The 72,089-nt window shown below is 43.6% G+C and overlaps 1 pseudogene; it reads right to left on the bottom strand.

Annotated features, from left to right (window-relative positions):
- Positions 1–4,565: 4,565 nt before the first annotated feature.
- On the bottom strand, positions 4,566–39,010 carry LOC118385716 (piggyBac transposable element-derived protein 4-like; annotated as a pseudogene).
- Positions 39,011–72,089: the final 33,079 nt, after the last annotated feature.

Genomic DNA, 72,089 nt, shown 5'->3' on the forward strand with positions numbered 1-72,089 from the left:
AAAAATGGATCGGGCTACGCAATGAAAAGTTGAAGGGCAAGTAAATACATTTAAAAAGTAAACACTTCAAAGACTTAAACGGCTATATAATTAAACAATAGTAAGATGGCCAATAAATGGGGACATATTAATTATAAAGCTAAAAATAGTAGTATTTCCACTGAAATGTCAAACATGCTAATTGCTAACCCATTAGCTAACATTTTTCAGGCACCAATAATAACCAAACGTTGATGTCTTGATCACAAGATCACACTGTTGAGGGTGATAGATTTCTTAAATGCTGTTGAATATGCCAATAATACGGGATTCTCGGAAATTCATGTACCTTTCAGGCTCCCTTTGGGGAGTTTCAACGCTGAGGGTTTCTATGGTTTTGAGAGTGGACAACAGAAGTCATAACAACAGCGCACACACAGGTAGAGAAGCACAAGGGGTGTGTGGCGGGAGAGGGGGCAAGACAACGCTATGTTGGGTGGTGCTGTGGTGTGACAGTACTCTTCTTGCGCTGTGTACAATCATCGACACGGACTCCAACTTGTAGCACCAGTCATGGAGATTTATTCTCGTGAAAACAGCACAAAATTGCACGTCATGCAACAGCTCACCTTCCAACTCTGCACTCATGCACGCTGGTTTAATGCTTGTTCACTGGGGCAGTGTAGTTACCAAAATAATACAACAATTAGTATACACAATATAATATTTAACACTGTACCTGATAGAAACAGCACAAAATTGCATGGTTAACCATCCAACTCGGCACTCACGCACTGTACAAAATATACAGAGACAGTAAGTTGCTAGCTAGCATTAGCTGGAATTCTCCAACAAAATGCACAACAAATATGCACAAAAAAATGCTGCATCCTATGTGTGATGTTCTCATAATATTTATAAACTGTACATTCAAATCATCTCTTGGGAGTTGTGAGATTCTGTGTTATGCACTATAGCCTGTTACCATATACAGTGGGGCAAAACAATATTTAGTCAGCCACCAATTATGCAAGTTCTCCCACTTAAAAAGATGAGAGAGGCCTGTAATGTTCATCATAGGTACACTTCAACTATGACAGACAAAATAAGAAAAAAAAATCCAGAAAATCACATTGTAGGATTTTTTATGAATTTATTTGAAAATGGTGGAAAATAAGTATTTGGTCAATAACAAAAGTGTATCTCAATACTTTGTTATATACCCTTTGTTGGCAATGACAGAGGTAAAACGTTTTCTGTAAGTCTTCACATGGTTCTCATACACTGTTGCTGGTGCAGATCTCCTCTAGAGCAGTGATGTTTTGGGGCTGTTGCTGGGAAACACAGACTTTCAACTCCCTCCAAAGATTTTCTATGGGGTTGAGATCTGGAGACTGGCTAGGCCACTCCAGGACCTTGAAATGCTTCTTACGAAGCCACTCCTTTGTTGCCTGGGCAGTGTGTTTGGGATCATTGTCATGCTGAAAGACCCAGTCACGTTTCAACTTCAATGCCCTTGCTGATGGTAGGCTTGTTACTTAGGTCCCAGCTCTCTGCAGGTCATTCACTAGGTCCTCCCGTGTTGTTCTGGGATTTTTGCTCACCGTTCTTGTGATCATTTTCACCCCACGGGGTGAGATCTTGCATGGAGCCCCAGATCGAGGGAGATTATCAGTGGGCTTGTATGTCTTCCATTTCCTAATAATTGCTCCCACAGTTGATTTCTTCAAACCAAGCTGCTTACCTATTGAAGATTCAGTCTTCCCAGCCTGGTGCAGGTCTACAATTTTGTCTCTGGTGTCCGTTGACAGCTCTTTGGTCTTGGCCATAGAGGAGTTGGGAGTGTGACTGTTTGAGGTTGTGGACACTGGTTTCTGACCATGGTAACTATCCCACCAATCACCGCGGGTCTTGTAGAAGACGTCATGTGAAGGCTTCGGAGGCATGTCTTGACTTGCCACAGCCAGGAGGACCCACGAGCACTGTGACGTCAGTTTTGAAGTGACGAGGAGGTGAGAGTTCCATCGCCGTTGCCCAGGCAACCAGTCCGCGGGTGATATTTGATGAAGACAGACGCATGCGCAGCAACCACAGCTTTCAAATTTTTCCGGAAGTATATTTCATCATTTGAACAGTGTCTTCAACATAATTTATTTTACCCTCTTTACAAGGCTCACCAATGCAGAGGTAAAACAAGGAACAGGGAAACAGAAATATTACATTTAACAAAAAGATAGCTTATGAAGAAGATGTGCAGTTGCTTCGATAAAGATGGAACTAAAGTTTTATTATAGGCTAAGAGCAGTGAATATATTTACAAAAAAAGCAAACGTTTGAGCCCAAAAATGCAATAGATAGACCAAAAGGATGACATGTATGTCCAAATAAAGAGCAATATATCATATTATGCAAAATGCCTGTAAACAGGCCTAGACAACTCAAACAACTGAGAATTCCTTTGACAATTTATATTTTCCAAGCAATCCTATGGCCAAGAATGAGATGACACATACAAATTAGGAGAAAACATAAATGGTAACTTCAAACAGACACATCAATAATAGTTTTAGACAAAGTAGAATAGACAGAATTGAACACGATAAACACACAACAATTGTTACATTGACTCAGGGCTCAAAATTATAGGTCATCCTGCCATCCCAGGACTGAAAAAAAAATGAAATTGGCTGTTCAAAATAGACTCCCCAATTTAAAGGCAATGCTACCAAATACTAATTGAATGTATATAAACTTCTGTGTAATGGAATACCTCTTCTTCAGAGGAGTAGCAAGGATCAGACCAATGTGCAGCGTGGTAATTGTCCATAATGATATAGTTAATAAATCAACAGAACACTGAATAAAACAACAAAAGTACAAACAACCGAAACAGTCCCGTCTGGTGAAAACACTAACACAGGATACAACCACCCACAAAACACAATAGAAAACAGGCTACCTAAATATGGCTCCCAATCAGAGACAACGACTGACACCTGCCTCTGATTGAGAACCATACTAGGCCAAACACATGGAAATATAACAGAACAAAACATAGAAAAACAACATAGAATGCCCATCCCAACTCACGCCCTGACCAACTAAAATAAAGACATACATTCTGACTCACTGAAAGAAATAAAAGTGAAATAAATGATTCTCTCTACTATTATTCTGACATTTCACATTCTTAAAATAAAGTGGTGATCCTAACTGACCTAAAACAGGGCATTTTTACAAGGATGATTAAATGTCAGGAATTGTGAAAAACTGAGTTTAAATGTATTTGGCTCAGGTGGCAGAGTCAAAGTAGACTTTAATAATATGCCATTTAGCAGACACCTTTATCCAAGGAGAACTGGGTACATGGTAGTGGAAACAGATCATAGAAACAGGATTACAATGTTGATATTATGGATGGTCAGTCCTTGCGAATTTGAGAGTGGTTACATTTATCCAGGACCATCCCTCAGCTTTTTACTGAAAGAGGAGCAGGGAGACACCTTGTTATTGTTTCTACTGCTGATTGTCACTTTAATAAGTTAAGATGCAGATTAAATACACACCAAAATATGTTACAGATACTATAAGCATTTCCATCATTCAGAAAGTTAGTGAATACACAGCATCCAGCACAATCAATCAATCATATTTTACAAAAGCCCTTTTTACATCAAAATAATAACCACAGTGGTTATAGAGGATGCAACAGTTCAACACCTCAGGAGAAAATGTCAGTTGGCTTTTCACAGCTGAGCATTAATAGGTTGAGAGAGATTCGAAACACCAGAACCTGGACCGGGTAGCACATCCATTAAAACACCAAGACCGGGACAGGGTAGCACATCCATTAAAACACCAAGACCGGGACAGGGTAGCACATCTGTTAAAACACCAGGACCGAGACAGGGTAGCACATCTGTTAAAACACCAGGACCGGGACAGGGTAGCACATCTGTTAAAACACCAGGACCGGGACAGGGTAGCACATCTGTTAAAACACCAGGACGGGGACAGGGTAGCACATCTGTTAAAACACCAGGACCGGGACAGGGTAGCACATCTGTTAAAACACCAGGACCGGGACAGGGTAGCACATCTGTTAAAACACCAGGACCGGGACAGGGTAGCACATCTGTTAAAACACCAGGACCGGGACAGGGTAGCACATCTGTTAAAACACCAGGACCGGGACAGGGTAGCACATTAAAACACCAGGACCGGGACAGGATGTTAAAACACCAGGACCGGGACAGGGTAGCACATCTGTTAAAACACCAGGACCGGGACAGGGTAGCACATCTGTTAAAACACCAGGACCGGGACAGTAACATCCATTAAAACACCAGGGGGACAGGGTAACCATCCGTGAAAAATTGTTTGCTGTTTGGGGTTTTAGGCTGGGTTTTATTTTCTGTACAGCACTTTGATTCCCTTCATCTTATAAATAAATTTGATTTGATTTGATTTGACCGGGACAGGGTAGCACATCTGTTAAAACACCAGGGCCGGGACAGGGTAGCCTCTGTTAAAACACCAGGACCCAGGGTAGCACATCTGTTAAAACACCAGGACCCCCAAAGTGATCAATAGTATATCTTTGACTCGAACTGTGATGATTGTGATTCTGAGCTCTCAGGTTCATACAGCGAGTTCTGGTCTTCACTGATCTCACTCTCCGTCAGCTCCATCTGTGGCGTATAGGGGCAGGACTCGGTTGTATACTGATGGTCGTGAGCACAATCTAGCTGGGCCCTGAGCTCTTTAGTGATGGTCCAAGTGGACCTCTTCTCCACTACAGCACAGGAACACTCTGGCACCTAGGGGTCAGTTTGGCATGCTGTACTAACCCTTCTTTCCTGTTGGTAGAACACGATTAAGGCATCTATTAGGCTGTAGTTATATTCAATAATCACGGCATATACTTGAAATAAACAATAGCCTTAGAAATAACATGGATTTGCATGTGCCTCCTGCACATTTTCAGGGATGAAGATGACAAATCAGATTGTATTTGTCACATGCGCTGAATACAACAGGTGTAGAGTGAAATGCTTACTAACAAGCCCTTAACCAACAATGCAGTTTTAGGAAAATCCCGAAGAATAACAAATAATTAAAGAGCAGCAGTAAATAACAATAGCGGGGCTATGTACAGGGGGTACCAGTACAGAGTCAATGTGCTGGGGGCACCGATGTCGAGGTAATTGAGGTAATTATGTACATGTAGATTTGACGCAACCCTAACAGTACAGAGTCAATGTGCGGGGGGTACTGATGTCGAGGTAATTGAGGTAATTATGTACATGTAGGTAGAGTTATTAAAGTGGCTATGCATAGATAATAACAGCAGCAGCAGGGAGGGGGGGCAATAATAATAGTCTGGGTCGCCATTTGATTAGATGTTCAGGAGTCTTATGGCTTGGGGGTAGAAACTGTTTTGGAGCCTCTTGGACCTAGACGTGCCTTGCGGTAGCAGAGAGAACAGTCTATGACTGGGGTGGCTGGAGTCTTTGACAATTTTTAGGGCCTGCCTCTGACACTGCCTGGTATAGAGGTCCTGGATGGCAGGAAGCTTGGCACCGGTGATGTACTGGGCCATACGCACTACCCTCTATAGTGCCTTGCAGTCGGAGGCCGAGCAGTTTCCATACCAGGCAGTGATGGAACCCGTCAGGATGCTCTCGATGGTGCAGCTGTAAAACCTTTTGAGGATCTGAGGACCCATGCCAAATCTTTTCAGTCTCCTGAGGGGGATTAGGTTTTGTTGTGCCCTCTTCACGACTGTCTTGGTGTGCTTGGACCATGTTAGTTTGTTGGTGATGTGGACGCCAAGGAACTTGAAGCTCTCAACCTGCTCCACTACAGCCCCGTTGATGAGAATGGGGGCGTGCTCGGTCCTCCTTTTCCTCTAGTCCACAATCATCTCCTTTGTCTTGATCACGTTGAGGGAGAGGTTGTTGTCCTGGCACCACACGGTCAGGTCTCTGACCTCCTCCCTATAGGCTCTCATCGTTGTCGGTGATCGTGTCTTAATGCATGGTAGGAATAATTTGACCACAAACTGTGTGTTAACCCTAAAACCCTCCCTAACCGGCTGAAGAAAGAGCGACAAAGGTGTGCAAGGCAACAGTGACTTTTAACACTTCTATCTGTCCGAGCCATAAATTGGGACAGGATTGCTGAGAGCACTTGTGGAGTGAGCATAGAGAGAGAACGGCTCAGATGAGAGACTTATATACGTGGGAGAATCGGATGTATCTATTTGGGTATCGAAATTGGGACACGATCAAGGGCCATTAAATGGGACATGCAAGAGTTACATGTACCGTTGGGAACTGTAAACGATATCTGAAAAAAACACGCTACAATGATAAGTGCCGGGAGAAGGAAAGGGGGGAGGTATACACACTGCTAATAATTTAGATTAAGTCTGCATTGAGATACTGATATTTCATTACCAGGTCACTTATGACAGGAAAACATGAATAAAGGGGGCTGTAAATGAGAATAGTTATTACTGGTACTAAAAGGATTTGTTTATAAATGTACATTTTAATAGGGATGATGTGTGCTAAGTTGAGAAGTGTGAATTTGAGTTATGGAATTAAAGTAAGCACTAAGGACTGTTATTCTGAATTTGAGTTGGATCATTTATAAAAATGTTTTAGTTATGATTTGGATATAGCAAGAGAGTTGCTTTTGAACGGTGAGGGTTGGGGGCACTTTTTACATTTATTATGCCCAGGGAAGCTCTGGAAACCTTATATCTAAGTATCCTTTGACAGGGAGGTTGTTACAACTTACTGGATGATAGCTTGGGGTAACATGAAGCGTTTTGTTGGTTTTGTTTTATTATGTCATTAGAAGTTTTATGTTAAATTGTATTGATAAATAGAGATGGCTGGATGATATAATTCATTGCATATAAGGTTTATAGTCTGTGTTTTGCCATAACACCCAATGATGGAAAAGGAGAGGGCATAAAGACAAACAATACATTGACATAGAACGTAACAGATGGACGGTTCTTTCCCCAGTTTTAGTCACGTCAAGGGAGGTGTAAAGTTATTAAATATGTCTTTTTTTCTCTCTTTCCTTTTGAAGTCAATATGTTTTTAGGTTTCGTGGAACATGAGAGTGATCATTGTTCCAGAGCAGGGACTGATGTATATTGACTAATTGATTTGAGAATGTTTTAGTATGTTTATAACTGTAGGAGTGCATTAGGAGTAGTGACTAGTGTGTTATGGAGTTAGATGGAATGATATATGTAGGTTGAATATTCTTCCAACTCATTCATCTCTTTGCCAATTTCTAACAGCCAGTGAACCCTTGACAGATTACAGGCAGTAGTTATTCTCACGGCAGTCGCTGCAGGGACCGTAATTGAAGGAGGCTATTGGCATGGGCCATGTTAGTAGTAGCAGGGGTTACTTTAGTAGCATTGTTGGGATATCAGTTTATGAGGACTCATGCCACATTGATTATTAACTGGTAACTGGGAGACTAATGGGAGTACAGGGGGGGGGTGGTCAGTTATTCAAATGTCACAAATGAGTGACCTTGCCAGAAGAGGAGAGTCTATGTTGTCAGGAAATGACCCATGTGTTGCAGTGTGTATATTCTCAGGTGAAAGCAGAGATAACCAAGTGGACGGGCTGAATTCTGGAGATTGAGTGGTACATTCAGACTCACCAGGAACGGGGTGTTGGGACAGCGTTGGTCTGGTCCACACACAGTACTCCTTTCAGCATCTGCAGCGGTAAACATCGTCATGTCTCTCCTCGGTGGGTGCATAGGTCTCACGTGAAGGGAGGTCCAGCACCCATTAGGGTGAGCTTGAAGACACCATGACATAGGAAGCAGAGCCAAAGAGAGAGAGACTAGATTCCACTGTAGACATGCAGATGGGTTAGATCTGGGAGCTACTTTAAACATCATCGTTGGGTTAGCTGTTTTATTGGTTAATGCATCATATGAAGAGGATAGATTTTGGGGTAATTGTACTCTAAACAACATATTGAAGGCATCGATTTGAAAAGCATATGAGTGCTGAGTTATCTCAAGAAGATGCAGAATTGATTAGGGATACGCACTTGCCTATCAGGTGATGTGCCTATCAGATGGCAATAGAGGAGATGGGGAACAAAGTGAAAATGAAATGGCTTGGGAACACCTCTCGGAACCTGGGGCCGGAAAGGGGAAGACTGGGCGAAAGCACGAGGAGGCTTTTAAGGGCCTTTATTTTTGTGGAATTCAGCAGAAAAGTATCCTGAAGGCATAGAGTCAGGTGAAGGGAGACTGGGAATTGTCATGGTCTCAGACTTTGGTTTTCATGCATATATAATTATGCATAATTAATCACATTGTTAAGCTCGTTGATGGTACATTCACAGCCAAATATGGAGTCATTGGAACGCAGCGCTTTCAAAACCTGGGGCACTTCCGGATTGGATTTTTCTCAGGCTTTCGCTTGCAACATAAGTTCTGTTACACTCACAGACTATAACTTTACAGGTTTGGAAACGTTAGAGTGTTTTAAATTGAAAGCTGTCAATTATATTCATATTCTAGCACCTTTTCCTGACAAAATATCCCGTTTAAAATACTGCCCCCTAGCACCAACAGGTTTTAAGTGGGAATCTCAACGTAATTTATAATGTCGTACAAAGCCTAAGGTTTTCCATCAAACTAATTATCATTGCGTGATGTAGTAAAGTAATTGAAATACGTTGCATGAGTGAACATAATCTACTTTTATTAACCTCTTAATGTCTAGGACAGGCCTTCCTCTCGGGGAATGTTTCAACAAAAATTGCCCGAAATGTCATTATTATAAATATTTAACTTCAATTAAAACAGAAGTGCAATACACCAAATGAAAACTAAACCTCTTGTTAATCTAGCCACCATGTCAGATTTCAAAAAGCTTTCCTGCAAAACCGATTATCGATCAGTAGACAACACATTAGGTACAGTTACAGCAAAGTAGATGAAATCAAATCAAATTTTATTTGTCACATACACATGGTTAGCAGATGTTATTGCGAGTGTGCTTCTAGTTCCGACAATGCAGTAATAACCAACAAGTAATCTAACTAACAATTCCAAAACTACTGTCTTATACACAGTGTAAGGGGATAAAGAATATGTAGTCACGAAAGTCAGAAATAGCAATAAAATGAATCAATTACCTTTGAAGATCTTCTTCTTTTGGCAACACTAAAGGTCACGACGAAACAATAAATTGTTGTTTTGTTCGTTATAATCCATTTTTATAGCCTAACAGGAAACATTCCGTAAACTGCTTGTGTTGTAAATACAGTGTCCTTCAACTTTGGACCTAACGTTCGATGTAATTACTTAATCTAAACGGACGTTTATCGAGTCACGTTTGGTTTCATTGCAATTCTCTGTTTGTTAGTAAAACAACCACACTTCATGGTTCTTTTCCGGGACATATTGACCGAAAGGAACTCATTTGAACACAGCAAACAATGACCTAATTGCGGACCAATGACCACTGATCGTCTTGAAATCTAGCTGGGTAGATAGCCAATGAGCTCAGGTAAACGACAACATGTGATGGTTCTATCCAGGAAGACTATTGTTTGTGGGAAACTCAAGCGTGTAGACACAACCATTCGCCATTGAACATTCTACAAGACGCGCAGCATTTCTGTTTTGAGAGCATTTTCAGAGAAAAATTATGGCAAGTAAATGTTTAAAATCGAAGACAAAGACAAAGTATACAGACCTACACGATATCATTGACGAGATTGATAGAGATGGTGAATTACTACAAGATGAGTCAGACAGTGAGCATTCTTTTGACTCTAAATCTGAGGTGATGTTCCTGTATGGAGAAGATTCTGTGTAATGATTGGTGAGTAACGTTTGATTGAAATTAATAAAATCAAATATAATTCATTTGAGTTATTTTTATTTTATTTGCCATGTATAAAAATATGACTAGGACATGAAATATAAAGTACACATTTAAGTATAATGAAATGTATAATGTAAACATTGCTCTACATTGTGGGTGTATGTCTGCATGTCTGTGTGTCTGTATATATTACATGTTTTTTATCTAAACATGGAATGGACAACACCTCACCTTAGTGGATGTTTACTTACTCTATATATAATCTGTGTCTGTTTGTCTGTGTCTTTGTTTCACAGTCCCAGCGATTCTGATTGGGAGCCCATACTGCCAAGGTGCAAATCCCCCACTGAAGCTGGTCCATCCAGCCGAACCCCTGCTGTCTCCGGCACCACACCCACCCCCGCCCGGCCATCAAGAAAAACTTGTGAGGGACACCTGGGTGACTTCATGCTCAATGGCATGTACCTCACTCATTCCTGAAGGTATCTGTCTGAAACGTTGGTCAAATACTATTGCCTACTTATGTTATTTGAAATTATCCCCAGTATCATAACTGAATGTTTGGCTGTTCTTGTTTATTTTAAAGATGCAACAACAATAAAAGAACAGAAAAATGTCTGTTTATTTCCTTGTATTTTCTTCTACCAGATCTATGGTGTTATATTCTCCTACATTCAATTCACATTTACACAAACTTCAGAGTGTTTTCTTTCAAATGGTACCAAGAATATGCATATCCTTGCTTCTGGGCCTGAGCTACAGGCTGTTAGATTTGGGTATGTCTTCAGGCGGAAATTGCACAAAGTAGGGGGGTAGCTGGAAGAGGATGGGTAAACATCGAATGGCACAAACACACAGACAGTGGTGGCATGGCAAAGCTACCAGGCAACTAGCAGTCATGGGAACATTGCTCAGATTTTAACATCTGCCCATGCTGGTGATAGTGCAGAGAGAAGGGAGTATCAGAGGAGATTTGATGCGGTCACCTCAATGTTAGGAAGACAGGGACTCTCTATCCATGCCAATGATGTCTCTAGTGAAAGCACAAATAAGAGGGAACTTTCTTGAATGTCTGGAGCTTTTGAAGGAGTTTGACCCTTTGCTGCAAAGGTACAATAGTCCATCAAATGCAACGCATCTCTCTCCAGAATCTCAGAATGACATGATCTAATACTGTGCTCAAGACATTACGGACGCCATGGTCTCTGAGATGTCAATGTCTGGAATGTATTCCATTATGGTGTATGAGGTCAGGGATGGGCAGTCTGTACAGTTGGCTCTGTGTGTTCGGTATGTAACAGAGGGGACAGTTAAGGAGCGTTTACTAGCACTAGCACAAATCAAGTCATTTGATGCCCAATCGATAGCAAATGAGTTGCAACAGCAGCTCCTAATGAGGGGTAGCAGGCCTAAAGTGCGTCGCACAGACCTATGATGGTGCAGCTGTCATGAGTGGATCCCAAGGAGGTGTGCAAGGACATTTCAGAGTGCTGCATTCAGAGGCAATTGATGTACATTGCTTTGCTCATCATGAGCTTAATTTGGTGTTGTGTCATATTTGCAGGGCTATTCCGGAGGCTGCTGAGTTTAAGTTTCTTGGCGAATGTGTATTCGTTTTTCAACACATCCCTAGTTAACCACCACAAGTTCAAAGAAGCTCAGTCCAAACTTGGAATAGCATCAGCTGAACTTGTACAGCTCTCAAACGCTGGCTGGGCATGCCAGCTGAGGTCCATAAGTACAGTCCTGGACACTTTGACTGCTATTTTTAATTGTCTATCTGCCACTGGCTCCCCCATGGCTGTTTGTCTAAGAGCAAAGCTTCATCAGTTCACCATGTATTTCCTACTGATGTTTCAGTCTCAGTTTCTTTCTGTAACTGAGGGACGACACAAGTTCCTCCAGAAAGAGACAGTAGACCTGGCAGAAGCTTGTTTCAGCAAACAAGCTGTATGTGACACAATGATAGGCAAACACACAGATCTTTATGACAGAGCCAAAGCACTCTGTGAAATTCACAATATTCCAGAGGCAGATGCAGCAAGAGAGCGCAAACAAAGGAAAATGGGTGATTTTGTGGTGGAGACCTCCTTGGGTTTAGGCACAGAATTGTCATGTTCCCAAACAATGAAAACAGAGTTGTTACTCCCCTGCTTGGACAGGATGGTTTGTGAGCTTGACCAGCGATTCTCGACTGTAGATGCAGGTCTGCTCAACGGCATATAGGCATGCAGCCCCAACTCAAAAAACATCCTAGATACATCATGCTTAACTGAGTTTGCCAAGCACTACAGTATTGATGTTAAAACAGAAGAGATGTTGGTGGCCAGAAACTTTCTTGCACGGAATAGAGAGGCTAGGCTGGATGTCGTCCCAAAGATATACTTTGCTGTGCATAAACTCCTGGATGATGATATGTTTCCTTCTCTGAATACACTATGATGTGTCCACCCATAAAATAAGCATCAAAAGAGAGAATCAGGAGGAGCGGTTCTGTAATAAAGGTTGTATAATATTTGTTTTGGGATCTTACTTTATCAGATTTTATCCCTAATTATTTTTGTTTTTTTTATTTAGTTCATTAGTTGAATTTTAAGTTTAAGATGTTCCATGTGTCTGAATTATTGGGTTAATTTAGAAGCAACACTTAACAGAAAGGGTCACGGCTGTTGTCAGATGAAGCAGGAGACCAAGGGGCAGCGTGGTAAATGTTCATGATAAATGTATTACTCCAAACACTTGAACAAAATGACACAGAGTGAAAACCAAAACAGTCCTGTCAGGTGCAGACACTAAACAGAAAATAACTACCCACGAAACCCACACGAAAAAGGACAACTTATATATGATCCCCAATCAGAGACAACGATAGACTGCCACTGATTGGGAACCACACCAACATATAAATAATTAAAAAAATAGAATACCCACCCTAGTCACACCCTGGCCTAACCAAAATATAGAATTAAAAACCTCTCTATGGCCAGGGCGTGACAGGGTGAAACTTAAATAAAGATTTTTTTTCCTAATGGTATAATAGGACCTGACCTGCATGTCTTCACATTTCTCTCTCTCTCTCTCTCTCAAATAACATAGAACAGCCATTTTTGTGCCTTTTGTTGGTGTTGGATGGATGGGGACAGAGTGGACTTAAAATTCTATCCAAATAAAGAATTTAAGTAAGGCATATTAGATCCGTGTCGAACAAACTACGAGACAGGTATACTTTTAGCCAACCTTGACCAAAAATAACCTTATTTTGATCGATTTTACACCTGTTGTTACTCTAAAAATCCATGATACATACATTTTGGGGGCTTTAAAACAAATCCTGGGGGAGTATGCCCATGTCCCCCTAAAAGAGGCCCCCCTATCCATGAATCTCTAGTGGGGGCTGTGCTTTGGCAAAGTGGGTGGGGTTATATCCTTCCTGTTTGGCCCTGTCCGGGGGTGTCCTCGGAAGGGGCCACAGTTTCTCCTGACCCCTCCTGTCTCAGCCTCCAGTATTTATGCTGCAGTAGTTTGTGTCGGGGGGCTTGGGTCAGTTTGTTATATCTGGAGTACTTCTCCTGTCCTATTCGGTGTCCTGTGTGAATTTAAGTGTGCTCTCTCTAATTCTCTCTTTCTCTCTTTTGGAGGACCTGAGCCCTAGGACCATGCCTCAGGACTACCTGACTCCTTGCTGTCCCCAGTCCACCTGGTCGTGCTGCTGCTCCAGTTTCAACTGTTCTGCCTTATTATTATTGGACCATGCTGGTCATTTATGAACATTTGAAAATCTAGGCCATGTTCTGTTATAATCTCCGCCGGGCACAGCCAGAAGAGGACTGGCCACCCCTCATAGCCTGGTTCTACTCTCTAGCCACCGTGCTTCTATACCTGCATTGCTTGCTGTTTGGGGTTTTAGGCTGGGTTTCTGTACAGCACTTTGAGATATCAGCTGATGTACGAAGGGCTATATAAATACATTTGATTTGCCTTAGAGCTAGTTCAACTTGTTTTTACAAAGCCTTTCTAAAGACAGTTTTAGATCTTGTGGAGAAAACAATTCCAAACAATGGATGAATTGGGACAACAAGACAGCAATGCTCCCATCCACAGTGAATGTGTATCTGTCCAATAGTCATCTTATTATCCATCTTTCAGATTCTTTACATTTTTGTACACCACCTTTAGTTTATGTGATGTAATCCACTTTCAAATGAAGTACATCTTAATGTTCAATTACAATAAGTATCCTACATATTCAGCGGTGAAATACAATTCTAAACGTGTTGTGTTTACTCTGCAGCTCCAAATAAAGACCTTTCACACGTACCACTCTTCTATTCAGACACCACTCTGACCGACAGCTGACACCGTTATATTCAGACACCACTCTGACCGACAGCTGACACCGTTATATACAGACACCACTCAGACCGACAGCTGACACCGTTATATACAGACACCACTCAGACCTACTGCTGACACCTTTATAGACAGACACCACTCAGACCTACAGCTGACACCACACCGTTATATACAGACACCACTCAGACCGACAGCTGACACCTTTATTATATTCAGACACCACTCAGACCGACAGCTGACACCGTTATATTCAGACACCACTCAGACCGACAGCTGACACCTTTATTATATTCAGACACCACTCAGACCTACAGCTGACACCTTTATAGACAGACACCACTCAGACCTACAGCTGACACCGTTATATTCAGACACCACTCAGACCTACAGCTGACACCTTTATAGTCAGACCACTCTGACCGACAGCTGACACCGTTATATTCAGACACCACTCAGACCGACAGCTGACACCTTTATTATATTCAGACACCACTCAGACCGACAGCTGACACCGTTATATTCAGACACCACTCAGACCTACAGCTGACACCTTTATAGTCAGACCACTCTGACCGACAGCTGACACCGTTATATTCAGACACCACTCAGACCGACAGCTGACACCTTTATTATATTCAGACACCACTCAGACCGACAGCTGACACCGTTATATTCAGACACCACTCAGACCTACAGCTGACACCTTTATAGTCAGACCACTCTGACCGACAGCTGACACCTTTATTATATTCAGACACCACTCAGACCGACAGCTGACACCGTTATATTCAGACACCACTCAGACCTACAGCTGACACCTTTATAGTCAGACCACTCTGACCGACAGCTGACACCGTTATATTCAGACACCACTCAGACCTACAGCTGACACCTTTATATACAGACACCACTCAGACCTACAGCTGACACCGTTATATACAGACACCACTCAGACCTACAGCTGACACCTTTATATTCAGACACCACTCAGACCTACAGCTGACACCTTTATAGTCAGACCACTCAGACCGACAGCTGACACCGTTATAGACAGACACCACTCAGACCGACAGCTGACACCTTTATATACAGACACCACTCAGACCTACTGCTGACACCGTTATATACAGACACCACTCAGACCTACAGCTGACACCGTTATATTCAGACACCACTCAGACCGACAGCTGACACCGTTATATACAGACACCACTCAGACCTACAGCTGACACCTTTATATTCAGACACCACTCAGACCGACAGCTGACACCGTTATATACAGACACCACTCAGACCTACTGCTGACACCTTTATATACAGACACCACTCAGACCGACAGCTGACACCTTTATATACAGACACCACTCAGACCTACTGCTGACACCGTTATATACAGACACCACTCAGACCTACAGCTGACACTGTTATATAGACACCACTCAGACCGACAGCTGACACCTTTATATACAGACACCACTAGACCTGCTGACACCTTTATATAGACAGACCGACAGCACTTATAGACAGACACCACTCAGACCGACAGCTGACACCTTTATATACAGACACCACTCAGACCTACTGCTGACACCGTTATATACAGACACCACTCAGACCTACAGCTGACACCGTTATATTCAGACACCACTCAGACCGACAGCTGACACCTTTATATACAGACACCACTCAGACCTACAGCTGACACCTTTATATTCAGACACCACTCAGACCTACAGCTGACACCTTTATATACAGACACCACTCAGACCTACTGCTGACACCGTTATACACAGACACCACTCAGACCTACAGCTGACACCTTTATATTCAGACACCACTCAGACCTACAGCTGACACCTTTATATACAGACACCACTCAGACCTACTGCTGACACCTTTATATTCAGACCACTCAGACCTACAGCTGACACCGTTATATACAGACACCACTCAGACCGACAGCTGACACCGTTATATACAGACACCACTCAGACCTACTGCTGACACCTTTATATACAGACACCACTCAGACCGACAGCTGACACCTTTATATACAGACACCACTCAGACCGACAGCTGACACCGTTATATACAGACACCACTCAGACCGACAGCTGACACCTTTATATACAGACACCACTCAGACCTACTGCTGACACCGTTATATTCAGACACCACTCAGACCGACAGCTGACACCTTTATATACAGACACCACTCAGACCTACTGCTGACACCTTTAGTCAGACCACTCAGACCGACAGCTGACACCGTTATAGACAGACACCACTCAGACCTACAGCTGACACCTTTATATTCAGACACCACTCAGACCTACAGCTGACACCTTTATATACAGACACCACTCAGACCTACTGCTGACACCTTTATATTCAGACCACTCAGACCTACAGCTGACACCGTTATATACAGACACCACTCAGACCGACAGCTGACACCGTTATATTCAGACCTACTGCTGACACCTTTATATACAGACACCACTCAGACCGACAGCTGACACCTTTATATACAGACACCACTCAGACCTACTGCTGACACCTTTATATACAGACACCACTCAGACCTACTGCTGACACCGTTATATACAGACACCACTCAGACCTACAGCTGACACCGTTATATTCAGACACCACTCAGACCGACAGCTGACACCTTTATATACAGACACCACTCAGACCTACTGCTGACACCTTATATTCAGACCACTCAGACCTACAGCTGACACATTATATTCAGACCACTCAGACCGACAGCTGACACCTTTATATTCAGAACAGTCAGACCTACAGCTGACACCATTATATTCAGACCAATCAGACCTACAGCTGACACCTTTATATTCAGAACACTCAGACCTACAGCTGACACCATTATATTCCGACCAATCAGACCTACTGCTGACACCTTTATATTCAGACCACTCAGACCTACTGCTGAGACCTTTAGTCTCCCTCTATCTCTCCATCCTCTGGCGGCATTTTAAGTAATGACTTTTTCTCTTTTAATTCAGCTTTCTTCCCATTTCTTTTTGTAGTGAAAAAAAAAATGCAAACTAACTGGAGATTATAAAAACAATTGTATCTTAAAATAAGTAACCAAATCCAACTGGCCCAGGTTGCATTTTATCTGTCAACTAACGACACACATTGCACTGAAGCTATGGCAGGTTACAATTTTTTATAATTTTATTTAACCAGGCAAGTCAGTTAAGAACAAATTCTTATTTTTTTATTTCTTATTTTCTTATTTTCAATGATGGCCTAGTGGGTTAACTGCCTGTTCAGGGGCAGAACAACAGATTTGTACCTTGTCAGCTCGGGGATTCGAACTTGCAACCTTTCGGTTACTAGTCCAACGCTCTAACCACTAGGCTACCCTGCCGCCCTACAATAGTAGTCAACAGTTAGTTAGTATGACACACTTTTACATTACCGTGTGGCATATGGAGTAATGTTAAAGCCTCACAGGCTGACCACACCGCTCGCGTCGCAAAATAAATGTTGATATACATGTTATTTAATTATTGCACCCTGCTTGAGCGCACTAATGAGCGTCTGCGTTGCCTAGGGCTAAAATAAAAGTTATATTTCTGACGCAGATCGCACTGCAAATCCTGCCTCTCCCATCTCCTCATTGGTTTGTAGAAGCAGGTACCCATGTGCCATCTCCTCATTGGTTATACCCACATGGGTGACTGAAAGACGAAAGAGGTCAGTTGCGGTAATGCACCTAATTTATGAAAGTTGCCAATTGCAATATAAAGTCAATAAAAGAAAAAGCCTGGAAGGAAGAGAGATGACTAGAAATTATTCGGTAGAGGACCTTGTGCATTTCAGGAAAAATAACAACTAAATGTTTATATCCCAGGACAAATTAGCTAGCAACAGCAAGCTCGCTGAAAAGGACAAATTAGCTCGCAAGTGCAAGCTAGCTAGCTAAACTGCCATAAATGTTTAATGCTTTTCGACAGGTCCCCAAATTAATATAATCGGTTCAGAGTTGTTTTGATATTTTAACCTGCGTGTCGTGATCGCATTTGGTGTGGGGGGACAAAATACATTTATGGATTCCGTGTCAGGCTTAGTTTTAGTACCAGGCGAGATCCATTATCAGATCTGACCCATATGATTGAGTCATTGAAACCCATGTCACCTTCAAACACACACACAGCACTTCTTTAGTGGGTTTGAGAAGGGTCAGGGCTTGACGTTTAACGTGAACTCAACATCAGCTCCTTAGTTGGCCAAACTCTCTTTATGAATTGCTATTGTTTAGTATAGTTTTTATCTCATAATCTCTAGCTCTCCTTGTCAATTCAAGCCCCGTGGCAGAGTGGACCTCCCTGGTGCATTCCATCAGTCAAAGTTATGTGTATAGGGCCACTTTCTTCTGACACTTACGTATACACTTTTCATGCAGAATGGCTCCTGGCTCCAGCCGTAAACTGTGTCCTAGTTGTAACACATCAATAGGAGTAGCATCAAAGAAGTGGAAGATCTGTGGTGCAAAATTACAGCTAAAGGTAAAGTTAGAGGCCCAAAAAATGAAGGCAAGAGATGAATGGGCAAATAAAGACCATGAAACATGGAAGATATGCAAGCTTGGTTAATGCAGCAAACAAGCTGCTAAACATGATTATGTTTTCCTCTAAAAATATTTCTGCATTTCTAGCTTAGGTCCTATGCACTTATTTGTTGTTGTCTCATTGTGTCATTTAAGACTGTAAATGTAAATGTAAATTTAAATGTAAATGTACATTTAAATGTCATTATTTGACTGATATTTGTTGTGTTTCTGGAAGTTATTTTGTGATTAATGATTCCAGATACTCCACAAGGTAGGAGTGTACCCCCTGCTACTCCTCAGCAAGAGGAAGAAGGATAACATTTTGTTGTCAACTGCACTGTGTACTCACAGTGGTATGATGAATCAGACCTCAATGGCAGCAATCCAAAGGTTGTATGAGGCAATTGTGAAAGGTATTTGGACAGAGATATTAATGTTTGTCTACCTTAAGACCCTATCCCTCAACCACCACATCACATCCTTCAGACTGTAAAAAACAAATTATTCCACTTACGCAAATTCGCCAAATTCAGCCCTCCCTCTCCTGTCCTGCCGTCCGAAACTCTCATCCATGCTTTCATCTTCTCCCGAATAGATTATTGCAACTCATTACTCCCCGGCACTAACACAAATTCCCTCTATAAATTCCAAATGGTTCAAAATTTAGCAGCCCCTCTTCTAACACACACTAAATAATCCAGGCAGCATATCACACCCATCCTCTGTGAACTCCACTGGCTTCCTGTCTCCCACCACATTAATTACAAGATCCTCCTGACCTAAAAAGCTCTCCCCCACCTTGCTGACTCTTGAGTCCATCATCAAGTCCTTCTGTTCACCTGATTTAGAATTCCTCACAATCAAATGTCGACCGCATTATCTACCAAGGGAATTCTCTTTGATTATAATCACAGCCGTATATATTCCCCCCCAAGCAGACACATTGATGGCTCTGAACAAACTTTATTTGACTCTTTGCAAACTGGAATCCATATATCCGAGGGCTGCATTCATTGTAGCTGGGGATTTTAACAAGGCTAATCTGAAAACAAGAATCTCCCTAAATTGTATCAGCATATCGATTGCGCAACCAGGGCTGGAAAAATCTTGGATCATTGCTATTCTAACTTCCGCGACGCATATAAGGCCCTGCCCCGCTCTCCTTTCGGAAAAGCTGACGACTCCATTTTGTTGATCCCTGCCTACAGACAGAAACTAAAAGAAGAAGCTCCCGCGCTGAGGTCTGTTCAACGCTGGTCCGACCAATCTGATTCCACACTCCAAGACCGCTTCCATCACGTGGACTGGGATATGTTTCGTATTTCGTCAGACAACAACATTGACGAATACGCTGATTCGGTGAGCGAGTTCATTAGAATGTGCATTGAAGATGTCGTTCCCATAGCAACGATTAAAACATTCCCAAACCAGAAACCGTGGATTGATGGCAGCATTCGAGTGAAACTGAAAGCGCAAACAACTGCTTATAACCAGGGCAAGGTGACCGGAAACATGACCGAATACAAACAGTGTAACTATTCCCTCCGCAAGGCAATCAAACAAGCTAAGAGTCAGTATAGAGACAAAGTAGAATCTCAATTCAACGGCTCAGACACAAGAGGCATGTGGCAGGGTCTACAGTCAATCACAGATTACAAAAAGAAAACCAGCCCAGTCACGGACCAGGATGTATTGCTCCCAGGCAGACTAAATAACTTTTTTGCCCGCTTTGAGGACAATACAGTGCCACTGACACGGCCCGCAACTAAAACATGCGGACTCTCCTTCACTGCAGCCGACGTGAGGAAAACATTTAAACGTGTCAACCCTCGCAAGGCTGCAGGCCCAGACAGCATCCCCAGCCGTGCCCTCAGAGCATGCGCAGACCAGCTGGCTGGTGTGTTTACGGACATATTCAATCAATCCCTATCCCAGTCTGTTGTTCCCACATGCTTCAAGAGGGCCACCATTGTTCCTGTTCCCAAGAAAGCTTCCGTCATCATGGAGTGCTTTGAGAGACTAATCAAGGACCATATCACCTCCACCCTACCTGACACCCTAGACCCACTCCAATTTGCTTACTGCCCAAATAGGTCCACAGACGATGCAATCTCAACCACACTGCACACTGCCCTAACCCATCTGGACAAGAGGAATACCTATGTGAGAATGCTGTTTATCGACTACAGCTCGGCATTCAACACCATAGTACCCTCCAAGCTCGTCATCAAGCTCGAGACCCTGGGTCTCGACCCTGCCCTGTGCAACTGGGTACTGGACTTCCTGACGGGCCGCCCCCAGGTGGTGAGGGTAGGTAACAACATCTCCTCCCCTCTGATCCTCAACACTGGGGCCCCACAAGGGTGCGTTCTGAGCCCTCTCCTGTACTCCCTGTTCACCCACGACTGCGTGGCCATGCACGCCTCCAACTCAATCATCAAGTTTGCGGACGACACAACAGTGGTAGGCTTGATTACCAACAACGACGAGACGGCCCTCGGAGTGTGGTGTCAGGAAAATAACCTCACACTCAACGTCAACAAAACTAAGGAGATGATTGTGGACTTCAGGAAACAGCAGAGGGAACACCCCCTTATCCACATCGATGGAACAGTAGTGGAGAGGGTAGTAAGTTTTATGTTCCTCGGCGTACACATCACAGACAAACTTAATTGGTCCACCCACACAGACAGCATCGTGAAGAAGGCGCAGCAGCGCCTCTTCAACCTCAGGAGGCTGAAGAAATTTGGCTTGTCACCAAAAGCACTCACAAACTTCTACAGATGCACAATCGAGAGCATCCTGTCGGGCTGTATCACCACCTGGTACGGCAACTGCTCCGCCCACAACCGTAAGGCTCTCCAGAGGGTAGTGAGGTCTGCACAACGCATCACCGGGGGCAAACTACCTGCCCTCCAGGACACCTACACCACCCGATGTCACAGGAAGGCCATAAAGATCATCAAGGACAACAACCACCCGAGCCACTGCCTGTTCACCCCGCTATCATCCAGAAGGCGAGGTCAGTACAGGTGCATCAAAGCTGGGACCGAGAGACTGAAAAACAGCTTCTATCTCAAGGCCATCAAACTGTTAAACAGCCACCACTAACATTGAGTGGCTGCTGCCAACACACTGTCATGACACTGACCCAACTCCAGCCAATTTAAACATGGGATTGATGGGAAATTATTTAAAATAAATCACTAGCCACTTTAAGCAATGCTACCTAATATAATGTTTACATACCCTACGTTATTCATCTCATATGTATACGTATATACTGTACTCTATATCATCTACTGCATCTTTATGTAATACATGTATCACTAGCCACTTTAACTATGCCACTTTGTTTACATACTCAACTCATATGTATATACTGCACTCAATACCATCTCCTGTATCTTGCCTATGCCGCTCTCTACCATCACTCATTCATATATCTTTATGTACATATTCTTTATCCCCTTACACTTGCGTCTAGACATAAGGTAGTAGTTTTGGAATTGTTAGCTAGATTACTTGTTGGTTATTACTGCATTGTCGGAACTAGAAGCACAAGCATTTCACTGCACAAGCATTTCACTACACTCGCATTAACATCTGCTAACCATGTGTATGTGACAAATAACATCTAATTTGATTTGATCTTTCAGTCCCGCCTAAAAAGCCACCTCTTCACCACGGCCTACACTTACCTCCAACTCCACCATTCTCACACTCACCTCTTCTGTTTCACACACACATGGGCGCAACACCTGCTGTCTCACTCACATCCTTTCCTTGAGCCCTTCTTACCTCTATTTAGCCCCGTTTATACCTGGTTCTAACATGCATTATATGTCCTGATCTTGTCCAGTCTGATTGTGCCCACATTTTCAGACAGGTGTAGAGGATTAAAAGTAGCATTGTGATCAGATCTTCCTGACCACATCTGGAGGTGACAGTGAAACCATTCAATTAAAAGGATGTCTAAGGTCAGGGCATGATGTTAATTTACAGTTGGAACACTAAATCAAACTTACAAAACGTGACGCTATGTGTGTATATATATATATAAACAATTCAGACACAGGCAACTACACAGACAATAACCCACGAAATAACCAAAGAGTTGGCTGCCTAAATATGGTTCCCAATTAGAGACAACAATAAACAGCTGCCTCTAATTAAGAACCAATCTAGGCAACCATAGACATACATAAACACCTAGATAGTATACGACCCCATAAACCTACAAAACCCAAAGACAGTACAAAAACACATATATCACCCATGTCACACCCTGACCTAACCAAAACAATAAATAAAACAAAGAATAATAAGGTCAGGGCGTGACAACTAACAACCTTCAGTGTGGAAGAGAACAATTTAAATACACTTCAGTATAAGAGAAAGGAAAAATAATTGCCAGATAAAACAATGAGATAGTTCATTGGCAATCCTAACAAAGCACGGAAGAAACAAGTAGGGGCCTCTCCACCAGTGTTGCCAACTTAGCAACTTTATCGCTATATTTTGTGAGTATTCAGACTCCTCTAGCGACACATTTTCAAAAAAGAGACTAGCCACAAATCTAGCGACTTTTTCTGGTTTTATCGGAGACCTTTGGAGACTCTGACGTGAAAGCACATATAGTTCTTACTCTTCTCAATGAGCAGCAGGTGTTGCCGTGGGCCCCACCCCCCATCCCAAAGCACTCACAGGCGTCCTCGCTCAGCTGTCCCTTCCAGCTGCAGTCAGAGCAGGAGATGTTCACCCCTCAGCATCCAGACTGCAAATGAATTGCACATGCGGGAAGCAGCCGCTGGCTGATCCCGTCCTGGTTGACATTTTAAAAATATATATATATATTAGGGCCTGCCATAATTTTCTCACATTGCCATTGACAGTTTTTTCTATTGTCTCTTTTTGGTCCATTTAGATTGTTAATGTAGATTGTATACACAAAAATGTATGGTTAAAAATGTTCATGTTTTACTGTGACTTGTTGTAGGCTCTAAGTGGACCATAAAGGTTAAAAACCAAACCAAATTAAGAAAAATAAAAAACTAAGAAATAAAATAAAAAAACGAACTCCGCCAGAGTGTCTCTTTTGCCAGTCCCAAGTCCGGATAAAAGAGGGGAGGGTTGGGATTGTGATATAAAAATGTAAAAAAATAATCGACAGAAGAAAGTTCATTTGTAGTTCTAAACATATGTATTTAGGGTGTATTTTACTCACTTTTTGTCTCTCCAACGACGTTACTCCTCTCTCTTACAGCGTCCATCACAATTACATGTGCGTGGCCAATTATGCAAATTAGGTGATGGCGCCATTTAGCTACTTTCATTACTGAAGAGTTGGCAACACTGCTCTCCACACTAGTGGATGGTCGCGTGTTTAGTAATAACACGAGATGAACAGTGATGAAGCTGACCTGTGCTTTAGTGGTCAATAGTAACAAAGCACCTCAAGTGATAGACTGCGTTGTAAAAAAATACGTCAGAGGTGCAGATTGATAAGTTACCTAACGAGGCAGGACAGGTGTCATTGCAGCAAATTCAAGAGAGGATGATGCATGAAAACGAGGTTACGCTCACCACTGACGGGACCAGTAAACTGAGTCAGAAAAAAAACAAAAACAGCAGGTTTTTGTTTTAAAGATGTCACACCCTGACCATAGTTTGCTTTGTATGTTTTGGTTGGTCAGGGTGTGATCTGAGTGGGCATTCTATGTTGGATGTCTTGTTTGTCTATTTCTATGTCTGGCCTGATATGGTTCTCAATCAGAGGCAGGTGTTAGTCATTGTCTCTGATTGGGAACCGTATTTAGGTAGCCTGGTTTCGCTTTGTATTTTGTGGGTGATTGTTCCTGTCTCTGTGTAGTTTCACCAGATAGGCTCGGTCACTTTGGTTTTTCTTTTTTCCTTGTTTTGGAAGAGAAGAGAATGAGCGCCATTTTCCTTGCGGAGATGGTGCTAAATCCATCAACACGGTCGGTCCCTGGGATTGGGCTAGCCAACACGATTCGGTTTGCTTGGAAGGAAAAGGAGTTGGAGCCTTTAGGACGGGAAACTTTTGGAAGGATAATATTGATGGGGATTCTAAAGCTGACGGTGAAGGACGTGTTTTGTTTCCAAGGCAACTCGTTGGAGGGAGCATACGACGTGGCACTATATACAGAGGAAAAACACGATGATATCCTGAGAAGGGCAAGAGCAGTGGGAGGTGAGAGGCCGATGTGCCACTACGCAAGCCTGGCGAAGAATAACTTTAGGGTTGTAACTGTCAACATTTACAACCCTTAGTTAAGGATGAAGAGGTGAGGGCTTTCTGGGGAGATACATGGATAACGTCTCCTCAGCAAGGCACCTCAAAGACTCCCTTGGGTTTTGGAATGGGAGGAGAGGCCCAAAGGGAGGACCCAAAGGGACATGGTGGCTACCTCCATCCTCCTGCTATGTTCGCCTAGGGGCTGACAGGGGGACGTTGTTTTATGCACGTCAGCCCCCATTTTGCAGGCGCTGTATGGCCTACGGTCACATATTCGCCTCGTGCAGTACAAGAAAATGCAGATTTTGTGGATCTGAGGAACACGAGGCGAGGGATTGTGACAAGCCTAAGACGTGCCATGGGTGTGGCTCATCAGCACACCTGTGGCGGGCGTGCCCGGCCCGTCAGAGGTCATATGCGTCTGCGGCTGGGGGGGGAGCAGGGGCGATGGGGGAAGAAGAGGAGGGGAAGGAAGCACGCCTCATGACCAGAGTACAGGTCCAGAGGGGAAGGCCACAAGGAAGGAGGAGGAGCAGAACCAGGAAGAGAGAAGGAAACGGAAGAAGGCCAGGAAAAGCCGGAAGAAGGGAGGAGCATGAGAGAGAAGAAAGCGAGGGAGGAGTGGTGGAGAAGGAGACGGTGGAAGAGCAGGTGGACTGGGGGGAAAGTGCCCTGGTGGAAGAGATGCGGGGTATGGTGGAGGAGCTGGCGGGGGAGAGTGGTATCTCTCCACTGCCGCCATCACCAAAGAAGAGAATGAAGAGGAGGGTGCGATTGGCCGATAGTGAGAGGGAGGGGATGGCCAAGAGAGTGATGGGGGTGGGAGAAACCTCTGGGTTGCTGCTGGTTTCCCCAGGCCCTCAACTTCTGTTGGGTGGGGACACACCTAACAAGACTCAGGACTGGGTACAGGAGGAGGTGGGGAGTTTATTGCAGGGCACCCCGGAGCCAAACACTATTCCTGCATCCTGGGATGGTGAGATGGAGGAAGAGGGGGGATGTCGGGAGTACGGATGGTGTTCTCACCGGTAGATATGGAGCAGGGGATCATCAGGTGAGTCTCCTGTTTTTTTTTCTTTTCTGTCTGGGTTTAGAATTTGAGTGTATTACATGTTTTTATTTTTTCATGGGGTCTAATTTTACTTTTGTTAGTTTAAATGTAAGGGGTTTAAGGGATTTTGTGAAGAGGAGGGCGGTTTTTAGTTATTTGGAGGGTGTGGGGTTTGATTTTTGTTCACCTGAGGGATGGAGGGGATGTTAGTAGGTTGAAGAGGGAGTGGGACAAGGGGGAGTCGGTTTGGGGTATTGGGGGGGTGCACTCATCGGGGGTAGGGATTTTGTGTGGGCACAGGGAGGTAAAAGTGGAGGATTCTTTTGTGGTAATGCAGGGGAGGATATCACGATAAGGGATTGTAAATTTAGATTAGTGGTGGTGTATGGGCCACAGGTGGTGGCAGACAGGAGGGAGATGGTTGACTGTGACGCCCCTGTGTGTCACAAATAGGAAATTAGTGATAGGGGGGATTTTAATACAGATTTAGGAAGAGGGGGGGATAGCAGTGCAGGCGCCATTGCCGGGCTAATGGCTTGCCATGGTCTGGTAGATGGTGGTCTGCACACTACTCCGAAAATGGACGGTCCTACATGGCGCAACTCCAGGGGGGTTGAGCGGAGGCTCGACTATATTTTTGTACCCAGGTCTTTGGGTAAGTTGTCTGGGCGGCTGTTGCCTGTTTTCTTTTCGGATCACGACGGGGTGCTCCTGCAGGTGGGGTCGCCAGTCTGCCTCTTTGGTAGGGGGTACTGGAAGTTAGATAGGGATGTGCTGAAGGAGCAGGCTTTTGTTGACGGGTTTTATGGTTTCTTTTGGAGGTTTGAAGGTCTCCGGTCCATGTGCGAGGGGGTGTTAGAGTCGTGGGAATTAGTTAAGGTGAGGATTACGGCTTTTATAATAGGGTATTGCAAGAGGGAAAAAAGGGAGGAGAGGAGGTGGATCATATCCAAAGGTTAATTGAACTCTAGTACGAGGCAGGCAACCTCGGCAGGTCGTTTGACTGGGAGAGATCCGCAACCCTAAAGGCGCAGCTCAGGGAGTTGCAGGAGCAGAAGGCTCGAGCTTTCCTGGAGCGTGCGCATAGTGGCTTTCTAGAACACAATGAGACTTGTTCTGCTATGTTCTTTAAGTCTGTTAGGGCCAGACAGAGTAGGAAGGTAATGCATGGCGTTAGGGAAGAAAATTGTAGTATAGTTAGAGAACCAGAGGATATGGTCAGGGTGACAACTGATCATTTCCAAGGTTATTTAAGGAAAGGGAAATAGATGTAGAGCAGGGAAATTTGTTTTTAGAACACTTGTCCAGGCGGTTGCCGGAGGACATTAGAGAAGTGATGGAGGCCCAGATTTCACTAGAAGAGGTTGAGAGCGCTCTTAGGAGGATGGGAAAAGGGAAGATGCCTGGGATGGATGGGTTTTATCTCAAGTTTTGGGGTATACTTGGACCAGTGGTCCTCGAAGTCTTGAAGGCCATCCTTGAGATGGGGGTCCCGGGGGGATCAATGGCTGTTGTTGTGCTGTCACTTTAATATAAGAAGGGGGAAGTAACAGACCTTGGCAACTGGTGGCCGTTGACCATGCTGTGTGTAGATTACAAGATACTTGCAAAGGTTTTAGCAGACCGGTTACGCACAGCCCTTCCCTACGTCGTCCATGAGGATCAGACGTGCGGGGTAGAGGGCCGCTCTATTAGATGGAACCTACAGTTAATCAGGGACTCCACATCGCTTGGGTTGAAGATAGAGGACTGCCTTTAATGGTAGCAGCGCTAGATCAGGCGAAAGCCTTTGATCGCGTGAATAGATCCTTTTTATTCAGAGTGTTAGGTCGATTAGGATTTGGGGAGAAGTTCATAGGATGGATTCGTACATCATATGTCGGAGCGGGGTGCCGAGTTAGTGTAAATAGTCACTTGGGTGACGTTTTTGACCTCTCGTATGGGGTCAGGCAGGGGTGCCCACTCTCGGCTCTCCTCTTCGTTCTGTACATGGAGCCTCTGGGGGCTGCCATTAGGACAGACACAGGGGTGGAAGGCTTGTTGATCCCTGGAAGTGGTGGGCTGCGTGTTAAGATGACACAGTACGCCGACGACACTTCCTTGCTGCTGTGCAAGGACTCGTGCCTGACAAGGTCCCTTGCCATCTTTGGGGATTTCACCCGAGCGTCGGGAGCGGTTCTGAACCATGCAAAGTCTTCCGTCAAGTTTTTCGGAAGATGGTGCGGTAGAACGGATGTACCTGGGGGGTTATCTCTCTGTGAGGAGGCCCTGAGGATTCTCGGGGTCCATTTTGAGACCTCCGGCTCAGCGACGCTAAACTGGAACATGCGTATCGCAGTGGTACAGAGGAAGCTAGCAATGTGGAAGGCTAGGTATTTGTCTTTTATGGGCAAAGTCCTGGTCCTAAAGGTGGATGTGTTGCCGTCTCTTTTGTATTTGGCGTACATCTACCCATTGCCGGCTTGTCTGAGGAGGCCTCTAGTGAGGCTTGTGTTTCAGTTCATGTGGAGTGGCAGGTGCGAGTGGGTCGCCAGGGCACGCATGCTCTGTCCCATCGGGGAGGGAGGTAGGGGGGTACCACATTTCCCCCTCAAGCTGGACACAATTTTTGTTTCTTTCTTGTTAACGGAGCTTGCTCATCCAGTGATACACCCGTCCGGTTACCTCCTGCGGGTGTTCTTCTCGTATCAGGCGAGAAGCGTAATGGTGTGGTCTAACACGGGTCCTCGGGCACTTTGGTCATGCGGCCAAGTGGCTGCGTGCGCACCCTGAGGTTGAAGTTGCCCAAGTAGGTTTAGATCACAGGCACCTGTACGAGGAGGTCAGGGAGTCCGGTGCCTGTAGTGGGCATCTCGGAAGTGGTCTGGGAGGGAGTGCAGGCACGGGGGTCTGGACAACAGGCTCAAGGACCTGAATTGGTTGAGCCTCCATAAGTGCTTGCCGGTACGTTCCATGATGTACCGGTATAGTTTGGTGCAATCCCCCACCTGTCCAAGATCCTCTTGTGGCAGGGAGGAGACTGTGCGCCATGTCTTTTGGGACTGTGCCTTTGCCGGAGTAGTATGGGCTAGGGCACGGGTGTTGTTAGGTTTGGTAAAGGGGGATTTTGTATTGACGTGGGCCAGGTTAGAGAGGGGTGTAGGGAGAGCGAGAGGGACGGATAGGGACAGGTTTCTGCTCTGGCTTCTCATGAGTCTCTTTAAACGGGGGCTGTGGGAAGCCAGGCAGAACATGGTGAAGACAGGGAGAGATTGTGGGGTGGAAGGGATAGTGAGGAGGGTGGAAGGAGATTTGAGGGGGAGGATGAAGAGGGAGGAGAGGAAGTGGGGGCAGCATGCTGCTCGGGAGAGGTGGAAGGGGGGTTTAGGGCTGGGTGTCATTTAGATTTGTAAGGGGATAGATTAGGGACGGGGAGATAGGGAAAGGTAGTTTGTAGGGTGACTGGGAGGGAAGATGCTCCCCTGAGGTTTTGTTTGGGGGTTTTGTTTAGTTAAATTAGTTAAATTAAAATAACATTATTTGAGTATGTATGAAAATTATGAGTTGTAAAGAATGAATGGTATTGAAGATAATACATTATTTTTTATTTTTAAAAAGATAGGGCTGCTTTTGGTTTTCCACGTTTATTGTTTTTGTAGTGTTCGAGTTTATCTTTTGTTATTAAACATGAATCAAATAAACCACGCTGCATTTTGGTCCGCCTCTACTTCACCTAAAGAAAACCGTTACAAAAGAATGCTCTAGGCTTCATTTAGGACAAGAGGTATATGGTTCTGCACATTAATTATTTATTTAACTAGGCAAGTCAGTTAAGAACAAATTATTATTTACAACAATGACCTACCCCAGCCAAACCCAGACAACACTGGGCCAATTGTGCACTACCCTTTGGGACTCCCAATCACAGCTAGATATGATAAAGCCTGGACTTGAACCAGGGACTGTATTGATGTGCTCTTACACTGACATGCAGTGCCTGAGACCGGTGCACCACTAGTGCCCCAGAGAAAATAAGAAATGAATTGTAGACATCTCAGAACAAATTAGTCAGGATCATTCTTAAACTTCCAGCATGTACGCATGTTGACCATTCCCACTTTGAAAACCTTAAATGGCTCAAAGTGGAGGAGTCTCTCAGATTAAATTGTCTCTTGTACGTAAAATTGTCCACAGTATGGTCCCCAGGTACCTATGTAATTACTTTAACTTTGTACGGGATAACCATAACTATTCCACTAGATTGAGTGAAACTGACGTCGTTCCTTTAGATTTAAGTGGTATTTGGGAAATAAACTTTTTTATACTCAACAGCCATTCTTTGGAATAATCTTCCATTTGTAGTTTCAAGTTCTTACTGAAAAAATGGCTAAATAGTCGCATGTCTCAAAAGCGAGTCGTAAGGTTATATAATACGTGGCTGAGAAGGAAAATGCCAGGCATAGCATGTGGTCTGAGTTTTGGTGCCTGTTGTTAATCATATTGTGATTGTCTTGTATATATTAGCTATTGATTGTTTTAGATATTAAGGGCATGTGAGACAAGGGAGATAGATGTTCCTGTCCATTGTTGTTTATTAGGAAAGGGAATTGTACTAATTATTTAATGTTATGAATCAAACATCGTTGCTGACATTACAATTGCCGCTTAACCTTGTTGCATACCTCTTTCCCTCTTCAAAAATACAATTATGTAAATAATATTTTAAGCTTTGTCGTGTTATCCTTGATGATTTTCTTAAATTCTATGTGGAGGCGTCACTGGCTGGAGCGCCCTTATGTTTTTTTTAATTTTGTATTGTCTACTAAATTCAATCAATCAATCAACACAGGCATAATAAGAGATATATAGCTAACTGTAAAGTAATGCGTGGCCATTATAAAAACGCGTGGGGTACGTCTGTAGCCTTCCATCTCGAAAGCTTGAAATAAATATTTTTTCTTGAATGTGATTTATACCTTTTAGTATGCACATTTTTTTCACTCCGTTGGGAGATCACCGCTCCACGTCGTTCATAGTCATCCCTGTCAGCTACTACATCCAAACAGCGCTCAGCCCATCAACACACTTCTCAAACAAAACTTTCCCATGGAGTTAAATTGACCGTCGACTTACATCCCGAGTAGTCTAGATATAGGGTTTTACAACCATTCCAAAAATATATGCAATATTACATAGTCAGGGCACCTCGTTCATTCTAAGCCGGCCTGCTGTCTAACCTGACATATACATGCATATTTATTCATTTTCATGGTTGGGTGGATTTTCGGAAAATATCCAACACTCAGCCAATCGTTTTTACATAACAACAGAATGCAGCGCAGCAGCGCAGCACCTCGACTGAAGAAAGAAGAGACAACCAATTCACTAGTTACAGCATCAGCGAGCGCTCTGCAAAGGCAGCTTCCTAGTTACAGCATCAGCGAGCGCTCTGCAAAGGCAGCTTCCTAGTTACAGCATCAGCGAGCGCTCTGCAATGGCAGCTTCCTAGTTACAGCAGCGCGTCCCCTGAACGATAACGAAGAGGAAACGTTAGGCGAGAAGCCTGACCACCGAGACGGGGGTGAGAAGGTGATGAAGCGTACTTCAGGAGCTGTAACTGTAAACTACCGCCATGTGGAAAGTATGAGGTGAGGGAGAAAGTTTGGTGGAACAAGTATTAGCATTGTTAAGTATCTTAATTCTGGATCTAATTCTTCGTTAGCTAGCCAGAGAAATGTTGAGCAACATTAGCCAATTTATCTGATCAAATAATTTGAGTTTTTGGTGTGAAAATTAGCTTGCTAATAATAAAGTCAGACAGCTAACGTTAGCTAGGTAACGTTACAACATCAGATGAGCTAACAGTAGTAACCTAACCAATTCGCTAGTATTAACTGGTATACGACTTCTTGTCGTTCCTCAAGTTATAACGCGTTAGTTGCTTACTGGACCCTGGCAATCTGTGTGAAATGTTCACTCGCTAACGAACTAAGCACTATCTGTTAACAAATGTTTTACCTCTACAGTATGTGGTACATTTTTAGAATGAGATAATTAGGTGAAAATGAGGCGTTGCTTGTTAAAATAAACAAGTGGATTCGGATCAAGTGTAGCTGGAGCTGGGCCGAACTTAATCTTGGATGCCACAGGTATAAGGAACACACTTTCCTTCTTTCTCACATTTGCTGGCACATTGTAGAACAGATGTCCAAAGGAAGAAAGTGTACAATGTAATAATGTGCAGTGTAGCCCAAAGATATTGTTTTTGTTGTGTTGAATTTGACAGTAACACGCGTGTCTGAGGGGGGATTATACTTTTTCTTTGCTCAGTGGATGTTATTTTTGATCACATGTAGACATGTGCACTTCGATGTCTATAGTGGCCACTATAATATAGCAAAAATAGAATGGTTGTTTGTTTCATTCTATTTCTGTTTTAAGATGTTTTTTTCCCCCAAGTACAATATTTATGTGTGTGGTCACAAACGTAAAGGCTGTCATGGCTAACTGCAATATTAGTGTATAGTTGTTGTATTTTCAGGACTTGCATGTCATTTGTAAGTCTAGGCAACAAATAACATTGGATTGCTTTCTTTACATTTTTTATCTGTTATCTATCTTTTTTTTTATCTGAGTCAGGTTCACACGAACCACTTTTTATTTTGCACACAGACTGATCATGTAGATCCTATTCTTTGTTGTTTAATTGGTTAAAACCTTTATTGCCTCCTAGCAGGGATTTTTTTTTTATGTTTCAGTGCAACAACAAAAAAAGTGTCACCTTTTTGGCCCCTCAGCATTTTGCAACCCTGATCAATGTAAGGTCAAAAATAAAAATCTGAGGCAACTCAAAAAATAAATGCAAAGAAAATAACATAATAATAAACTATGTAAACCTGCCCTGACTACCTCATGTAATGAAGCAAACCAAAAAAAACGCAACAAATAATCAAAAAGCCTACCCTTGCAGTGTTGCCAACTCCTCTCCTCGGTAAGGAAAGTAGCTATTGGCTGTCCTAAAAGTCGCTAAATGACTCTTGATTCTTGTTGTTTTTTATGTCACAATTCCAACCCTCCTCCTTTATCTGGGCTTGGGACCGGCAAAATTGACCCAAAAGAGACACTCTGGCGGAGTTACTTAGGTTTTTAACCTTATGGGCCACTTAGGAGCCTACAACAAGTCCCAGTAAAACATGAACATTTTTTACGGGCTGTGCTGGCTCACAAAAAGAGTGGGTCATCTGTCATTTTGGTCAAGGCTCTCTATGGCAGGTTCAGCAACTGAGGGAGCTGACTTAAATGAGTAAGCAGCTGATGTGCCAAAACATTACCAGGCAGCTGGTGCTCATAGCAAGCCTCACCAGACAGCTTCAGTCCATATCGAATGTACATGATGGAGTTAAGGGTCTGCAAGGACATCCGGTTTCTAAGTTTGCTTTTTACCACTCATCTGGCTGAATACTCTCGACTTCAGCATTCGAGTGTGGCAAGGACAACACAGACACAGCAGCCATGGCAAGTTATTGAAACGGGTTGATATCAGCTGCACCGTTGAACTTCCAAATCTCACTCCAGAAGCCCAGTGTGTTTTTTTGTCTCATTCCATTTCCTAAAATGGATGGCACGCCATTGCTGGTCAATCTTGTCTATCTCTGCAGCGGAGTAGCCGAGGAGCTTGGATAATTGTTCTATTTCTCCAGGGCTCTTATTGTGCTTTATTGAAAGCTGACATGTACTGCAATGCTTCAATGTTAGTGAGGGACATGGTGAAGGCTACACACCGCTTTCGGACATTGTTTTCATCCTCAGGCCCAAGGTGGAGCTCAGCTGCCTTTGGCTCAAAAAGGTAACCTCGGTAACGTTTGTGACTGATGTGTCCATCTATTGGCCCTTTGAAGTACATCAGCATTTGCCAGTGGATTCAGCAGTCTGCTGCTCACATACTTGATCAGGCTAACCAAGCTGTCAAGTAGTTTAAGAGGATATCTACTTGCTCTCCCTCAAAAGCCTTGATGGCCAACTGTACCTCACCCAGCCCTGACTTTAAAAAATCAGATACAATATGTTTTGAGGATCACTGTACATGGAGTATAAAACCTCAGCCATGTAGCAGTGTTCACTGGACTTGGAGTATAAACCCTCAGCCATGTAGCAGTGTTCACTGGACTTGGTGACTGCGAAATGCAGCCTAAGCTCCTCCCACTGGCCCAAACTGCAGGTTCAACCCACAGTTGATAGTCTCATATGGTTTTGCAGGCCTCCGTGCGTTTTGGAGAGACTGAATAATCGCTAAATATAGCGACTAAGTCGCTAAGTTCGCAACACTGTACCCTTGCAGTGACAATTAAGATGAAGCCGGTCACTGTCATAAAGTGTGTGATTTGGTTGTGAATGCATCAGAAATAATGTTAGTCCTAAAATAAATGACACCATCGTTTTCGCATGACAGATGCTCCAAAAGCCCATTTTGCTTCCTTAACTACATGTTTAGTAGTATCATCTTCCTTTGGTCGGGGTAGAATGAAGCAAACTGCAAACATTACTTCATACCGATACTCCCTAACTCTGACGATCAGTTCCAGCATCCTCCTGATAATGTTGTAAGGAGAATCCTCTTGAGCTACGTTTGTTCCAATGTGCACAATCAGTAGCAGTGGATCACTGACAGGTACGCAAATGGTACAACTGCTAATGTGTTGCTCGTTCCAGAGTGACTCAGGCAATGCATGTTTCGCGCCGTGAAGCATAAAATCTGCGAGGACAAACACTGAGTCCTGTTGGGGCAAACATTAAGGCAATTCAAAAGGAACAGATTTTGGCTAGGTTGAGATTACATAAAACAAATTAGGCTACATACCTGCACCTCTGGAGGCAATGTGCCAGCACCAAGCCTCTCTAAAGCAAATAGGGACATGCGGGGCACATCTTCGGACTTGAATGCTCATGCTGGCAATTGTCAGGTTGAAGTGTAATGTGGCGGCGACTGGTACGGCTACTCCATACACCGTACATTATGCACCTGTCAAGTCACCTGTCAAGTCACCTGTCAAGTCACCTGTCAAGTCACCCGTCAAGTCAGTCAGTGATTGCTGTAGATGTGCTCAATAGTGCTTCCGCATATGATACTCCCCAAAGCATGGTGAAACACATAGAGGTGTGTCACAAGCTAAACATGTACTTTGTCAACTTCCTCTGCTGCTTCCTTCTCCTGGTGCCAGACAGGCAGACTTTGCAGTGCCTCCATGTGTGAGTGACTACCTTGAGTAGCAGTTTTTGAGGGCCTTTGCAGGGATAATGCCATGCAGTGAGGCATAGGGGATTTTCTGCAGCAGGACAGCTCCCAGTGGATGGGCGCCGAGGGGTGTGGTGCTCCCCCAGCAGCTCTCTCATTAGGTTCTCTCTGTACTTTTGGTAGGTAATTATTTTACCTATGAGGGAGTAAGGAGGATCAGGGAAGGGACAAGGTGGTGAGGCAGTGGGTAGGTGGGTGAGATATTGTCACTATAATTGCATAATTGTGATTTGTATGTGAACTACATCCAATTACAAAAAATACCTTCAGTAGTCACCTCACCTTTTAGTCGGCGGTGAACTATGTAGCCATTGAGGGAACGGGATGTCGATCAGATGGGGGGGTGAAATGAAGAGTGTATTCCAAAAGTATGTTTATCATGTCAGCCTTACCCACTTGAGGTTATAGTCAAGCACGCAGTCTGGTTTGATTTTTCTCTCTCCCGGTGGCCGACATGGTTACTGTATGGACATGGACATCTCGTTTGTCATGCCACTTTACTGCCAGTTGTTGAACGTTCTCATTGAACTCCACATCCCCTCTGCATCTTCCTGTATCCAAATGCCGACATCCCCTTCCTGTTCGACCTGACTGTGCCACAGGCCCCTGTGCTGTTGGAGAACAGATGCTGAAAAAGTGTGGGACTACTGTACCAATTGTCCACATACAGAGTGTGTCTCTTGCCGAGATGAGGAGCCAACATGGTCATCACCGTGGACACGGACACCCCAAGCCCCTCATGTTGGATGTCAGTGGTAGACCCGGTGAAGACTATAATATCCTGGACAAATCCTATCTTTACTTCGCACATGACAAAGAACATGACCCCAAACCTGTGCCTTTTGGAGGGAATATATTGACGGAACGCCAGCCTACCCTTCCATAACATCAGGGACTCATCAATGCATAGATCCTTGTATGGCACAAAGACCCAACCAAATGCTGATGTCAGGCTGGTAAGAACTGTTTTGTGTAATGGGTCATTTATGTTGGCATTAGCATTGTTGACGAAATGCAGGCATCACAGCAGAACTAGGAAGCGGTCTTGGAAAAGAGGTTGGCAAAGAAGGGAGTTGCAAACACAGGATCTGTGCTCCAGTATTCTCTTAGGGAGTTTTTCTTAACTATTCCCATGAGAAGGATTGTCAGCAGGAAGGTATACATTTCACTAATCTCCTTTTGAAAGACATTGCTAATGCTACAGCTTAGCTCACTAGCTACATACATAAACAACAATACTGAATGGCTCAGAGTGGGAGTGAGAGGATACGTGATTGACTGCCTGCACACGCCACTTGTATCAATAAATCAGAAAATGTTTTGTGGTAATTATTGACTGTTTTACTGTTTTATTCACGTTTTTAAGTTTTGGTGACAAATCATGCATTCCAATTGCATAGATTGAAAATACTTTTTTAAAGGTTGTACTGATTATGATTAGCTAAGCTAACTAAGCTAATTCCAGCTGTGTGGAGCCATGTTTGTTGATATACAATGCTTTCTGGACCAAAGATGATATAACAAAATTAGGTGAGGGAGGGTTCACTCATGTTTTAGTAAACTTCTGGAAGTGGCCTCGAGTGGTCTGGTGTTCTCAGTGCTAGCTGTGCCACTAGAGATACTGTCCAGGCTGTCGCAGCTGGCTGCGACCAGGAGTGGTGCACAATTGGCCCAGTGTCTTCCGGGTTAGGGGAGGCTGGATGGATGTCCTTGTCCCATTGCACTCTAGCAACTCCTGTAGCGCTGACATGGTTGCCAGTTGTACAGTGTTTCCTTTAACACGTTGGTGTTGCTGGGTTAACCCTCCCGTTGTCCTCCTATTATGCCTACCACACAGTGTCCCCCCGGGTCACCCTGTCCCGTCTTGGCTAAAGGCCCAGTGGGCAGAAGTGTCTGCTAAATGGCATATATTATTATTATTATAAGTGTGACAGTATGCGTGTGAACAGCCTTTGCAGATGTATTTCTTACACCTGCAGCACGCGGTGTGTGTCTTGGCATCCTTCTTGGGTGGGCAGAGCTGACACCTCTTACTCGCCCCGGCAGGGCGGCTGCCGGGCCAGCGGCTTGCGGATGAGCCTTGGCGGTGGCACTCTGTAGGACTTTGACAAGTGCGGACGCGGCTTGGGTGCGGGGGAGACGCTGCCTTCTTTGGACCAAGGGCTTCATGATTGGCTTTCCGAGCTGCTCCAGAAACACCCTCCTCTTGTTCCGCTTCCCAGGCATCCAGTCGGGCTTGATCTCTCGCCATATGACAAAGATGTTGTAGGAGGACACGTCAAGGATGTTGTGGAAGATGACCAGGGGCCAGCGGGCAGTCATCCGTCTGCAGCTGTAAGTCCCGACCACCATGTCTAGGTTGTCCACACCGCCCTTGTTGCAGTTGTAGTCTAGGATGAGGGCTGGCTTCCAGTAGCGGCGATCGCTAACGTCGGGCTCCGCGTGCAGCGTGCTCAGAAGTAGCACGTTCTTATTTCTCTTTGCCAGGTTGGACACTAGAGTGGCGGTGGGCGTGAAGGCGAACCTGGAGGACGAGACCTGTCTGCCATTTGACTGGAGCAGCGCGGGAGGGAGCTCGCTCGGGCTTGTTCTTTCGCACCATGCCGACCATGGTGAAGTTCCTCTCGAGGAGCCGCTGCCCGAGTTCGTAGGAGGTGAAGAAATTGTCACACGTGACGTTGTGACCGCCCGGCAGTCCCTCGGTCAGATCAAGGACGTCGCGCGCACCCTGGTTCCTCTCGGGGCCTCCACCGGCCACCTTGCCGGTGTAGACTTGCATCTTCCAAGTGTAGCTGGACTTGGCGTCGCAGGCCACCCACGACTTGATGCCGTATTTGGCCGGCTTGCTGGGAATGTACTGTCGGAAAGGACAGCGTCCTTTCGGTGGAGAGAGGGGAGAGGAGATTAGCAGCAGCATCGTTACTGGCTCACCATCGGGGTGCACTGCGTTTATGTTACATGCAGCCGCCGCTCCTCCCACAGGTCCCATACCTCTTATGGCCGCCAGTCTGTCGGTGGCGAGTCTCGCGGGTCACGACTGGCGGTCGTCCTATCGCAGCAGCCTTGAGTACTTGTGAAACACCTTGAGCGGCATGGTGGTGCGGAACACGGTCCTGCCGCACTCGGCATCCCACAGGCTGGCAGCGGTCTCGCCTCGGGACCTGTCGACGCCGGCTAGGATCAGCAGCCCTACGTAGGCGCGCTGGTCGGTGGAGTCCATGGGTCGCCAGCCGTCGCCGTATTTTCTCACCCACTGCAGATTTGTCATGTCCACAATTATCCTTTCTATCGCCGGTGTGACAAACAGCCGGAAGGTGGACGCGATGTCGAGCGCTCGTGGCGTAGGCCGTGGGGCCCGGCGTCACGACGGGGGCGGCGGATGGCGCGGGGCCGCGATAGGCCACGGAGGACCATTTGATTTTGCCGTTTTTTGACAGCAACGTCTCCCTTTGGGCTTGGGCGGCTGCCGCCGCGTCCTCTCTGTCTCGATCTGGCTCTCTGTTTCGCTCTGGCTCTCTGTCTCCTTCTCGCTCTTCCTTCCGAAGAGGAGCACGACCGCGAGGCCAAGTCATCGTCGTCCGCATCACGGTCGGGGTTGTATTCCTCACCGTCTTCATCTTCCGAAACGTCCTCCTCTTTCGATTCGCATATAGTAGGAAGGACCTGTATTCCTCTATGGCCCAAGCCGCCGCTGTCTCCCAGCACTGAAATGGTGGGACAGCTTAGGGTGCGCCCCCTTCAAAAGGGGGAGGGAATACTAGCACGTTCTGTGAGAATAGGGGGCTCTGACACTTTGGTTAAACATGTAAACCTGGTGGTTCCAGCCCTCTGAACACAGCACAGGTCTGAGCGGCAGGTATCGTAGTGTAACAGCTGTTTGAAGAAGTGGACCAAGTGTTCATGATTTAATAATAGAAATGAACACTGAATAACAAAACCAACAAAGAGAGTGAACAAAACAGTTCTGTCTGGTGCAGACACAAAAACAGAAAACAACTACCCACAAAACACAGGTGGGAAAAGGCTACCTAAGTAGGGTTCTCAATCAGAGACAACGATAGACAGCTGCCTCTGATTGAGAACCACACCCGCCAAACACAGAAATAGAAAACATAGAACACAAAACATAGAATGCCCACCCCAACTCACGCCCTGACCAAACCAAAATAGAGACATAAAAAGGATCTCTAAGGTCAGGGCATGACACCTAGTGAGCGGCAGGTAGCCTAGTGGTTAGAGTGTTGGACTAGTAACTGGAAGGTTGTAAGAGCAAATCCCTGAGCTGACAAGGTAAAATCTGATGTTATGAACAAGGCAGTTAACCTTTGATCTCGGGTGTAATTGAAAATAAGAATTTGATCTTAACTTTCTTGCCTAGTAAAACAACACTAATTGAGGTGTCTGGCTGAGTTGGTGTGCTGTTCCCCAACAGCAATTGTGTCATTGGCCCACTGAGGCTGCTCTTAAAACCCTTATCTATTTCACGTGTGTAGTGTAGGGTTTTTATGGGGTATAGTATGACGGCTCATTACAAGCGTCCGTCTTGCTTTCCTCATGTCATTCCTACTCACAACGCCCTTCTGTGTGTGCTCAGCTACGCACTTGGCTGTGCTGCACACAGGGTGGTGAGAAGGAATCTGAGTGGTCTCAGTTTTGTTATGGAAAAAGAGGTTCTCTTGTGACAAAGTCAGATGGAACACATTCTTTATTAACCACAGACACAATGACTCCTCCATTCCTTTACAGGGGTGGGGGATTTACAGTGGGCGCCCTCACACTAAGTGCTGCGCTCTCTCCCATCCTCTCCCCCTCCCCCCGTCATGGCCGGCGTCTCTTCTGACTGCCTCTCGACTGCCAGGGCGACGAAATGAAAGTCTCTCTCGTTCGTTTCACCGCCGCCTTCTCTGGTGCTGCCGGAGGGGCGGGTCCCGCTCTCGGTACGCCAGGTGCAGCTGCTCGACAGGCTCTCTTCTCTGTCTGGCCGTTGACCTGGGTCTATTGGCGAAGGTGGAGTGAGGGGGTTCCTTTGCAGCTGTTCTAGACCCTCCTGCCAATGGCAGGTATCGAGACAGCTTATTTCTCTCCTCATTCTTTCCAAAATGTGCCGTCACATCTTGACATCCAGAGGTGTGTCGTCCCAGTACCACCAAAGTGGCCATGAACCTCCCCACACATTAAAAAATAAATACAATTTTAAAAAATTGGGGGGGGTAAATAATTTTCATTTCACATTCAAATACAATTACAATTACAAATTCAGTGCATTACGTTGTACATAACATGGATTTATAAAAACAGTATCAAAAAGTACCGTAACCATTTAAAAAATAACAAAACTCCTCAAAAAAGTGCTGTTCTGCGGAACCTGACCAGTATTATAGGGCAACATTCAAGATTAGCATGCCTCTAACAAACTTCAAAAAGAATTACAAACAATTCTATAAATAAAAACATACACATATTCCAAAGTGAACTCTGTATAAACCTCAGTGTATATCAAATACGTACAAAGGTTTAATCTACATTTTAATTTTACTTACGAAATACAATTATATGTAGACTATAGAAACCGTTTACAGTGAAGGGTATATCCCTTTCCATCTCTGTTTGACTGATATGATGCCCCACTTATCTATTTTGAAATGTATTCTTTTCCAAATGTCTTGTTTTATAAATTGAACCAATCCCGTAGGTGACCACTTGAGGGTGTCATTGACCGCACCACATCTGGCCTCCCAAAGTTTGGTCTTGATAAGGGACTCCAGAGTCACTAATTCTAATAATTGCACCTTTTCCACTTTTTTTTGTTCAAATTTGGCTACCAAAAAATTGTTTTATTTTTTTTCCCAAACTAATTGGGGAAAGGAACATTCCCATAAAACATGGGGAATTGTTTCAATTGCGAAACAATTGTCCCTGGTACAAAATTTATTCAGAAACAATTGTCCCTGGTACAAAATTTATTCAGAAACAATTGTCCCTGGTACAAAATTTATTCAGGGTCAAATTATGATCATGTAGTGTTGAATGGAACGGAAGACTTCTATGTAAAACAAGCCAATTAAAATATTTCAGTCTGTTGTCTAAACCTTTAAATTGTGTCCGTAGCCAGGTGGAAGGTGATATTGGTAATCGGTCTCTAGGACGACAATTTTCTATCAATTTCACGTATAGCATTCTGTGGTTGATTATATTTTATTTTACTTTGGATACAGGGGTTTGTTTTCCTTGCCCATTCAACTATTTTCTTAAAATGTAAAGGGATCATTTCAGCTTTTAGCTTACTATTATCCCACTTCACCATGAACCTTAACAGTACAGACCTCCAGAATTTGATAAAATTTGACATTTGTGTACAGACGTTGACAAAACATACAGACAACTGTGTGTGTGCGCTTACAGGACAGAAAATAATGAGCAGAAAGCCATGCATAATGACATTAATCTACATTGCGTTACATTTTATCTGCCATTTTGACAAGAACACACTCGGTTTTGGGTTTCCAGGTGTGTAAACCTGGCCTCATCCCTTTCCACAAGGGTGTATATTCTGTCCGCTCCACACATGCGCTTGGCGGTTGAGGTGCTGTCTGCGTCATCTGATGCATCATCTTGCTGCACTGGGGTAGATGGGGTGACGTGGGGAGGGTTTGCTTGGATCTCCCTGGAGTGAGGGGGCCTCGGGAGGGCTGGTCTCCCTCTTTTGCTGCTGAGGTGGAGGGGCCTACAATGCAAGAGGCAATCAGGACAGGTGAAGGAAATAAAGGCCCTTGCCCCAATTTCCTCATGCATTACTGACACAGCTGATTTCCTCCTCTTCCTCTGAAGAGGTGAAACAAGGATCGGACCAATACGCAGCGTGGTAAGTGTCCATGGTTTTAATAGGAAAACGCAACATCAACAAAACAAGTGGAAACCCGAAACAGTCCCGTGTGGCACAAATACTGCCACAGGAAACAATCACCCACAAAATACCCAAAGAACATGGCTGCCAGAGACAACGATAAACACCTGCCTCTGATTGAGAACCAATCTAGGCAACCATAGACTTACATAAACACCTAGAATGAACACAACCCCATAAATCTACAACAACAAAAAGCTAGACAGTACAAACACCCTAGATGAGACAAAAACCATACATCACCCATGTCACACCCTGGCCTAACCAAAATAATAAAGAAAACGAAGATAACTAAGGCCAGGGCGTGACAATTACTTTGAACCAGCTCTCAGCAGTGGCCTCTCCCTGATCTGTCCCTGTTCTGGTAGGAAAAATGTTCAAGTCCTATCATGAGGGTAAATAACAAGAAAATGTAAATATATTGTTTGAGCATTTTTCCAGTTGGCATGCATAACGTTTTAAATTTACCGTAACCTACTATGGAAATCTTAGTTGGGTTCAGTAATGTATTCATTGAACCAACCATATTGGAGGGCAAAAGCAATGAGTTTAGGAGATTATGAAACAACAGTGACATTACAATTACACTAAGATTTCTATGACCCATCCAATGTTTCCTACCATGTACTTCTTTAAATTATCTCACTTCTTTGAGTCCTGACCACCTGTGAGCTTTCCCTCCAGCCCCATCCTCTGAACAATTGTCCTGTAAATAATTACAAAGCATTTTCACATTAAGTTACTAGGCTACCCTACCGGGGCAGCAGGGTAGCCTAGTGGTTAGAGCGTTGGACTAGTAACTAGTAGTTGCAAGTTTGAATCCCCGAGCTGACACGGTACAAATCTGTCGTTCTGCCCCTGAACAGGCAGTTAACCCACTGTTCCCAGGCTGTTATTGAAAATAAGAATTTGTTCTTAACTGACTTGCCTGGTAAAATAAAGGTAAAAAAATATTAACAAAAACTGACAGCACAAGTATTATATTTTAGAGAACTTTGGGACAGGGAAGCGCAACCCCTGGTTAATTGGCATGAAAGATAAAACACCCTACGCATTGCATCAATATGGTTAAGCCACTTGGTGAAACCTGTAACGTGGCTCACGGCTACCATCCCACTTCAGACACAAATGTAGTAAAGCGAACCCGGGTTGAAGGTGTGCAAAGCAAACACCCTTTTACTTAACACGCCCGATTGTTGACCAACGTGCTACTGCTAATACATGACTTATTAGAAATTATGTTCAAGTTTAAATTTGTTGTGTCATATATATAGTATGCAGATGTTCATAGTAAGGATACTAACACATACTATAACATTGAACAATGGTGGGGTCAAATAAAGCAACCTAACAACTTACCGATCACGGCACATGGTGAAACAACTTTGATGGGCTTCAACTCTTGAGCCACAGTCTTAACCCTCTCAAACTGCTTGCAGGCAAGATAGGTACTGATCTTTAAGCACAAATTGTAAAGCACAAATGAACATTTTAAACGTGTGCTCTCTGATATGACCTTCATTGAAATGATAATAATTTCAGTAATAATTGAATGTGATTGATAAACAAAAAGGTATTTCACTTGTCCACCTCCTTGATTTTTGGCAATCATGCACTTCACTCCAAAATGGCCAGCATGCATCTCGGTCAGCACAACCTCCTTCTCTTCAATGAAACCCTCCTGTGTGGCTGGCCATCCTTCCCCCATGTGATTTCCTAATATTTAAAGTCTAAAGTCTGTTTCTCTCTCCCCATCTCTGCCTTTCATTCTCCTCTCACTTTCATCCTTCCTCACTTCCTTCCTCTCTGTACATGTTTCTGGCCATCTGTCTCTACCATAATTGCTTATGCCTTTCCATTTGATTGATCAGATTTCATTTATCGCTAGATACCTCAATATGACAGCCATATAAATACATGTATAACTAGCAACATGTAGATAGATGATCAACTAGCTAGATGGAAAATGGTTGTACATAAATCCTTCCAGTGATCTAGTAGAAGCTAACTGCTTAACGTTACCCCGAAATGTTAATTTCTCTGACCCTCCTACGAATCTTGTGCCTCTTGTCGAGGTCAGTGGTGCCTTCATAGTACTTTTCCTGGTTTCAAAGATAATTTTATGTTTTCTCAATGAAAGCCATTAAAGTGCAAGCTGAAAGCTACAGTAACAGTTAGCTAGCTAACGTTAGCTAAATAAAACTGGCTAGCTAGCTAGCTAGCTAGCTGAGTAGGTAGCCCGAGGTAAATAAGTAGCTAGCAATGTCAATCTAAAATATATCTAAAAACATCTTAAATGATTTACTGTTATTTAGAAAATATGTTCTTCTATAAAGACAAATATATGGTAAAGAAAGACTGTTCTCTTTTCAGTCTTCTGAAGCAGTAGGTATTTATTGTCAACAACAGTCCTTGGAGAGAGGTTCTGAGGTAATACAATTGCCCGGCCTCCTGAGGGTTAAGAGGCGTTGCCGTGCCCTCTTCACAACTATTGGTGTGCTTAGACCATGAGAGATCCTTAGTGATGTGGACACCGAGGAACTTGAAACTCTAATCCCACTCCAGTACCTGTTGATGTTAATTAAATTTTTTTTTTACTAGGCAATTAAGGCAGTTAAGAACAAATTCTTATTTTCAATGACTGCCTAGGAACAGTGGGTTAACTGCCTGTTCAGGGGCAGAACGACAGATTTGTACTTTGTTAGGTCGGGGATTCGAACTTACAACCTTTCAGTTACTAGTCCAACACTCCAACACTCTAACCACTAGGCTACCCTGCCGCCCTCCGTGTCCTGTAGTCCATGATCAGCTCTTTTGTCTTGTTGACGTTAAGGGTTGTTTTACTGGCAACACATTTCCTGTTCTCTGGCCTCCTGTCTATAATCCTACCAATGTCATGTTGTCGGCAAACTTAATGGTGGTGTTCAAATAGAACCCACATTTTAAATAAGCTTAGCCCTCAATAAGCATATCCAAGAGGGCTTTGTAGACTGAGAGGGAAATGATCCTGGCCAGCAGGCGGAGGTAGTTATTCAGCTCCATGTTGTGACTGATCGAACAGACGAGTTCCTGGGGAATTTTTCCCCCATAGACGATGGATCAGCATCTTCCAAAAGATGAGCCCTCAGACACAGTGTTATTTAGGGACTGATCAAACAGCTCCAAAGACAAATGTATGTCATTCAGCAGACACACTTACCCAGAACAACTTACAATGCATATATTTTTACACTGCTCCCCCATGGGAATCAAACGCACAACCCTGGTATCGAAAGCACCCTGTTCTATCAACTGAGCCACCAGCCATGTGCCTTGGGATCGTTTCTCCATAGATTACCAAGACTAGCAAGCAGACCACAATTATTTCAGTAAATGCCATTTTCTAGCTACTAAGACCTTTCATCTCCACACCAAACAGGGCTGGAATGTGTAAATTGACATTTGATAGTAGGATCGGATGATACGTGTGATCAGAAAAAATATTAGGCTATAACTAGCAGAGCAAATGGCGCTACGAGATACGAATAATAAGATCATACACGTAGTGTTAGCTAACAGTACACTTTACTTTTAAAATGAAAACGTGTAATATCTGAAAATGTAGCTAGCTAGACTATGTACCCATATACATCATGGATGGATGCTTCGCCCTGTCACGGTTGCCATGGCTGCCCTTAATTTGAAGAAGCCTTACTTCATACCGATACTCCCTAACTCTGACGATCAGTTCCCGCATCCTCCTGATAATGTTGTAAGGAGAATCCCCTTGAGCTACGTTGTTTGTTCCAATGTGCACAATCAGTAGCAATGGATCATTGACAGGTACGCAAATGGTACAACTGCCGATGTGTTGCTCGTTCCAGAGTTGTGCCAGGGTGCACCCAGTAGTGTGCATCAGGCAATGCGTGTTTCGTGCCTCGAAGCATAGAATCTGCAAACACTGACTCCTGTTGGGGAAAACATTAAGGTCATTCACAAGGAACAGATTTAGCCTAGGTTGAGATTACATGAAACAAATACTAGGCTACATACCTTCACCTCTGAAGGCAACATGCCAGCACCAAGCCTCTCTAAAGCCCATAGGGACATGCGGGGGGCACATCTTCAGTTTAGCATTCTATAAATTGTCGGGCTGAAGTGTAATATGGCGACTGGTACTCCTACCCTATATACACCCTACAATATACAAAACAAATACCCCGGGTCAATCAGCTATTGACTACACACTATAGCTGACAGCTCCCCCACCCTTTCCCCTCACCCTCACAGAAAAACTCCCGCAAGTGCTTTTTTCTGTCCCTTTCCACACTGCTAATGCAAAAGGAAGGACTGAAACAGAATTTTAAGAGATTACTGTGAATTACAATGATGATTCATGTTCATTATCTATTTTCATGCTCATGTTTTGAAATTATACTTGATTACTATTTCAATAACTATTATCAATAATTCTGAACATTAATTCAGTCACCTCTTGTCGAGAAACGTATGTTCCTATTACATTCATTGTCAAATTCATCAACCATCATGATCTAGCCTCTGCCTTCTCACACAAGAAGCCAACTCAACAAGCCCCGCAAAAACTCGTGCTGTCAGAGGCAGCGAATCACTCTGCCTCTTCTCGCGCAAGCGAAGGGAATGTTGAGGTAAAATTGTTAACTGCGAGGGTTGCATGATGTAATTTATTCGTGGGCTGTTGAAGAGGCAGTCTTTTGTGTTTTTGAGGCATATCAAATTACCCAGCACCCATTTAGAAACAATAAATCGTAAAACAAAAAAGGTCATTTCTTCTGGCTGTTTAACTTGGCCACATCTTGAAAAAGAGGACAAGGACATGCATTTTGTTCAGGTTTACACCTTTTTATGAAAATAAATATAAATATGGTTAACCATTTAACGTTTGATGGCTATGCGCCAGCCATCATTAACACTGTGGGTTATAACAACATGTACCCAGGCCAACAGTGAGCTTCCTCACCAAGTAGCCGTAACCTTGTTAATAATAAGTTACGTGAGATAAGCCTCCGAGTTCAATGTGGGCAGGTCTCAGTGCCAACTATAGCGAAGCCGGCATTGTGATGTAGAACAATGGGCTAGGAATAGAACGTTTGGAAGGCGAGTTGGTGCCACGGTGCTCAATAGAACTAATGAGAGCTGGCAGGGTGAAAAATGCCCTAAACTAAGGCTTGTGTTTTTGGGATTATTTCAAAATTACGGAAAGCAGCTGGGACATATGGTAATATTATGAAACTGAGCTACATGGCGGATGCAATGAACCAGTTTTTATCAGAAAAAAAGCATTGTTAAAAATGTCATGTGTCCAGCCTACTAGTAATGTTAGTTAACCATGTTGCTATCATCAACATACTTGTGGATTGTCACGTGTACTCCCTCTCCGGCCTCTAGGTCACCAGGCTGCTCATTATGGTGCACACCTGTCAACATCGTTACGCGCACCTGCGTGTCATCAGACTCACCTGGACTCCATCACCTCCCTGATTACCTTCCCTATATTCATCACTCCCTTTGGTTCCTTCCCCAGGCGTTATTGTTTCTGTTTCAGTGTCATGCCTTTGCATTATTTATGTTTGGTGTTATGTTACGTTTATTTATTAAAACACTCACTCACTCCCTGAACTTGCTTCCCGACTCTCAGCGCACACGTTACATGGATATTGGATAGTTTATTGCCGTTACAATTGTGTCAGTAATATAGATCTCAATGATGCTAGTAGAGTTTTTAGGTTATAGCTAGCTTATGTAGTTAATGAGATGTCTAGCTAACGTTAGTCAAACAAACAAGCGAACATACCTTTTTTGCAGTTTCTCATGCAAGTGCACTCTGAGGTGATTCAAATGAATTGTGTTTTGCGCCACAGAGCTTCTGTATTGCGCACTGGTCCCTGCCGTGCAGTTTCTCACGCGGCTGCATTTTGAAGTGATTAAAGTGAATTGTGTTTCGCCCACAGAGTGTCTGTATCTGTATCAAGCGCTGTGTTTATTGAGTTGCAGCCTGTCTGCCACAGCTCACAGAGCTAAATAACCTTCAAAACTGTGTTGAACCCAGACTGATTATCTATTTACCAAGAAAAGCGAATGTGCTTTACTGAACTTTATTGAAACTATGTTTGGTATAAATAGGATGTTTCTTTTGGTGTGGCGGCAATGATTCTGCCGTGGCGCAGCGCCACACTTAAATGAACACAGATGAGTACTGGTCAGGTTTATTGGGATGTGGCATCCTGTTTTGTAGATGTTGTGCAAGATACCTGCTGAGGTTATGATCTTGAATGTTTTTTTTCTGGGCTGTATAACATAACTCCCCCTTGAGCGGTCAATGCTTCTGTATCTGGATTTTAGGACTCCCGATAGATCTCATTACGAAACTCCTCGTTTTCATCTGAGCATGGTTGTAGTACTCTTCTGCATCGTTGTTAGTGTGTAGGATTGGTGTCATGAGGCATGTTTTCTGTCCATAGCCACTATAACCTAAAACCCCAAACATAATACAAAGTAATACATTTATATTATAAGAAGCAGCACTATTTTAAGTGTGCTGTGGACCACAAAACAATTCCACAGGCAACAGGTATTATTTCCTACATTGTTAGTCCAAAAAATCTTGAGTCTTATTACATAGAGCCGGGAAGAACTATTGGATATCAGAGAGACGTCAACTTACCAACATTACGACCAGGAATACAACTTTCCCAAAGCGGATCCTTTTGTCCACACCACCCAGGGCATTTGAACTGATCCCAGAGGCCGACCCAAATCAATGCCGCCGGAGAAGAGGAAGACGGAGCGGTCTTCAGGGCACACACCACCCACCTCTACCGAGTGTATATATTCTTTTTTTTTTCAATACAAGCCAATAAAATGTGATTTGATTTTGATTTGAGGTGTTGTGATTGTGATTTATGATCTATTCACATAATAGCCATCCATCAATGTGACCTTCCTCAAACTTGACCCCCAGGGTTGAATTTGATACCATGAAGGAGTCATGTGTGCTCCCGGACCATTTGGCAAAAAACATTTGTGAAGGCTAGTGTGGCATTGCAGACTACTTGCACATTCATAGATTGGCATTTTTTTTTTAAATTAACATGTGTCCTCATCACGTGGACCGACCCTATCAGGAGAAATGGTAAGACTACATCGAATACTCATAAAGCCTACTGAAATGATACATAATTGGTGGGGTGCAAACTCTACTTATGTAGCCATGGTTTGACAGAAGCTGGTCATTGTCACTGACCTTTACAGCCACATGGGTCCAATCCACTGCACCATTGACATTGGGGAAGTTAGCCACTTCAAAAAAATAACATTTATTTTGGTGCTTATTTGTTCAGGTGCAGTTGATGGGAACTTGATACATCTCTGCACATGACGACACAGTGCATTTCTTCTACCAGATCTGTTGTGTTATATTCTCCTACATTCAATTAACATTTCCACAAACTTCAGAATTTTTCCATTCAAATGATACCAAGAACATGCATATCCTTGCTTCTGGGCCTGAGCTACAGGCAGGCAGTTAGATTAGGCTCTGTCTTCAGGCGGAAATAGAGAAGAAGTGATGTAGCCATAGTCATTAAATAAAAGCTTTTCAAATTAACATTTACGTGGATGTTTTTAGTTATAATGTATTTTTTTAAATACTCTCCTCCTGACACCAGTCTGCACAAGACAAAGGTTTAGCTGTCCTAGAGCTTAGTGCATTTCCAAGAAGAAATCCCAAAACATTATTTTTAAGAATTTAATTCATTCTTAACTTCTTTCTTATGAAGAAACAGTAAAAAAAAAAAAAAAAAAAGCGTAAGGACATTTCACTTTATTGAGGAAATGCAGCGTTTAGTAAGTTTCTTCTTAAGTATAAACTTCAGGAAAAAAATGTCCCTTAGAAAGAAAATTCATTTTAAGGAGGTTTTGTGGATCTGGGTCCGAGTTCAGCATATCAACCAGCTAATTATTAGAATAATGTGTTTTAGATTAGGGTTGGAGTGAAAACCTACATGAACCGGGTTGGAGTTAAAACCTACAGGAGGGTAGCTCTCCAGGAACAGGGTTGGAGTGAAAACCTACAGGACGGTAGCTCTCCAGGAACAGGGTTGGAGTGAAAACCTACAGGACGGTAGCTCTCCAGGAACAGGGTTGGCGTTAAAACCTACAGGACGGTAGCTCTCCAGGAACAGGGTTGGAGTGCGCTGGTGTAGAGAGTGTGCTTAACTAGACTGCCATAGTTATTCTAACTGAGGCACTGCTAAAGACATCAGAATCAAATCACAACAACATTATCAATAAAGTGTTTGTGTGTGTGTCAGTGACAGAGAGAGAGAGATGGTAGAGAGGGAGAAGTAGAATGTTGGTATGCTTTAATTGTGGTCTTTACTTGTGCCAAAGTGTCATGATGCGCAATCACACGCGCACTTCAAACCACTAGACCAGCGTAGATCTTCTGAAATGAGTCTTCCCAGTCTGAGGTTGACACACGTGATAGACACATGTACACTCTATTTTACACACACACCTCGACTCACATACCTCATCTCACAACTCATCTCACACCTCATCACACACATCTCATACCTCATCTCACACACCTCATACCTCATCTCACACATCTCATACCTCATCTCACACATCTCATACCTCATCTCACATACCTCATCTCACACACCTCATACCTCATCTCACACCTTATGTCACCCCCATCTCACACAACTCATCTCGCACCTCATACCTCATCTCACACCTCCTCTCTCACACCTGATGTCACCCCCCATCACACACAACTCATCTCATACCTCATCTCTCACACCTTATGTCACCCCCATCACACACAACTCATCTCACACCTCATACCTCATCTAACACATCTTATACCTTATCTCACACACCTAATCGAACACCCTATCTCTCACATCTCATCACACACCTCATATCACATCTCATCTCAGACCTTATAGAAATTCTCAGGAAGAGAATTCACAATGATCAAATAGAAACAGCCAGAGTGAACGGTTCATGGACAAAACCCCACCCACACACCTCTCTCTTCTCTCTTCACCCACACACCTCTCTCTTAACCCACACACCTCTCTCTTCACCCACACACCTCTCTCTTCTCTCTTCACCCACACCTCTCTCTTCTCTCTTCACCCACACACCTCTCCCTTATCTCTTCACCCACACCTCTCTCTTCACCCACACACTTCTCTCTTCACCCACACCTCTCTCTTCACCCACGCCTCTCTCATCCACTCTCTTCACCCAAACCACTCTCGCTCTCTCTTCACCCACACCACTCTCTCTTCACCTGAACCTCTCTGTCTCACCCTTGTCTCTCTCTTCACCCACACCTCTCTTGCTCTCTCTTCACCCACACCTCTTTTCTCTTTCTCTTCACCCACACACTGCTCAATTTAACGCAGTAGTCTTTATTGACATGGCAAATTAAGTTACTTACATTGTCAAAGTATACAGTACATATAGCAAAAATGGTGGGACCAACGGCAATAATAACAGTAGTAGTAGTGGAAATGTGATTACCATTAACAGGAACTACAACAACAATATCCATGAGAATAATAATACATTAAAGCAATAGCAGTAGACCAGTCTCAACATGACTGAGAAGTCCCATGACATGGTATACGAAAGCCAAAACTAAATGGGAAATATTGACATTACATTGCACTCTTCACTGGCTGTCCCTCAGGTTGGCAGGAGGACAAATATTTGGCTGCCAAAACTGCACATTTTGGCTTTTCACCCAATAAACGTTTGATTCATTCTTTAGCTATAGTTTCGAATTCTTTGTACGGAATTAGAATTTTGGGAAAGAAATACTCTCTTAAGTCTGAATATTTGTCCCAGTGTAATGGGAAATGCAGCTCTATCTCTACCTCTCCCCTGGAGCAGAGGGAGCACAGCCTGTCCTCTCTGGGCAGCCAGGTTTGCCTTTGATGACCTGTCTCTATTTTATTTTTATTTCACCTTTATTTAACCAGGTAGGCTAGTTGAGAACAAGTTCTCATTTACAACTGCGACCTGGCCAAGATAAAGCAAAGCAGTGCGACACAAACAACAACACAGAGTTACACGTGGAATAAACAAACATACAGTCAATAACACAATAGGGGGGTCTATATACAAGGTGTGCAAATAAGGTAAGGTAAGGTAATAAATAGGCCATAGTGGTGAAATAATTACAATATAGCAATTACAGTTTTTCTCAGTCGCTTTGGTGCATTTTTCACATCATCCCTAAGATGTGCGAAATAATAAGTGCATTTCTCAGAAAAATTTGTACAAACTGCAATATACAATAGACATGTTTCTAAAGCTAGTCAGTCACTAAAAATCCTTAGTACATCTCTCAAAAGTAAATATTCATGCCAATGATCATGTCAGTGTCATCAGAATGATAAGGTCGTCAAAATGTTTAGGCATGTTGTCAATGTAACTGTGTACTTTGACAGTATTACCTGATGTAAACTTAGGCTACAGTTTGGATGACAGTTACTGTATTGAAAATGCACAAGGCTGCACTTCTATGGCATATACCAATTTCAACAGTACTATTTACATATTACTGTATGTGGGTTATTGATTGAAAGAGACTAGACAACCCAAGGGGCACAAAGGAAAAAAAACTAAATTAGAAAGAAACACAGGAAACCACCCCTAAGGCACAACTTTGCCCGCAGCACTGTTGTGCTGTCTCTACACATCCAGACATTCCTGTCTGTCGGCCCACATATTCTCATCCACATCACACCGGATATTTTCCCTTCCAATGCAACATGGAAAGAATCTTTTGGAATGCCTTATCCATCCTCTGCAGGCGTCTACTGTGATGTCCTCACATGCTGCATCCATTGCAGCCAGCAGGGTCATCTGTGTGTGTGGCTGACGATCATACACCTTCCACCTCCATGCTGAAAATAACTCCTCAATTGGGTTAAGGAATGGTGAATAAGGTGGGAGGAATTCTATAAGCATCCTCAGGTGGGTCACAAACCATTGCCTTATGATGTTTGATTGATGGAAACTCACATTATCACAAATGACCACATACTTTGGCAAATCCTCTCTAAACAGACCCCTCTCATCATCAGGGATGAGAGCCCTGTAGAGGGTCTCTAAGAAGTTGAGTAGATGCTGGGTGTTGTATGGCCCTATAAGGGGGATATGGGTTAGGACACCATGCTCCGAAATAGCAGCACACATGGTGATATTTCCTCCCCGTTGGCCTGGCAAATCCACAGTAGCTCTGTGACCGATGATATTCCGACCCGCCTTCTGCATTTGGTCAGGTTGAAGCCAGCCTCATCCACGTATACAAAGTTGTGAGAGGGTTCACTTGATTCCAACTCCATTATACGCTATATCCCAGAACACACAGTTGAATTTGTTTTGGTAAGGAAGAGTGACATAAAATGTACATATATTGCATGTTCCTTCCACAGCAATGGAAATTTGTGCAGTTTATGCTTACTGTACTATGTATCACTATAAAATATTGCTGTAATGTAGTTACATAGATATATGTTTTACCTGTACATACTGGTACCGTAGCTCCTTAACTCTGTCCTCGTTCCTTTGGAATGGTACACGGTACAGCGGTTTCATACTCATCTGTCGATGGTTGAGATGCTAACCGTATGGATGTTTTCAAAGACATCATTGTCTTCTATAATGGTCCTAGATACATGTCGTTTTTGGAACCTGTGATTAATGGTCAGAGCCCAGGTCTGACAGAACCTGTGATTAACAGTCAGAGCCCAGGTCTGACAGAACCTGTGCAGATGATCTAGGTGCTGCTGTATCTCCTCCTTCGTGGGAGACAGTAGCACCAGGTCATCTGCTTACTGCAGACCCTCCTTAGTGGGAGACAGTAGCACCAGGTCATCTGCGTACAGCAGGCCCTCTTTAGTGGGAGACAGCAGACCCTCCTTAGTGGGAGACATTAGCATCAGGTCATCTGCATACAGCAGACCCTCCTTAGTGGGAGACAGCAGACCCTCCTTAGTGGGAGACAGCAGACCCTCCTTAGTGGGAGACAGCAGACCCTCCTTAGTGGGAGACAGTAACACCAGGTCATCTGCATACAGCAGACCCTCCTTAGTGGGAGACAGCAGACCCTCTTTAGTGGAAGACAGTAGCACCAGGTCATCTGCGTACAGCAGGCCCTCTTTAGTGGGAGACAGCAGACCCTCCTTAGTGGGAGACAGTAGCACCAGGTCATCTGTGTACAGTAGACACTTGATTTCAGTGTTGTGTAAGGTGAGACCAGGTGCTGCCGATTTTTCTAATGTTTTTGCCAATTCTTTAACTTCTTATGGCTGCAATCCCGTTAACGGATATGACAACAGCCATTTTCAAAACATCAACAATCTCATAATTAAAATTCCTCAAACATACCATTTTAAAGCTATTCTTGTTGTTAATCCCACCACAGTGTCCGATTTCAAATATGCTTTACAGCAAAAGCACCACAAACGATTATGTTAGGTCACCACATATAGCCACAGAAAAACACAGCCATTTTTTTCAGTCAAAGAGAGGAGTTTCAAAAAGCAGAAATGGAGATAAAATTAATCACTAACCTTTGATGATCTTCATCAGATGACACTAATAGGACTTCATGGTTACACAATACATGTATGTTTTGTTTGATAAAGTTCATATTTATCAAAATATGAGTTTACATTGGCGCGTTACATTCACTAATTCCAAAAACATCCAGTGATTTTGCATAACCACATCATTCCACAGAAATACTCATCATAAATGTAGATGATAATACAAGTTATACACATGGAATTATAGATATACCTCTTCTTAATGCAACCGCTGTGTCTGATTTTTAAAAAAACATTACGGAATAAGCCAGCCATGCAATAATCTGAGACGGCGCTCAGAAAAATTAGACACAATTAGCCGCCATGTTGACGTCAACATAAACAAGAAATTACATGATAAATATTCCCTTACCTATGATGATCTACATCAGAAAGCACTCCAGGAATCCCAGGTCCACAATAAATGTTTGTTTTGTTCGATAATGTCCGTTATTTATGTCCAAATACCTTATTTTGTTAGCGTGTTTGGTATACATATCCAAACGCTCATTCTGGTCAGCGTTACATCGGACAAAAAGTTATATTACAGGTCGAAGAAACATTTCAAACTAAGTAAAGAATCAATCATTATGTTTTTAACATATAGCTTCAATAAAGTTCCAACCGGAGTATTCCTTCTTGTCTTCATGAGCAATGGAACGCAAGTGGTTACCATGAGGAATACGCGTAATCAGAAAATGGCTGACTGCCAGACACCTGAAAGATTCTGCTATCATTCACTCCCACAACACCATAGAAGTCTCATTATAATTTATATTGATGGTTGACATCTAGTGGAACCCCTAGGCATTGCAACATCATTGATATCTCAAGGGGATTTCATTGGGGACTCTGGTGAATACATACAAAGCTTAGATTTCTCACTTCCTGTTTTGATTTCGCCTCAGGAATTTGCTTGCCATATGAGTTATGTTATACTCACAGACATCATTCAAACGGTTTTAGAAACTTTAGAGTGTTTTCTATCCAATACTAATAATAATATGCATATATCAGTGACTGAGACGAGGAGCAGGCCGTTTACTTTGGGTATCTTATTCATCCAAGCTACTCAATACTGCCCCCCGCCATAAGAAGTTAATGTAGATGTGAAGTAGTGTTGGACTTATTGGGCAGCCCTGTTTCACTCCACTTCGCTGAGAGAAGAAGTCTGTTTGCTTGTTGCCAATTTTAACCACATTTGTTTTTAGTGTACATTGATTTAATAACATCATGTGTTTTCCCTCCAATATCACTTTCTATTAGTTTATAAAAAAAGACCTTTGTGCTAAATTGAATTAAATGCTTTCTTGATTTTGTTTTGCTTTACTTGTTTATCAATTAGTGTGGAGGGTATTGGTGGTTTGATGTGTGGTAATTTGTTAAAAATCCAATCTGGCTTCTGCTCAGGACGTTTTCCCCAAGTTGCTGTTAACGCAAATTCCTCTAATTATTTGAGTCAAATTTGTCTCCCTTTTTATAGATTGGTGTGATCAATCCTTGGTTCCAAATATCGGGGGAAATACCAGCAGTGAGGATAATGTTGAGTTTGAGTATAGCCAATTTGAATTTGTGGTTTGTATATTTGATAATTTCATTTAAAATACCATCAGCACCGCAAGTCTTTTTGGGTTGGAGAGTGCATAGTTTTTCCAATAATTATTCTTCTGTAATTGGGGAATCCACAGGATTCTGATAGTCTTTGACTGCTGATTAAAGGTAATGTGTAATTGTTCTTGTATATCTTGTTGTTCTGGGCTCTTTGTTATATTTCTGTAGAGGTTTGCTAAGTGATTTCACCACATCACCACTTTGGATAGTCAATTCCTCATGATGAGGTTTGTTTAATATATTCCAATTCCCCAGAAATGGTTTCATTCTATTCGCCTTATGTAGCCCACACATTTGACCCAGTTCCATTCGAACGCGATTGTGTTTGTGTTTCCGTTTTTACAACTTCTGTCAATGCTAGCTAATTACATCAGAGCGGCGGCTAGCTAATAATTAAAAAACGTGCATCATTAACCTCTTGAGTCGACCCGGGACGCAAGTGTCCCATCTAGACATCTGGAAATGCAAATGCGCTACGCTAAATGCTAATAACACTCGTTAAAACTCAAACGTTAATTAAAATACACATTCGGGGTACTGAATTAAAGCTACACTCGTTGTGAATCCAGCCAACGAGTCAGATTTTTAAAATGCTTTTCGGCGAAAGCATGAGAAGCTATTATCTGATAGCATGCAACACCCCTAAATACCCGCAGGGGACGTAAACAAAATAATTAGCATAGTCGGCGCTACACAAAATGCAGAAATAAAATATAAAACATTCATTACATTTGACCATCTTCTTTGTTGGCACTCCTAGATGTCCCATAAACATCACTATTGGGTCTTTTTTTCGATTAAATCGGTCCATATATAGCCTAGATATCGATCTATGAAGACTGTGTGATCAAGGAAAAAAACACAGTTTTATAACGTAACGTCATTTTTTTTTAATTAAAAAAGTCCAAGATAAATAAACTTTCACAAAACACTTCGAAATACTTTTGTAATGCAACTTTAGGTATTAGTAAACGTTAATAATCGATCAAATTGATCACGAGGCGATGTATATTCCGGGTAAATCTCAACCAAAATATCCGGTCAGAGACCGGAAGAAATGGGCTGCCTCTTGTCCGTTTGACCAAGAAACAAATCCTAGGCAAATGACAAGACTGTTGACATCGTGTGGAAGCTGTAGGTATTGCAACCTCAGCTCCAGGTATTGTGGTTTCTATTCAACAATACGTTCAAGTGGCACATTGATATATTTTCCCATTTTCAGTGATCAGATTTTCCTGCGCTTTTCGATGAAACGCACATTCTGTTATAGTCACAGCCGTGATTTAACCAGTTTTAGAAACGTCTGAGTGTTTTCTATCCACACATACTAATCATATGCATATACTATATTCCTGACATGAGTAGCAGGGTGCTGAAATGTTGCGCGATTTTTAACAGAATGTTCGAAAAAGTAGGGGGTCGACTTAAGAGGTTTTAACACATCTTATTAACAAATAAACAAAAACAAAACATGGCTCAAATTTGGGAACAGACACAAATGGCTTCACCAGGAGGGACAGGGATTGGTCATTTGAAGGTCGATGTTCAGCCCAGCCAATCAAGCAGCTCTTACCACTCTGCTTGGGACAACAGCGGTTAAGTAGAAACGGCTGGATGCTCTTGCATCGCTGGCCTTGGAAAGTCATGCGGCCTCCATGTTGTGGAAGGTCGGCTAATAAGCAAAGTCGCTTGCATTTCTATGTCTAACATTACTTAACATAAGCGATCACAGCATACAAGCAGCCTACATGTGTTGTGGTGACAGTAACTATAGTCCATAGATTATGACAGAGTTCTCAGATGATATCTATGATCAATCTCCGCATTTATTACTTGGTCTTGTAATTGATGTTTATAGCCTATTTTCTTTGTTCCTTTCATAGAAGAAAGTTTCGTAATACTGCCTTATCTAGACACAGAAGGGATAAAATATTCAGGCTTAACCAAACGTTTTGTTGGATGAAAGCTGAATTGACAATGTCCTTATTTATTGTTTATGTTAATATCATGTATTTGTGGATAAACAGAACTGCTGTATTAATGATTAATGATTCTGTAAGTATCCTGTCAAATCTCATGTTGGTGAAGCAGGTTTATGGAGTCCAGGTGAGTAGGGTATAAAGTAGGGTATAAAAAACATGTCAGCATCACATGTATTTCTTTAGTGCCTTTAGTGTTATTGTTTTTTTCTGGTTGAATAAGATTTGTCAAATATCCTTGTGGTTGGGGTGTAATGCCTAAAGTTTGGTAGGTATAAGTGGTCTCATCTCATTGGGAACAATAGCAAGGTAAATTTATGATGAAACATGCATGTGTTTTGATGAAGTTGATCACATAGTCCTCAGTCACACAATAGTTAATAATGGGATTTTATTTTATTTTTTGTAACAAACATTATATCACCGGTGCAGAATGCAGTGTCCAGAGGGCTAACTGGCATAGCGTACACAGATGAGCAGCGACAATGGAATGCAGGGACTCGGAGGAACCTTGAGCCAAAGCGGTTAAACAGCATAACTGTCCATAAGGACAGTGACCAATATGCAGAAAAGAGTCCAGAATGTCCACCCCTGCCTCCCACTCCTGCATTCCACTCACGGGAGGAATTGAATAGGAGCCTGAGACACCTGAATCTGCCTTTGGGGAGTCTGCTCTATAAGTGTGTTAGTGCTGATCCGAGCGTAACATCACAGCCAGTAGCATCCCAGGTAAAATTGGACTGAAAGGAATATTTATTTGTGGCTGTACCATTTTAATGTATTTGAAGATAGTGAGCTGATGGCCTCCCAGTGGCTGGAAGACTGTGGATACTCTGTGAACCACAGAGGCACTGTTGTCAGTGTCGAAGAGCCATGGCTATCAGCAAGCCCTGGCGGGAGTGCTGAACTCCAAGGAGCTGTCGGATAATCAAGTGTCCTGTCATAGGGAAGGGCTGTGATTCGCTAGATGATGTCATCAATGGGGAAGCCTGTGATGTGAAGGTGGTGGAGGGCACACCCCAAATGCAACCACATGGGCCACGTGGCTACTACATGCAGGTGCAAACTGGTATGTTTTGCATAGGACTGAGAGAAAGTAAGGTGCTCATCTGGACTCCGTCCCACACAAGTTGTCATTCCTGTTCCCTATGATGCACAGTCCTGTGCAGAGGCTGTTCTGAGGTCGAAGGCATTCTACTCAACACACATGCTGCCATTTATTGTTGAGGAGAATCAGGCAGGCAGATTGTCACTGAGTGACAAATATATGCAGCTCTGTATGGAGTATGTAGTCAGATGTCTCTCCTGTTTGCAGTTACTATTAACATATTGTTTTGACGTCCGGATGAAAAGCCCAAAGTAAACTGCCTGTTACTCAGGCCAGGATATGCAGAAGCTAGGATATGCATTTAATTGGTAGATTTGGATAGAAAACAGTCTTAAGTTTCTAAAACTGTTAAAATAATGTCTGTGAGTATAACAGAATTGATATGGCACTCAAAACCCCAAGTACAAACCATCCCCCCAAAAAAAGATTCAGCCTACCACTGTTTTCAATGGCCGTCACTTTTATTATAAGTTTGAAAACCTCCCAGATTGCAGTTCCTAGGGCTTCCACTAGATGTCAACAGTCTTTAGAAAGAGTTTCAGGCTGGTTTTTATGGAAAAATTAGATAGAAGTTGTAGTTTTTCTAAGTGGCTCCCATTTTATTTTGGCTGTAGTGTTTTCATGCGCGTGGAGGAAAGTGGTTTCTTTGTTATTTATCTCCGGTAATGAACATACTATTCCCCTTCTTAAATGTTATTGTTTATTTACGTATTAGGGTGCCTAAGGTTTGATTATAAACCTTGTTTGACTTGTTTGGATACGTTTATTGGTAACGTTTGGGTTTCATTTTGTATGCATTTTGATGGAGGGAAACTGGGTGGATTATTGACTGAAGCGTGCTAGCTAACCTGAGTTTTTGTGGATATAAAGGACTTTATCGAACAAAAGGACCATTTGTAATGTAGCTGGGACCTTTTGGAGTGCCAACAGAAGAAGATCTTCAAAGGTAAGGCATTTATTATATCACTATTTCTGACTTTCGTGTCGCATCTGCCAGGTTGAAAAATGTTTTTCATGGTTTTGAATGCTGGGCGCTGTCCTCAGATAATCGCATGGTGTGCTTTCGCCGTAAAGCCTTTTTGAAATCTGACACAGCGGCTGGATTAATAATAAGTTAAGCTTTATTTTTAAGTATTACACATGTATTTTCATGAATGTTAAATATTTATGTTTCTGTTGTTTCTGTAATTTCACCGGATGTTGTCGAGGTCGTCGCTTGCGGAACGCCTGCGCTAGAAAGGTGAATGCATCAACTGTCACAGTATTATGGAAATGGTTTTTATGGCTTTGTTTTTTATTCATATTCATGAGTAATGTAAAACAAATAATTAAGTCAAGTTGTTATAAAATGAATTGACATTTACTTAACGTAACTTTTTACAACTTTAATTCATATTTGGAAATCGACCTTGTAAATGGCATGTGACTAGTCAGTTCATTCAGCATTTTATTGAATTATATCACCATGCAGGTTACACAGGGCAGCACAGATTCAACGTGTTTTGTCCATTTTAGATGAGAGGTTGATTGGCACCGTCTGTGAGATGATTCTAAACCGTTTGAGCCTTTGAATTAAGCATTCCATATGAACCCTCACGTTAGCTATCCATCTTGTAGATGTGGTGTCCTCCTCTGACAGCTGCGCGCCTCTTTTTGTGAAGGCTGGAATTGTTCATTTGACCTTCCACTCCTGTAGCATATCACGGAATGTGAAGCCCCGGGCAGCCATGACCTCATCACCTGGACAGAGGTACTCCAGGAACCCAGAATCTGATGTTATATATTTGTCGCTAAATCTACCTCCATATGCTGAGGGGATAAACATCAGTAGACCACCAGGTGCAATGGCCACCAGGTACTTGGTAGTGTTCTGGGCGTAGTAATGGCTGAATGACCCCCCTTGAATCCAGATTCTTACACTTCTGTAAAGCAGTTTCTGAGCAGTCAATCATGCCAGTTGTTCCTGGGTAGTGGTTCTTAAAACATTGTGGCATTCTAACACGGATGGTCTCCCCTGGCCATCGTGTCAATCCCAATAACTAATCACTCGACTGACAATCCTCTGGGAAACACCAAACCTTTCTGCTAGGTACTGCTGCAGCAAGTTGAGCTTCAGCTTCATCAGTGTCATCGGAAGTTGGTCTGTCAGGTCTAACTGAAAGCTGCCTTTGTAGAGGGTTAGAAGATGTTCCGTCAGGGTAGGAGAGAGGTGCTGCTGGGCACTGTGTCCCTGCCTCACAGGTAGTGGGGCTTTACGTGATCACCTGAGCTGTAGTTGTGATCACTTAGAGATGGGTCTTCCCATTGGGTTTGGGCATCCTTCTCTGGAGGCAGAACCATTCCTTCTATCTGTGTTGGCCAATCCCCAAATTTTCAATTTGATGAACACTTGAGCCTGTTGTCTCATCTGTCAAGAAATCAGTATGGCTCGTTAAGCAAGTCAATGGACAATTAATAACAAAACCATACAATAAAACACCATACTGCATGGATGCTCTTATAATATTTAATAATCATAACAATTAAGTATATATAAAATGGGAATGTTTTATTGAGTTGTAGAGGAAATAAATTGTGCTATTATGAGACTGTGCTTAGATAGAAGAGAGGGAGGGAGACACAAAATGAGAGCAGGCAAACTGCTCAAGCCTTAGGCTGACACGGAACCCAACATCGTGTATAGATTTATTTTGTCCCCCTACACCAAACGTGATCACGACACGCAGGTTAAAATATCAAAACAAACTCTGAACTAATGACATTAATGGGAACCGGTCGATAAGCATAAAACATTTATGCCAATTTAGCTAGTTAGCTTGCACTTGCTAGCTAATTTGTCCTATTTAGCTAGCTTGCTGTTGCTAGCTCATTTGTCCTGGGATATAAACATTGAGTTGGTATTTTACCTGAAATGCACAAGGTCCCCTACTCCGACAATTAATCCACACATAAAACGGTCAACCGAATCGTTTCTAGTCATCTCTCCTTCCAGGCTTTTTCATCTTTGAACTTATATGGTGATTGGTATCTAAACTTTCATAATATTACTACACCAACCGGCAACACAGTTCGTCTTTCAATCACCCACGTGGGTATAACCAATGAGGAAATGGCACGTGGGTACCTGCTTCTATAAGCCAATGAGGAGATGGGAGAGGCAGGACTTGCAGCGCGATTTGCGTCAGAAATAGAAAGGAGTTCTATTTTCGCCCTTGGCATCGCAGACGCGCGCGAGCAGTGTGGGTGCAATAATTGAACAACAGATTTCTAAAATTATTTTGCAACGCTCGTGCATGTGACGCACGCGGTGTGGTCAGCCTATTACCTGTCACTGATGACTGCCTGACCAACACCTTGACGCTTCTTCACAAGTGGAGCATTGTAGTCAGGCCATTTATCAGGTTAAGGAAGCTCCACTGTAGGATTCTTGTCAAAGAAGTGATAGGAAGAAGACACAAAGGGAAGTTTTGGTGGTTTCTTTAGGTTTTAACGCTTTGAGCCGCAAAGACTGTGTCTTCAGGAGGTGGATGCCGGTCGCATGGGGTTCCACAGGTATATTCAGATCGCCTAAGGGGTTGGTGTTCATAACATTGTTGTTGTAAAACTGCCTCCTTTTTCATTCAATTATTGTGACAGCCTCATACTGAACAAATAATGCTTGCCATGTTGATCAATTTTAGGATTTTGTCCGGTCCTGTCAGTGTAAAACTATCAATTTCTCAACTAAAAGTTCCGCTTTCACCTCCCACCACTAGCACGCGCTAGCGTCGCACGAATGTTGCCGGAAATAGAAACACAATTGCAACTAACTCGCCAAGATCCATCCAGCTGATTTCTAAAGTGGTGTTTGTATTGCTTCAGTGTTTCTCCATTTTAAAAGGTGACTATTTTTGTTCTCTGTGTTTTTGATTAGATATATTTCTCAATGGCCTCCTTACATTTCTTCAATCATTATCTAACCATTTTTCATTATCTATTATTTTGCTTCTTTAGATTAGCCAAGGAGGCTAATTTGTTAAATATAAAGTTTATGTTATAAACGGCCAAATGTCCACCTTCGTTGCTCTAGGAGAATGTTAAGGCTAAAAAGTTGTCCAGGAGAGATTTATTTTTTTGGCTGCTAATTGCTTGTGGGAAGATGTCTGTACTGTTTGCAATCCATCCATATAGGCCTGTTTTGTACCATGTAATTTATTGGGCCGTGATGCTTCATGGTTGGGTTCTGCTCTTCTCAGATACACTGTGATTTTACTGTGGTCTGAGAGAGCTGTTAGTGGGCTGACTGTGAAGGCTCTGAGACTCTGGGTTGAGGTCGCTGATAAATTAGTCTCTCTTCACCCACACATAAAGTGCATTCGGAAAGTATTCAGACTCCTTGCCTTTTTCCACATTTTGTTACGCTACAGCCGTATACTAAAATGGATTAAATTGTTTTTTTCCCCCTCATCAATCTACACACAATACCCCATAATGACAAAGCAAAAACATGTTTTTAGAGAAGTTTGCAAATGTATGAAAAAAATAGCCTAAAATGTCACATTTACACATATATTCAGGCTCTTTACTCAGTACTTTGTTGAAGCACCTTTGACAGCGATTACAGCCTCGAGTCTTCTTGGGTATGATGCTACAACCTCGGCACACCTGTACTTGGGAAGTTTCTCACCTTGTTCTCTGCAGATCCTCTCAATCTCTGTCAGTTTGGATGGGGAGTGTTGCTGCTCAGCTATTTTCAGGTCTCTCCAGAGATGTTTGATCAGGTTCAAGTCCGGGCTCTGGCTGGGCAACTCAAGGACATTCAGAGACTTGTCCCGAAGCCACTCCTGTGTTGTCTTGGCTGTGTGCTTAGGGTCGTTGTCCTGTTGGAAGGTGGACCTTTGCCCCAGTCTGAGGTCCTGAGTGTTCTGGAGCAGGTTTTCATCATGGATCTCTCTATACTTTGCTCTATATATAATATATATATATATTATCTTTCCCTTGATCCTGACTAGTCTTCCAGTCCCTGCTGCTGAAAAAAACATCCCCACAGCATGATGCTGCCACCACCATGCTTCATCATAGGGGTGGGTGCCAGGCTTCCTCCAGATTTGACACTGTATTCAGGCCAAAGATTTCAATCTTGGTTTCATCAGACCAGAGAATCTTGTGTCTCATAGTCTGAGATTCTATGTGAAGGGGTCTGAATACTTTCCAAATGCACTGTATCTCTCTTCACCCATACACCTCTCCTGCTCTCTCTTCACCCACACCTCTCTTTCTCTCTTCACCCACAACTCTCTTCCTCTCTTCACCCACAATACTCTTCCTCTCTTCACCCACAACTCTCTTCCTCTCTTCACCCACACACCTCTCTTTCTCTCTTCACCCACAACTCTCTTCCTCTCTTCACCCACACCTCTCTTCCTCTCTTCACCCACAACTCTCTTCCTCTTCACCCACACCTCTCTTCCTCTCTTCACCCACAACTCTCTTCCTCTTCACCCACACCTCTCTTCCTCTCTTCACCCACACAACTCTCTTCCTCTCTTCACCCACACAACTCTCTTCCTCTCTTCACCCACAACTCTCTTCCTCTTCACCCACAACTCTCTTCACCCACACACCTCTCTTTCTCTTATTACCCACACCTCTCTTTACCAACATCTCTCTTTCTCTTATTACCCACACCTCTCTCTCTTTACCCACACACCTCTCTTTACCCACACCTCTCTCTCTTTACCCACACCTCTCTCTCTTTACCCACACACCTCTCTTTACCCACACCTCTCTTTACCCACACCTCTCTCTCTTTACCCACACACCTCTTTCTCTTATTACCCACACCTCTCTCTCTTTACCCACAAACTCTCTTTACCCACACCTCTCTCTCTTTACCCACACACCTCTTTCTCTTTACCCACACCTCTCTCTCTTTACCCACACCTCTCTCTTTACCCACACCTCTCTTTCTCTCTTCACCCACATACCTCTCTTTACCCACACCTCTCTTCACCCACACACCTCTCTTTCTCTCTTTACCCACACACCTCTCTCTCTTTACCCACACCTCTCTCTCTTATTACCCACACCTCTCTCTCTTTACCCACACACTCTCTTATTACCCACTCCTCTCTCTCTTTACCCACACACTCTCTTTACCCACACCTCTCTCTTTACCCACACCTCTCTCTCTTTACCCACACCTCTCTCTTTACCCACACCTCTCTCTCTTTACCCACACCTCTCTCTTTACCCACACCTCTCTCTCTTTACACACACACCTCTCTTTACACACACCTCTCTCTATACCCACACCTCTCTCTCTTTACCCACACCTCTCTCTCTTTACCCACACCTCTCTCTCTTTACCCACACCTCTCTCTTTACCCACACACCTCTCTTTCTCTCTTCACCCACACACCTCTCTCTTTATTACCCACACCTCTCTCTTTACCCACAGACTCTCTTTACCCACACCTCTCTTTACCCACAGACCTCTCTTTACCCACACCTCTCTTCACCCACACACCTCTCTTTCTCTCTTTACCCACAACTCTCTTTACCCACACACCTCTCTTTCTCTCTTTACCCACACCTCTCTCTCTTTACACACACACCTCTCTCTCTTTACCCACACCTCTCTCTCTTTACCCACACCTCTCTCTCTTTACCCACACCTCTCTCTTTACCCACACCTCTCTTTCTCTCTTCTTTACCCACACACCTCTCTTTACCCACACCTCTCTTCACCCACAGACCTCTCTTTACTCTTTCACCCACACCTCTTTTCTTTTTACCCACAACTCTCTTCACCCACACACCTCTCTTTCTCTCTTTACCCACAACTCTCTTTACCCACACACCTCTCTTTCTCTCTTTACCCACACCTCTCTCTCTTTACCCACACACCTCTCTCTCTTTACCCACACCTCTCTCTCTTTACCCACACACCTCTTTCTCGTATTACCCACACCTCTCTCTCTTTACCCACAGACTCTCTTTACCCACACCTCTCTCTCTTTAACCACAGACCTCTCTTTACCCACACCTCTCTCTACCCACACACCTATTTCTCTTATTACCCACACCTCTCTCTCTTCACCCACACACCTCTCTTTACCCACACACCTCTCTTTCTCTTATTACCCACACCTCTCTCTCTTTACCCACAGACTCTCTTTACCCACACCTCTCTCTCTTTAACCACAGACCTCTCTTTACCCACACCTCTCTCTCTTTAACCACAGACCTCTCTTTACCCACACCTCTCTTTACCCACACACCTATTTCTCTTATTACCCACACCTCTCTCTTCACCCACACCCTCTCTTTACCACAGACCTCTCTTTACCCAACTCTCTTTAACCACAGACCTCTCTTTACCCACACCTCTCTCTCTTTACCCACACACCTATTTCTCTTATTACCCACACCTCTCTCTCTTCACCCACACACCTCTCTTTACCCACACAACTCTCTTTCTCTTATTACCCACACACCTCTCTTTCTCTTATTACCCACACACCTCTCTTTCTCTTATTAGCCACACACCTCTCTCTTTACCCACACATCTCTCTCCCTCTCTCTTTTCATTATTTTGTATTTCTCTCCTGCTATCATTCTTTCGATAAATAATTTAGTTAAACCCCCGACCTCTTTCGTTCCCATCAATCTGTGATTATTTTTTCTTCTTCTACCATTTACTCATTCCTAGTCTCTTTAGGTGCACCCTCCTCATCTCTCCTATCTCTGTTCTTACCCTCACTGTTCTGTTCTCTGTTCACTATTCAATGTTCTTTGTCTAGTGTCTAGTGTAGACTATAGTCAACCCCTATCTTTCCTGTCTCTCCCTCTTATGTGTCTTTCTGTCTGTCTTGTCTCATTCTTTGCAGTCAAACAGGCACTGCAAAATAACAGTTGAGGAGTCAGAGACAGGTCAATGGGGACCTCTTCTGGCGATTTCAGTGTACTACAACAGTTTGAGGACGAATTAAAAAAGGACTTGGCAGAGAAATATTGCTTCACAATATTACCGTTTTTTAAAACTTATCCTTATCCTTATCCTCTCAATATAGAGAATAGGAGAGAGAGAAGTGAATAGAGAATTGGGAGGGGTGGAGAGAGAAAGAAGGGGTCTATGATGTCAAATCAGTTCTAGGCCGTCATTGAAAATAAGAATTTGTTCTTAACTGACTGGTTAAATAAAGGTTAAATAAAGGTAAAATAAAAATTAAAAAAAACAATCTTGAGCACTATTTAATTTACCTTTATTTAACTAGGCAAGTCCATTAAGAACAAATTCTTATTTTCAATGACAGCCTAGTGGGTTAACTGCCTGTTCAGGGGCAGAACAACAGATTTGTACCTTGTCAGCTTGGGGATTTGAACTTGCAAACTTCCGGATACTAGTCCAATGCTCTAACCACTAGGCTACGCTGGACAAGTGGGCTGTACAAGTGACCCCAATCTGTCAACACAATACACACTGCTCTCTCACAGAAAGAAAGAGACACACACCGATGCACAAACACTACACATATCAATCAATCAATCACATTTTATTTATATAGCCCTTCGTACATCAGCTGATATCTCAAAGTGCTGTACAGAAACCCAGCCTAAATCCCCAAACAGCAAGCAATGCAGGTGTAGAAGCACGGTGGCTAGGAAAAACTCCCTAGAAAGGCCAAAACCTAGGAAGAAACCTAGAGAGGAACCAGGCTATGTGAGGTAGCCAGTCCTCTTCTGGCTGTGCCGGGTGGAGATTATAACGGAACATGGCCAAGATGTTCAAATGTTCATAAATGACCAGCATGGTCAAATAATAGTAAGGCAGAACAGTTGAAACTGGAGCAGCAGCATGGCCAGGTGGACTGGGGACAGCAAGGAGTCATCATGTCAGGTAGTCCTGGGGCATGGTCCTAGGGCTCAGGTCTTCCGAGAGAAAGAAAGAAAGAGAGAATTAGAGAACGCACACTTAGATTCACACAGGACACCGAATAGGACAGGAGAAGTACTCCAGATATAACAAACTGACCCTAGCCCCCCGACACAAACTACTGCAGCATAAATACTGGAGGCTGAGACAGGAGGGGTCAGGAGACACTGTGGCCCCATCTGAGGACACCCCCGGACAGGGCCAAACAGGAAGGATATAACCCCACCTACTTTGCCAAAGCACAGCCCCCACACCACTAGAGGGATATCTTCAACCAACAACTTACCATCCTGAGACAAGGCTGAGTATAGCCCACAAAGATCTCCGCCACGGCACAACCCAAGGGGGGGCGCCAACCCAGACAGGATGACCACAACAGTGAATCAACCCACTCAGGTGACGCACCCCCTGCAGGGACGGCATGCGAGAGCCCCAGTAAGCCAGTGACTCAGCCCCTGTAATAGGGTTAGAGGCAGAGAATCCCAGTGGAAAGAGGGGAACTGGCCAGGCAGAGACAGCAAGGGCGGTTCGTTGCTCCAGAGCCTTTCCGTTCACCTTCCCACTCCTGGGCCAGACTACACTCAATCATATGACCCACTGAAGAGATGAGTCTTCAGTAAAGACTTAAAGGTTGAGACCGAGTTTGCGTCTCTGACATGGGTAGGCAGACCGTTCCATAAAAATGGAGCTCTATAGGAGATAGACGCCCACCCGGACCCTCCCTATTGTTTTGAGGTGCGTTCGGGAGTCCGCACCTTAGGGGGGGTTCTGTCACGCCCTGGTCGAAGTATTTTATGTTTATCTTCATTTATTTGGTCAGGCCAGGGTGTGACATGGGTTTTTGTATGTGGTGTGTATGTAGTGGGATTGTAGCTTAGTGGGGTGTTCTAGGTAAGTCTATGGCTGTCTGAAGTGGTTCTCAATCAGAGGCAGGTGTTTATCATTGTCTCTGATTGGGAACCATATTTAGGCAGCCATATTCTTTGGTTGTGTTGTGGGTGATTGTCCTTAGTGTCTTGATGTCCTTATTCTGTGTTAGTTTGCACCAGTTTAGGCTGTTTCGGTTTTCATTGCGTTTTGTTGAGTTTGTGTTTTGATTCGTGTTACGTTGTTTTATTAAACATGGATCACAATCTACACGCTGCAGTTTGGTCCGACTCTCCTTCACCACATGAAAACCGTTACATGGAGATGTATCCACTCAGTCAAGTAGGCCTGCTAGTGGTAGTGGTGGAGATGTATCCACTCAGTCAAGTAGGCCTACTAGTGATAGTGGTGGAGATGTATCCACTCAGTCAAGTAGGCGTGGTAGTGGTGGAGCCAGCACCTCCACACGTGGAGATGTATCCACTCAGTCAAGTAGACCTACTCCGCGACCCACAGCAACGCAGTCTTCTATGGGCCAGTTTATGCAAAAGTCTATGTCTGTAGCAAAACCAGCCTAAATTAATATTGCATTGGCTAAAATGATTGCCACCGATTTCCAGCCATTTTCTATTGTGGAGGACAGAGGTTTCAGAAATTATAGCAATAGTCTAAATCCAATGTACACAATTCCAAGCAGGAAAACCCTTTCAAAATCACTTATTCCACAACTGTACGGGAGCACACAGGCTTCAGGGCGGGAAAGAGTCCAGAAAGCTACTGTAGTTTGCTTTACCACTGACTGCTGGACATCAAGGGTAACCACTTCTTACATGTCGGTTACATGTCACTTCATTGAAGATGGTTTGATGTCTAGCTGTCTTCTGGACTGCTTTGAGTTCAGCAACAGACACCTCAGAGAACTTGGCAGAGGAACTGTTGAGAGTGGCCAGAGAATGGCAAGTAAGATGGAAAAGTGGTCTGTTGTGTTAGCGACAATGCAGCGAACATAACCAAAGTCATTAACATTTTAAAATGGACCCATCATCCATGTCCTGCCCACACAATCAACCTGATTGTATGAGATGCTCTGAAGGTGTCACGCCCTGACCTTAGTGAGCTGTTTTATTTCTCTATTTGGTTAGGTCAGGGTGTGATGTGGGGTAGAGAGGGTCCCGCAGAAAGGGTCCCCAGTCCGGGGTCGGTGGCGAGGGTCCCCACACCAGGGGCGCCACCAAAGTGGGGTGAGCCAGAGGTGGAACGGGGTCTACGTCCCGCACCAGAGCCGCCACCGCGGATAGAGGCCCACCCCACATCACCCCCTGACCTAACCAAATAGAGAAATAAAACGGTGATGAAGCCCACTGCAGCTGTGGAATACTTCCACAGGAGCACAGTAGGTGCTGAAAAACTCAAGTCTACACAACGCCAGATGGGGATGCCCGAGCTGAGGCCTAAACAAGACTGCACTACGAGGTAGAATTCAACATTTTATATGTTGAAGCGGTTTCTTGAGTCAAATGATGCTATCATCTCTACCCTGGCCGTTGTCAATGCACCTGTTGATGCTCTGACCCAAGAGGAATGGGAGGTGGTGGAGGAGGTGTGCAGAGTCCTGGAACCCTTTGAGCAGGTCACTGGAGATCAGTGGAGAGGTACAGTAAGCAGTTATTACTACATCATTATTTAATCCAGTATTATATATGTATATGAGCAGTGATGAGAATGTAGTATCAATAGATAAAACATGAACCTGAACTAATAAGTTACTGTTCTCTCTTTTCAGCTATGTGACAGCCTCAAAAATGATACTCCTGTGTAAGGGTCTGCAGCCAATCACAGCCAGCCGCCAGAAAGAAGCAAATGTAACCGCAGGACATGTGACAGAGTTGATGGACACCCTGTGACAGAAAGTTCCACAGAATGGAATATAATCACGTGCTATCAGAAACTGCACTTGACTAAGAAGTTAGCCTTCAGTGATGCCAGAGCGATTGATGAGGCTCTTCAAAGAATAACCTCAGCAGCAGGGAGGGACAGCCCCAGCAGTCAGATGTCTCGGGCACCAGGGCAACATGAAGAAGAGGGATCAGATGGAGCAGAAGCACCAGCAGTAGTGCCACAAACATCTGCTGTTTGGATGCTGTTTGACGAGAGAGCAACTGGGGATGCAGCACGAAGGAATCCCTAAGCAGATGCCATAATGGAGGTCCGATCCTATTTGGAGGAGCAACTCTATGATCTGCAGATTCTCTGGGCTGGTGGAAGAACAAGGCCTCTGTCTCCCCACGGCTTACTAAAGTCATGACAGGGAGACTCTGCCTAGTGGCAGATGAACAAACCAGTGATGGGCCAATGATGGGCTCACCAAAAAGAGCCGTCTCTTTTGGCTCCCAAACGGCTCTGAGAGGGTCTTCTCGAAAACAGGACAAATAATTACTGAGAGAAGAAACCGCATCAGCCGAAAATGAGGCAGCTTGCATTTCTGAATGCAAATCTCTCAAAAAAGCTAAATATAGTCAGCATTTCTGTGTGCTGCTGGTTATAACATGGCAATCAAGAAGAGAGAGAAAAGAGGGCCCAGTTTAATGTTTTAAGTGGGATGCTGCAGTTTTGCACGTTAATTATTTTTCTTTGATATGGTGCAATATTCTATTATCATGTTGTTCAGATTGTAT

This window comes from Oncorhynchus keta, chromosome 6 (genome assembly GCF_023373465.1).
Source record: "Oncorhynchus keta strain PuntledgeMale-10-30-2019 chromosome 6, Oket_V2, whole genome shotgun sequence".
Taxonomy (NCBI): Eukaryota; Metazoa; Chordata; class Actinopteri; order Salmoniformes; family Salmonidae; genus Oncorhynchus; species Oncorhynchus keta.